The sequence below is a fragment of the Tachypleus tridentatus genome, chromosome 1 (assembly GCF_004210375.1).
Source record: "Tachypleus tridentatus isolate NWPU-2018 chromosome 1, ASM421037v1, whole genome shotgun sequence".
NCBI lineage: Eukaryota > Metazoa > Arthropoda > Merostomata > Xiphosura > Limulidae > Tachypleus > Tachypleus tridentatus.
In genome coordinates, this window is record NC_134825.1 from 60,490,381 (window position 1) to 60,562,469 (window position 72,089).

The 72,089-nt window shown below is 34.7% G+C and overlaps 1 long non-coding RNA gene across 2 annotated transcripts; it reads right to left on the minus strand.

The window, feature by feature from the left end:
- Positions 1–634: 634 nt before the first annotated feature.
- LOC143249849 (uncharacterized) lies at positions 635–27,645 on the minus strand. 2 transcript variants are annotated; one of them, XR_013028023.1, is made up of 4 exons: positions 27,445–27,645; positions 26,646–26,904; positions 3,315–3,531; positions 635–1,591 (listed from the first exon to the last, which is right to left on the minus strand). It is a non-coding gene; the product is annotated as an uncharacterized LOC143249849 (long non-coding RNA). The 2 variants fall into 2 exon arrangements; XR_013028015.1 differs by lacking the exon at positions 3,315–3,531 and having other exon boundaries at positions 640–1,591; positions 27,445–27,638.
- Positions 27,646–72,089: the final 44,444 nt, after the last annotated feature.

Below are 72,089 nucleotides of genomic sequence, written 5' to 3' on the forward strand. Positions count from 1 at the left end.
GAGAAAATGTTTTAAAAGAGAAGTGGTGAATTACTGGGGAATTCAAGTGTTGAGTACATAAACAGAAAAGTGAGATCTCATTTTGATGCATTCACACCTTTAGTGAGAATGTTGTGGAACGACTATGGCGGATGGTTCATGGACTAAATAGTCTGGACAAGGCTATGTAAGACCAGCTGGGCCAAATAGTAGCCACTACCTGCTCCTTATGAATTTTAGAACAGTAGCTTAAGTGGTTATTAAATTATAACACAGTCTTCATGAATTTGGCTTGAAACAGAGAAGACCTGTTCTTGTCCAAAGATTAGTCTAAATTTTCAGTAAACCTTGATCAGAACATTAGGTTTAACAGCAACGCACTGGATACTCACTCAGTTGAGCTTTGTTCCTACCAATGATTCACAATTTATGTCTAGGGGGTAAGAGACGGGAGATATACTTAATGTGACTGTTTTGGTAATAGTGAAGAGAAATTAATAAACAGGTACCATTATGAACTGTGTGACCTGTCGTGTGTGTACAACCTGAATATATCAGGTCATCTGATAAGTAATGTCGTTTGTAATGTTAAGATTTAAAAGGAGAACAAAGAACGCAAATATCAACTTTAATTAATTATGTATTTTCCATTACTTTCAGTAACAATTTTCAATACCATGCTTGTACAAATTAGGTGGTTTTGAGACGAAAAAAGTACAAAGGCTAATTTTTAACTCATCCATATAAGTAAACTGTTTTTCATTCAGATGATGTTGCAAGCTTCTGAAAAGATGGTAATCTAAAGGAGCAAGATCAGGAGAATAAGGGGGATTGGGAAGTTTCTCCTAGCCAAGCTCTTCAGTTTTTCTGGAAGTGATCCTAGCGGTATGAGGACGTGTATTGTTATGGTGGAAAACAACTCATTTCACAAAATCAGGTCCCCCATTTTAGTGCATTGCTCAGTCGATCCAGTTGCTGACAGTATCTCTCAGCAGTGATTGTCTGGTTTGGTTGTAACAACGCAAAGTGTATTACACCACCTTTATCCCACCAAACACTAAGCAAAACCTTTCTATGATACAGGTTCGCTTTTGGATGTGGTGTAACTGGTTCTCCTGCACTAACCCACTGTCGGGGGCGCTTACCATTTTAATAGAGTGCCTATTTCTCATCTCCAGTCACTAGGTAGTTCAAAAACGAAGCTTGAAGTTCACGAGAGTGAAGAAATATGCAGATTATCAGCTGACAACTTATGTTGTACCCATTTTTCCAATTTAAAACTCTACCAAGTTGTTGCAAATGTTGATGAACAGTGGAAGGAGATGAATTGTGTTTTGGGGCTAATTCTTCAACAGTTATACCACAATCCTTCTCAAGTGTTGCTAAAAGCAGGTCACTATCAAACTCAACAGGGCGCCAAGTGCGAGCTGCATCTGTCAAACTGTAGTTATCAGTTCTAAACTTCTTTGACACTTCCTTACATTCAGAATGTCATTTCCGTACACCTCTTGAATGCTTCGCGTGGTATCGATAGCACTTTTCCCTTTACTCAACTCGTAAAACATTATATGCCTTATGTACTCCTTTCACACCTCCATGATAATTGTGGCTTCTAAAATAAAGAAAACAAAAACTAGTAAAGAAACGAACTGGCTTACACTTAATGCTTCCCAGTCATCCCATATAACTTATATGACTTTGAGAATAACTTCATTTAGTCAAGAAATATGCATTTAAACTTATCCTATCCTAAAAAGATGACATTACTTATGGGATGGCCTGATACTTTATTCTGATGTAAAAGAATAATCAATGTCATACAGCCAGGCCCATTAAATATTAACACCAGAAATAGTTCATGGATTTGCTAAAAACAGATCATTGTTTAAATAATGGGATTTAGATGGAAATGAAAACATTTTATAAGAAATAGAATCATATATCTGTAACGACAATCAAGATCAATCTTTACTATGTTGATTTAAGCTATAAAATGTTACACAGCCTCAACCACCATGTGGAAAACGTTACATTCGACGAAAAATCGTTAGGTTGAGCACTTACTGTCAAACCTATTTACAGCACTCATCAGAGATGGTTATCTATTAGGATGTAAAGCAGCAGGGTACGATCCACTGACAAGACTATCTAATCGTTTATTGGTTAATAGCTGGTATTTAGAACACTCGGTAGCTGTCACCTCGCTATCACGTGATACGACGTTTCTCGGAGATACTTGATACCTTCTGCCTGTTGAATACTCTGGTAAATCGAAAATGTTTTGATATAGGATGTCAGAGTAATCGTTGGAGGCGGTAACTGTACACCCAGTGATTGTAACTCACAGTTTTCTTACCCAAAAGAGACTGTATCTGATTGGCTGATAAGTGAGGCAAGTCTGGTAAACATTTCATAAAAAAGTACGAAGAAGCTAGACAACACTAAAACATTAGCTCGGTTAAACAAAGATAATAAATTCCGAATAAGAACGAAAGATGGTTTAGGAGAATGAAATTAACGTTCATAAAATGATAAATAAAATTGTCACGTAGTTTTGAACTTACAGAAACAGAGAAACAAAGTGCGGTAAATTTTGTATAAAATTTAAGAAAAATATATATTTTAGTTTCCCACCTCAAAAACATTATTAATATATTAAAAGAAGCTTTAGAATAATTCTATATGATTACCTGACTGAGAATCTCTTTAATATTCAATGGTATCGTAAACGGTAAAAGTTTAACCATTAAGGACTCAAACGGTTCTATGGTATTCTTGAGGGCTTATGACGATAACTGTTGTAAACACATCGCAAATAGCCGATTGCTCAGCTTTGTGCATAACAGATAAACATTAAACTGTTGAATAAATAAAAGTAACTGATTTTAACTTAATCCAAATAACTATTAAAAATCATGAAATAAAAAGAGTGATAACTAAAAGTATAAGTTAAGTGTTGAAATTAAGAATAAAAATTGCACTATTTAAGAAATAAAAACTGTAAAATCTATTTTGTTTACATCCTATAACAGTGAATTTATATGATTCAACTCAATTAATTTGTTACACACATATTTACTTGACCTTTGCAACCGTGAGATATTTATTGTACGTGTGTTTTGTATAGGTAAATTGTGCACGGATTCTATGTAAACAGATCTTGTAAAACAGTTTAAATAAATAACAATACAACAAATGAAATATTTAACAGTACATAAAAATTTATATTGCACTGAAACTAAATTCCCAGGCCCGGCAGGGCCAGGTGGTTAAAACACTCGACTCGTAATCCGAGAGTCGCAGGTTCGAATCCCTGTCACACTAAACATGCTCACCTTTTTAGCCGTGGGAGCGTTATAATGTAACGGTTAATCCCGCTATACGTTGGTAAAAGAGTTAGTGGGTGGTGATGACTGGTTGCCTTCTGTCTAGTCTTACACTGCTAAATTAGTGACGGCTCGTGGTACAACAGAAAGTTTTGGATTTACAATATTAAAATCAGTGGTTCGATTCTCCTGATTGAACACAGCAGATAACCCCCAGGTGGCTCTGCTATAAAAAAAAAGATACGCTCGCTGAAACCAAATAAAACACAGTTTCAAAGATAAGCTCAATTTTTTATTTGTACAATGCATATCACGTACAATAGCATAATTAAAATCTAGCTATAAATTCATAAACTGATTTATTACACTTGAATAACAAAAGGTTATTCTACTTAAAAGTGTTAAAACAGCTACGAAAACCAATTACTATAGTAGCGTTCCGTACAAGTTGCTTATATCTATAAACAGGATGTAAACTTGGTTTATGTGATAATTATAATATAATTCATTGTAAAAGAGAGCAAAAATCAGAACTAATCCCAAAATAAAATTAATAAACAGTGGTAAAGTTCTTTCCATCAAACCGTCGGTCGTTTAGCAGTAGTAAATCTACGGCCAAAACTATAATCCATTGCTTAAAACCAAAGAAATAATTCATTACATCTGGTTAGTCTAAATCAGAAAGTTAAAAAAATTAGTTTACTTCACCATATTAAATAACTTTTCTTTCAACTTGAAAATTAGAAATGTGAAACACTCTGAGGTTCTGAGGAAAGGACGACTTTTGTATGTTTAGAACTTATTCCTAAATTTGTGTCAGTTGTGGATTGCTATATTTAGAAAGAAATAATAAAAAGCTTCTACTGTTTTAATAAAAAAAAAGAGCTACGAATTTCAACTCATACGTGATTTCATATTTATATTTTTATACCCTGGTAATTATAGGTACCACTTATGATCAAATATATATATTTTTAACGTGACAAAACATTTTAATTTGAGATTTGTTTCAGTACTTTTCCACTAAAATGTCGTCCCTTTAAAACGTCGTTTGCTGTAAAGTAAATAGTATTTTCTAAAATATGTTTAATATGAACAAGAAAAAGTTGACTTTCACTAACGTTTCCTGATGAATGTTTAGTTAGAAACGATGTGTTATTTTCCATGAAAATAGCGTTATTTTTAGGGCACCAAAGAATTGTTTGAAGCATTCTAACAAATATGTCTCGCCACTTGAAGGTATATAAACTAGTGTCCTAGGAACAAGTATGGCCTAGTAATTTGCATTCCAGGCTTGCTAATCACTAGGTTCAAAATTTGATCAGCCATATGACACTGAAAACGCTCCACACTTGGGTCTAACTGTGAAAATCAATTTGGATGCTTGGTAAAGAATAGCAACTTAGGCGGCAGGTGCTGAGAAGTGATTACCTTCCTTCTGATCAACAATTTAAAAGTAAGGATGACTATGCAAACCTCTAAATTTTCTGACTTTGCCCTTTAGCCCAAGTGTCAGATTAGGAGCTCTTCAGTTAAGAAGTACCATATTCCATATGACTAAAGCTGTATATATTTCTATGTTACTTTACTATTAATTATCACATTTGTCTCTTCCATTAAACTTTGCTCCCCACCAAAAAAAAATGTTATTTCATAATAGGTGTGTGTGTGAAATTTTCAGATGTACTGATAACCCTACATGTATATACATATATGTATAAATATAAGAATAGTAACAGCAAAAACTAGTGCAACAGAAAACGCAATGCAGTATTAAAACTAGGTGTCTGAGTTAAAACTAGGTATCTGACCTGTCTGAGTTGAAGAAAAGAGACTGGACACAATGTGTATAACGTGAAAATAAATACTTTATACAGTTACCAATTGAAACAAACTTTCGATTTTGTAGAAGACAAAGCACACGACAGCATCACTCTCTACAACTGAGAGCGCGGTATCAAAAATATGGTATAAACTGATATAATTAACCGCTTCACACTTCTTATAGAGTCCACTTGTCATCCACATCTCATTAATTAAAACAAGAAGGATCTGGCCTCCACATATCGATAAACCTCTGAACCTCTAAAAGCACGAGAGTAGAAGACTACGGGATTCTCCAGCGACATCTTCCTTGGAAAATTTCAGAAATACCAAATCTAAATTATTATGGGAATGTATGGATAATGTGAAAATAAAATAAAGACATACCACATTCTATTTATCACATACGGAACACAATATCTGAGCCTAACGCGAATACGCGCGCAAATGTTGAAAACGGTGGTCGGTTAGTTAACCTAGTTATCTTTCTGAGTTAAAAGAGAAAGAAAGCAGAGTATCTTCTTACATTTTAAAACCAATTTTTTATTTATTTTCAAGTCAATTAGACTTTCCTATTTTCTAAAGTTTAAAACCAATGCAAATAACAAGAATACAACAAAAAAACTGTTTTTTGTTTAATTTCGCACAGAGCTACACGAGAACTATTTATGCTAACCGTCCCTAATTTAGTGTAAGACTAGAGGGAAGGCAGCCAGTTATCACCACTTACCGCCAACTCTGAGGCTACTCTTTTACTAACGAATAATACGATTTACCGTCACATTATAACACCCCCACGGCTGAAAGTGCGAGCATGTTTGGGATGAAATGGATTCGAACGCCTTAACCCACCTCGTCACGCCGGGCCACGAAAAACTGTCGAGAATCTATTGTACAAACTATTTCATTTCATGCGATGTTTTATCCTGATATTGTACAAACTATTTCATTTCATGATCTATTGCACTTTTGCGATGTTTTATCCTGATATTGTACAAACTATTTCATTTCATGATCTATTGTACTTCTGCGATGTTTTATCCTGATATTGTACAAACTATTTCATTTCATGATAGGTTAACAAGACAACACTTGAAAAAGATAAGTTAATTATTACACTGATAATACTTCAAACAGAAAATGCAGTATCACAGTATCCTTTAACATTGATGGTCTTAATATTTAAAATATAAAATATAAGATAGTGCAATACCATAACCCTTCAACAAAAATGAAATTTATAGCAATTCAATAATAATTTATCTTTACAAAAATAAACCCTTTAGCATTTTAAATTTGTATAACAGAAAGTACACAACACAAAATGAGCAATAAAATAAGAGCCATCTGACAATGATTATTTTATTAATACTTAGCAATACAATATTGCAAAAGAGAGCTAAAATTTAGAAATGTTAGGCTCGGCATGGCCAAGCGTGTTAAGGCGTGTTAAACATGCTCGCCCTTTCAGCCGTGGGGGCGTTATAATGTGACGGTCAATCCCACTATTCGTTGGTAAAAGAGTAGCCCAAGAGTTGGCGGTGGGTGTTGATGACTAGCTGCCTTCCCTTTAGTCTTACACTACTAAGTTAGGGACGGCTAGCACAAATAGCCCTCGAGTAGCTTTGTGCGAAATTCAAAAAACAAACAAAAGAAACAATAGAAATGTTAAATCGTAAAGCATAATACGAAACAAAATGAAACATACTTTAATCATTTTGTACAGAAACAGACAGGAAAAATTGACTCTAGGACAAGAACAATGAAAAAGTAAAAAATCCATATCATAGACAATTTAATTTTATAAAATTAAACATAAGAGAAGAATAAACATAACGGTAAATAAATTATTTAGCATTAATTAAAACAAATCATTAATTAATGCAATAACAAAATGTTTAAAGTAAAGTAAATACTTAGCTTAAATTACTTCAACATTCCAATAAGTAACATAATTGAGAGTATTTTTTACCATAGTGAAGAAAAAAATATAATACAATAAAGTATTCTGACGTTTAAAACAGCGAACGTACGAAGCAAAAGACACCCATTAACAGTGGTGATACGGATTTCATTAAACGCAAAATTGGTAACCACATAATGATAAATCCCTCCACTGCAGATCAAATATTAAAATATAGAAAAAATTATTTCACCAGTAACAAGTCTGAAAACACAAAAACACTTCTTAACAATGAATTTTTAACAATGATAAATATCATACAAAAGTGGATCTTTAAGTATGAAATAATAATAAAATACTTGAATAACATTTAAATATAATTTGAATATAATGTTACATTTACGAATAAAGAAAATAATTTTACATATTTACATACACCCTACTTTAAAATTCTGGTTAGTCGGAACTATTTTATGAATGATCTCCTTTACCATTCCTAGTTTATTTAATCCCAACGAAGCTTCTTGATCACATTGGTTTAATTAGAGTTACCCTAATTTTTCCTTTGGTCTTCACTCTTCTGACACAAGTTTCAGGCTTTTGGGCACTTAGGTGCCCGAGCCTAGCAGTGCTTGTTCAATATGATGGTTTACTGAAGAGTGTAATGGTCTGAGACAGTTATTTATTGATACTATTGTAAGAAGCTCTTTAGTAACTCTTGGTGCTTTGTTGATGGTGTCGGCAAAGAGGAAATCGATATCACAGTATTGGTGTTTGAAGTGGTGGAAGACAATGAAAACCCTTCGCGATATTCCTTGGAGAATTCCAAGGTTTCAGTACCAGGAATATTTTCTTTTCGAATTGGAGACGTGCATGAACAAGATTCCAATGTTTCCTCATAGCTACAGTGGAGCACTTCACCAGAAAGAACACTCTACATCCAATCTTCTTCATTTTAATTAAGTGTCGCATCTTAGTTAGCAAAGTCAACTGTAAAAAATTGTTCAACTGGAAGACTGGGATCCAACTAAGTGGCAGGAACAGATGTTGCAGTCACTGGTGACTCTGGAATTAGGGATAATGCCGATAAAAGTGGTAGTATGGTGAGCTGATCTTGTCTCATGAGGACCTAATAATTCAAAACATCCTGACTATAGGCTCCTATTTCTCCATTGAAAAATCTAAGTTTTCATAGAGGTTCTGGGAAACACTGCCTGGTCCTTTAAGTTTCAAAGGTCATAGAAAGGTATTCTTCTTCCATAATGAGTCAAGTTGGGACAACTGTATGAGTTTTATTGTAACCCTAGTTAAATGCAGTAGAAAACACAATAAACAGAATGGTTAAGAATTTGATTTTATGTAGAAGATTTACGATTTAAAATGCTTACTAAACTTGATTTCTAATTGATCAAGTTCAGATAGAAATGTAGGCCAAAGTTGTAATGATCTTCTCCAAAAGTAATTTTAAACAGTTATTGTCAACACTATTTCCCTAGTCAAGTATCATTTCTACAGGTATATGTATACAAAATCATAATACATATTAGTACATTTTCTCAAGCGCCCATGATTGTCCCAATCCAGGAGGTTTTATATAAGACATACACTTGACGGGAATACAATCATGCTCCACTCTAAGTTGACGCTAGGCAATGTCTACCTGTAACCTGCATGTATTTCTTCATTGTCTAATTCTTATAAACACAAATTTACTTACCTCTAACTTCTGACTAGGATAAGCCATTAGCGCAAACATCATATATTTATATGACTTCTTTCATAAACAAAGATAGTACAACTTAAAAGCATCTGTTATGAAAAACTTCTGAGTAAGAGTAAATGTATCAACCACATTATACCTGTTATATCCAATGATGACAAGGTCTTTCAAGGACTATCCAAGCCGGGTGGGATACGACGGACATAATAGTGGTGACATGGATAATACTTGCTATCTCAGATTGTGCAATCACACTTCACATTAGCATCTTTTCTAACTGTAACTTGTACCCAAAAACACATTAAAAAGTATTGAGTAAAGTTGCATGCTCATAAAATATTACACTCTGTGTGAAGAAATGTGTTGTATTAAAATCAAATTCAATACTGTATACACCAATATTTTTAAAGTAAGTTGTTGTTACTTTACATAGTCAACTATAGTTTCTTTTAAATATTTTAAATATATGTTTCTATTTACTTATTTTCGAAAAAGGCTACATTGAGCTATCTACTTCGGGGATCCAGACTCCGAATTTTAGCGTTGTAACTTCATAAGTTTATCATTACCCCATCATATGACAATTAAATAGCTATCACATAAAGTAATGTACACTGTCTATCATAAAACATCATTGGATTTGCTCAAGAGTACGGTTTACAATGTATTTCCAGTTTATTGTCAGTTCCCCAACTCTTATTGACCTATCCAGCTGATGTTTTAGGTATTATGTCCATACTATTGTAGACACTATGCCACATTTGCTTTAGGAGATATATCCTACATCATAGTCATAAGGAGCTGTACTTACTGATCAAATAAGAACATGTTTGGCAAAAAAACACACACTATATTCTAACTGCGAAAGCTCTATAACTTTTTACGCAAGCATCCGTTTCTGAACATATCACGAAGTTTTATTGAGTTACATACAAAATTTAATTATAGTATTTTATAGAGTATACAAATAAACTTAGCACTAAAACGTAGATAATAATCCAAATATTAATATTATATAAGTATTAAGACAATATTTTAAAAATATTCAATTTAACGTAGTATGGGAATTGTGGCATTTGCTCTCTAGGCACACCCTCTTTTCTAACTTATTTACCATCCGTCCAAGAAGTAGGAACTTTAACATAAATTACTAAACATAACATTACGTATTACTCAAGCAAAGGATAATTTTACAGCCTTTAATCTTATTTGGTTACAGAGCCATAAAGCAGAAAATCAAAATCAAACCCCTCATGCCACATCCACGGGTCACACCTTCTCTTTCACGAACTGCCAATAGTTCTCTCTGACGTTTAATACTATATTATTTATAACCACAAGAAAGCCAAACTATTATTTTGTCGAATGGCGTATTATATTTTGCTGTTTGTTTTCTTTGTACAAAGAGTTTTCTATTTCACTTCAAGCACATACTTTATTCGCAAGGGAAACACATCGAAAACCTTAACTGAGTTTTGAATGGCTCTTGTAGCATATTTAAAAAGCCAGTAATGTTATAGTTATATGACACTGTTATAGTTTTGTAGTTATATGACATTGTCTTCTTTTTATATCTTTTTATTCTGTGTTTTATTTGATTAAATAAAAGTAATTTAGTGTAGCAGCACCATTAACATACAAGTAATGTCATCGCAAACCTGCCGCAAAAAAAACAACAGAAAAGTTTGTTTTGGAATTTCGCACAAAGCTACTCGAGGGCTATTTGTGCTAGCCGTCCCTAATTTAGCAGTGTAAGACTAGAGGGAATGCAGCTAGTCATCACCACCCACCGCCAACTCTTGGGCTACTCTTTTACCAACGAAAAGTGGGATTGATCGTCACATTATAACGCCTCCACAGCTGGGAGGGCGATCATGTTTGGCGCGACTCGGGCGCGAACCCGCGACCCTGAGATGACGAAGCACACGCCTTAACGCGCTAGGTCATGCCAGGCCCCAACAGAAAAGAAGACACAGATAAGTACTATATTTCTGGTTTCTGATAAGTATTCTTTATTTACTGTTATGAAAGTAACTAAAATGCAAAAATTAGAAACTTTTTACGTTAGATTAAATAAAATAAATAAAATAAAAATAAACCTTTTTCACGGGGTATCTCGCTAACAACTTTTGAGTAGCCAATGCTATGCCTAATTTGATTGGGTAACGTGAGCTACAAGTTTGCCAAGTGGCTAACACCTTTTGTGGCGCTGATATTATTTCGTTTGAAAGGTCAATAAAACAAGCCAGTTTAAGGTTAGGTTATGTATCACAGTTCGCTGACGATGTAGCAGTCTGGAAAAGTGCCCCCACTTCGTCAATAAGCAGCAACGAACCTACAACCAGTCCTAAATAACATCGAAGAATACTGCCAGAAATACAGAATCAAAATCAATATTCCAAAAACCCAAGTCATAGTATTCAGCAGACTGAATAAGCCAAAAAAAGATCCACCAAAACTCTATATGAATGGATCACTTTTACTGACTGCTACTTCTGCTAAATTTCTAGGTCTAACCTATGACTCAAAATTAACGTGGCTACCACATATTAAAAAATGTACTGATACGAATCTGGAAAAGAGCAAACTATGCAAGAAGTCTTTCAGGTAAAATCCAAGGAACATCACCAGACAGCATACTTAAAATCTACAAAACGTACATTAGACCAACAATAGAATATGCATCACCTGCCTGGATTAACATAGCACCCACACATGTACAGAAACTTCAACGTATACAAAATTCTGTACTAACTTCAGCATATAAAGTACCACGTAGCACCTCAACCACATTCATGCACAAGTATGCAAACATAGATACAATAGCTGAAAGACTCGTGCATAATTCTCTAAAATATTTCAATAAGAATTGGCATAAAAATGACTTAATGTGTGATCTCGACAGATATCACGTACATGATGTAAATGGTCCTAAATACCTCTCCCCTTTTAACATATATTTAAGAAATGTAACACAAGCTGGCCACTATGCACAAGACACTTAGTCCTTGTTTCTTTTTATTATAATAATTATTATTTTCTTTTTAATCATTATTATTTTTATTTTTTATTTTTTTTCTCTTTTTGAATTATTATTCAAGTATTGAATAATAATAATTATTATTACTTTATTTTTGTGTGTGTTGCTACAAGTAGTAGTAGCATTCTCTCAATCGAGAAAAAAGGAGAAAAATACAAAAAAAATATATATATATATTTGAAAGTACCAAAAAAAAAAAAAGAAATGAAGAAAAAAAACAAAAAACTTCTTGTTCGTCCATGCATGGACTGAGCCCTGAAATGGGCCTGAGTATGATGTCATTCGATTACTCTGGCCCAAAGCTTTAAAAAAATAATAATAAATAAATAAATAAAATTAAAAAAAAAACCCTAAAGACAGACATTATAATCGTCGGGAGGGGAGGAAGAGGTCAAATGTACCTGACCCTCCTGGGTATCTAACAACATCAATACCCAAATACCGACACAGTGAAACTTGGAACTTTAAGAAGAAAACGATGTATACTGTTACTAGTTTAAAGTTATTTGGTATAAACAGATGTAGTTTTATTATACAGTTGAAGATCATTCTAGAAATAAATAAAAAGGGTAACTTCGTTTTTCTTTATGATGATTAAAAGGTCGATTAAATTCAATAACCTCGTATAAAGTTATGTCAGAGAATTGCTTTGGTCTGTTTTGAATTTCGCGCACAGATACATGAGGGCTATCTGCGCTAGCCATCCCTAATTTAGCACTGTAAGACAAGAGGGAAAACAGGTAGTCATTACCACTCACCACCAACTCTTGGGCTACTCTTTTTCCAACGAATAATAGGATTGACTGTTACATTATAACGCCCCCATGGCTGAAAGGGCCAGCATGTTTAGTGCGACGGGGATTCGAACCCGCGATCCTCAGATTACGAGTCAAATACCTTAACCACCTGGCCATGCCGGCATCATAGGTCAGAAAAAACAACAGATAAAATACAACGTTCTGCCGTAGAAATATTTTTAAACTTACTTAAAAGGGTTAAAGATTATGCAAATAAAATTTTAGAATTTTCAGATGAATAAAAGTATTTCAGTCTCAACACGAAAATTACTTTGCACTCAGAGTAGTTAAATGTATGATTCCAATCCTTGTATAGTCGGATGATTAGGGCACTTGACTCATAATATGAGAGTTGCAGGCTCGAATTCCCTTCACACGAGACATGATCGCCCTTTCTGCTGTGGGAGAGTTAGAATTTAATGGTTAATCCCACTATACATTGGTAAAATAGTAGCCCAAGATTTAGCGGTAGATGGTGATGATTAGCTGCTTTCCCTCTAGTCTTACACTGCTAAATTAGGGATTACCAGCACAGATAGCCCTCGTGTAGCTTTGAGCAAAACTGAAAATCAAACAAACTATCATTCCATATATTTATGTAGGACTTTCTAAGGAAAATACGTCATTAAAAATTCTGATTTCTTTCAATAAAAAAACTCTTAATGCTTATTAAATGTTGTGAAACGTATAAATACAAACAAAGCATATTAAATGTTATGGTTAAGAACTCAGCCAAATCGACTGACCCTGTAGCGATAGTGATGACACAAGACCTGAGATGAGACTTCTAGAGCAAACCACTACACACTTCTCACAGTAGGGATTAATTTTCTCAGACAGCACTTGTTACCTACGTTACTTTGTGATCCTTTCAGTTAAAATAGGAAGGATACAGTATTTCACCAATAAGATAACACTATAATTCAAGACTAGCAACATCGTACATGGAAAATGTAGTGCAAACGGCGCAAAAATAAAGCTATATATATATATCGCAGTCTGTTTAATTGCACGTCCAATACAATACGTGCGCCAAACTTATTAAGTAATGGTGAACTAAAGTTATTCACCTTACTAAATATTCTTAATTTACTTATGGGAAAATTGTCTTTATCAGATTATAATTTTGTTTGTGAATTTATTTGTAGAAAAAAATAGGGTTGTTGATAAAGAAACCACATAACGACGCTCAATGGTTTTATCAAGCATTACTTTAATAATGTATTAAAACATTGACATATAAAACAATTCTTCAAAAAATTACTTTAAAATTAAATAATTCAGAATCATATATTAGCACAAGCAACGTTAAATGCACGCATGTGTTTCCAGTGCACGTAAAATGGTGTTTTGGACAGTATGAATTTTAAGGCTTCATTCATCTGAACAGAACTCTCTTTTCAAAAGAAGAAATGGCGAACGGTTCACAACCAGATAGCTTCCTGGTGTGAAAGCACAAAGTGGCATCCACCTGTGATAGTGAGTCTGTACTCAGACCTCATGCTGTTAGTATGCACCTGCTAATATTTACATTATTGCTATGCCACGAGAAATCACCCAGTCCAGGTGTTTAGTAGAAATGCAAATTCATGTATTTCTGATACAATATATTTTTCATGGTTTCTGTAGTACATGTGTTTTGCAGATGCAACAAGCTCCAGTTAGTTGTGTATTTTTATATATCTGTATGGAACATTTCCATACATTTCCAGTCAAAAGCTCTTAAAATATCATCTCAGTGTATTTCCATTATTTTATGATTTTTATTTATCAAATATTAGTTGAATAATGTTAATGAGCTCCAGTGACACAGCAGTTAGATTACAAACTCATAACGCGAGAAATTGGGTTTCGAAACCTGTGATGGACAGAACATTGTGTAGACTTATGGTTAATTACAAGCAAACAAGAATAAAGTCAAAGCAACGAGAATACATCTTAAATTGAGGAGTTACATCAATTACCACTGAGAAAAGTCGTGGTATAATAAATTCTAAACAGCAGTTGTTTTTTAAAGGCTCAGTTTGAGATACTGAGTGTGTAAAGTCCTTATTTATTCGGCCCTCACACATACAAACCTAAATAGCAGTTAACAACTACCATATATTATACTTACAATATTTCTTTAACATAGGGACGCTAAATTAACTGTGATTCAGTTCACCAACAAAACATACCACAAGCATCACTACAGCTCAACGCACACGCTGAGTTTGCATGACATATCTCGCATACAGACGAACTCAGGTGGAACTTATAATTTCTAAAAAAATACGAAAAAAGATCGCAATATGATCAAATTGTAAATAAAAAACTTATATAGATTTTTTGAATTGGAAAAAAATGTAAGATTTAAACATTAACATCAGAAAATTCAGATTGTCTGTACAACTAATAATCCTTTTAACTTCAAATTCGAACAAAATTTCTTCTTTGTTTAAATTATTTTATACAAAAATTATTATAACCAATCTTTTATTCATGTATAAAAAGTAAAAAGGATAAAAACCACTTGTTAATCAAAACTTCAAGTCATAATTCACTTGAATCTTTTTTACTACAATTGGTATTGCTTTGAAAGACTGTAATTTTTAAATAGCAATATTTAAAGAAAAAACTTTATTTATTTTTATGGCAAACTAGTTATCTTAAGCTGGACCTAAAAGAATATTATATAATATATTATTTTTAATTAGGGATAATGTTTCTTACAACTGTTTTTGTTTATTTTTGAATTTCGCACAAAGCTACTCAAGGGCTGTCTGCATTAGCCGTCCTTAATTTAGCAGTGTAAGACTATAGGAAAGGCAGCTGTTCATCACCCACCACCGCCAACTCTCGGGTTATTCTTTTACCAACTAATAACGCTCCCACGATTGAAAGGGCGATCATGTTTGGTGTGATGGGGATTCGAACCTGCGGTCCTCAGATTATGAGTTGAGCGCCTTAACCAGCTGGCCATGCCGGGCCGGTTTCCTGCAACTGATCATGAAAAAGAAGACAGTATGTTTTAAGAAATCATAGTTTAAAAATATTGTTTAAAAAGAACGATTATTGTATGGTAAGAGCATACTAATTGTTTGTTTGCTTTTGAACTTTTGCGCAAAGTTACACGAAGGCTATCTGCGCTAGCCGTCCCTAATTTTGCAGTGTAAGACGAGAGAAGGCAGCTAGACATCACCACCAACTCTTGGGCTACTCTTTTACCAACAAATAGTGAGATTGAGCGTAACATTATAACGCCTCCACGGCTGAAAGGGTGAACATGTTTGGTGTGACGGGAATTTGAACCCGCGATCCTCAGATTACGAGTCGAGTGCCTCAACCACATGGCCATACCGGGCCATTGAAGGTGGGAAAAAATCTTAAATATCAAAAGTTGAAGGTGAGAAGGACCTCGAATACTACCCCTAATACATAAATCGGATGGATTTCAACCCCTTCCTTCAAAACGTAAATGAGGACTCTTGACTTCTGCTGATGGCTACTAATAAAATTAATGCCTGGAACTCTTGATTGAGTAATCCGAACGCTCAGCTGATTTGTTAGAAAGGAATTATCGTTAAAGCAGAAACTTATTTCATCACCAAGTACGACTCTTCACTTCTGCTTAAAACATCGTTTAGCATTCAGCAAACTACATCTCTTAACCCTAAATGAATAGTGCAGTTTTTGTAGCCATTATAGTTAACGAAAGAAAAACTCTTTCGAAATGGGATTCCCACTTACCGGCACAATAGAAAAATAAAAAGTCGTTTGAAACTTACCTTCAAATCGTTGGATCTGAAGTTGAAATTTTATTTTTACTGAGTGATTTGATAAGTTAATGTTTCCTTCATAGTTATTGTGAAATGTGTGGTGTAATAAAGAAACAATTGCCATCGTATATGGTAAAAATTTCATGTATATGTTCATGAAATGTACACCTAATAATGGACACACATTTACCCCTACAGAATATTTTCATTCACATATCCACAATTATTTATCTTCTTCTGGCTGCATGCTGCAGAGGCTATGTCATGAATACCAAGAATAGTGACATTAATTTACCTGTAGTCGGTGTTTAACCTTGACCCCACAGAGAGCGCTGACATACAGGAAACTAACGTAGTATAATTGTCTCGTAATTGCTGGTGGCGGACGCCCGCAGTGGTACTTATTCCCTGGGACTTAAACAAAATACTCGTTATTATTTTCTAATTATTTCTGACGAACAAGTAAACGTTTTAAACCGTATATACTTAAATTTCTATATACAAACACACAGGAAGTGTCTTATTGTTTCTTGTTGGATACTTGTGGTTTGTTCAAGGACCATTATATGCGCCGTGTTATATCTCAAAAAGCGAACAGAAAAAATCTTTCCACGGTTACTTTCCATAATACGTGGCACTATTGTTTCCATGATATTGAAAATGAGTCTCTTTCTGCAAAGAACATTTATTTATGATTATTTATTATAAATCTCCAGTTAATGTTATTAAAAATTAAAATTATTTTACTTATTAATTGATTTAATACTATTCTAGGGTTGCTTATTATATGTTCACTTTCCTGAAATGATACAATTCAGAGACAAATGATGAATCGAATGATAGAACTGGTTTCATATTTGTTGTTGTTTCGCATCTTAAGTACCTTGAATACTTCAAAAACTAAATCGGTGGGCTGAATGAAATGATTTATTCAATATTAATAGGGGTTTATTGCGGTACCTAAACGACAGCTGAATTTGTTTGTTTGTTTGTTTTGGAATTTCGCACAAAGCTACTCGAGGGCTATCTTTGCTAGCCGTCCCTAATTTAGCAGTGTATGACTAGAGGGAAGGCAGTTAGTCATCACCACCCACCGCCAACTCTTGGGCTACTCTTTTACCAACGAATAGTGGGATTGACCGTCACATTATAACACCCCACGGCTGAGATGGCGAGTATGTTTGGCGCGACGAGAATGCGAACCCGCGACCCTTAGATTACGAGTCGCACGCCTTAAGACGCTTGGCCATACCGGGTCAACGACAGCTGAAAACACCTCACACGTAATTGTATAAGTTCTTTAACTCTTTCAGAAAATGACTACTCTTACAGCGGTTTGTCTGCGGAATTACAACGCTAGAAATAAGGTTTCGATACCCGTGGTGGGTAGAGCACAGATAGTCCACCGTGTAGCTCTGTGCTTAGCTACAAACAAACAAAGTCACCGAATAGTGAGATTTGACCCTCACTTGTTTAGCGCACCTACGGTCTCAAATTTCATAGCGTGTAACGAATCGCAAACCATGATGAATCCCGGGATTCATGATATAAGTACTCTAACAAATAGACCAATTCCGATACAAATGTGTGAGCAAAAGTCAACGGTTGTATCATTAATTCTCCACTTTCTTTTTAGACATTAATTATTATTACTGACACTATGTTTGATATTTTATTTATTTTTTTCCATTTCATTAACTTAATTACCTCCTGTTAATAATAACAATACCTTGACAGGCTTATAGATTTGAATAGTACTTTGGCGTTTCAATCTTGCTAAAGACGTAGGTCAATTAACTATATATATTCTATTCCCCCTCGTTAAAAAACAACAAAAACAAAGTCAATCCTTATTTGGTTTTTGGACACATGCAAACAAAATATTCACATAATGAACACATGTAAGCTACTTAAAGTTCATACTGGTACATTTTCTGATGTATCATATTATACGTGCTTGGTGTTCTCAGAACGAGGCTACAATATGAATGACAAGGATGTTGACGTTAATTTACCTAAAGACGGTGTTTATCCTTGACCCCAGGATGTGCGCTGAGTCTAATTATCCAATAATTGCCAGTAACGTACCTATACAGTCGGCCCTAAGTGGTTGACAGAAGTACAATGTTTATTAATTACGCTGCTCCACGAACGTCTTTCTTTTCTTTCGTGTTGTATCTTACCAGTTACGGCTTTAGACCCTGGAAGAAAATCCGTGTCTGGCTTATAACCTTAAATCCCCAAGCGCTGACTGTACATTTCTAATGTTTCTCAATCCGTCTTCAAACGTACCAGTTATGTTACAAAACGTTCTTGTTCTTCAATTTGAAATATAACATTTATTTACAAAACGTCTTTGTTCTCCACTTTCAAATATACCAGTTATGTTACAAAACGTTCTTGTTCTTCAACTTAAAATATACCATTTATTTTGCCGAACGTCTTTGTTCTCCACCTTCAAATGTACCAGTTATGTTACAAAACGTTCTTATTCTTCAACTTAAAATATACCATTTATTTACAAAACGTCTTTGTTCTCCACTTTCAAATGTACCAGTTATGTTACAAAACGTTCTTGTTCTTCAACTTAAAATATACCATTTATTTTGCCGAACGTCTTTGTTCTCCATCTTCAAATAAACCACCTATTGTACAACGCATTCTTGTTTTTCAATTTAAAATATACCATTTATTTTACACAACGTCTTCGTTCTCCATCTTCAAATAAATCACCTATTGTACAAAATGTATTCATGATAAATGTTATAAAAATAATAAAATGATCAAAACATCTGTTGACATTTTTTCTTCTTAAATAACGAGTGAGGGTGACATTTTGATAAATATTCTATTTATTAATATTGTAAATAATGCAGTAAACACTCCAATTTTGCATAAGAGTTTTTATTTATCGTAACACAACTTAAACAAACTTCCTAACAGAACGTTTCCCAAAGTGTGGAGCGCACCCCCAAAGGACGCATAAGTTTGTATGCAGTTTCACACAACGATGACTTTAATGACATATAGTATGCTCGTAGCTTTCAGTTTTACTAATACTAAAATCGGACTTTTAATTTCAACTGGGCAATATAATAAGTTTAGTATGACTAGTGCTGTCACACGCTAGGGCTGTGATAAGTCTACGGATTTACAACGCTAAAATCAGCAGCTTGATTCCCCTCGATGGACAGAGCAGAATGCCCGATGTGGCTTTGCTGTAATGAAACACAAACAAACACAATGACTATTGCTCCGTAATAATCAATAATGTTGCTGAAATCTGGTTCGATTGACTAGATGTAAGCTTGAAAATATAATATTTGAATTTTGATTTAATTTGTTTCTGTACTTTTTTGACGATCCCTATTCTCCCTTTTCAAATTAAAGAATACTTTTTAAGCTAAATAAGTACCTATGCATTCAGTTGAATGTTACATGTGTTTTCAATAATTTACTGCTGCATCCAACCGTTATTTACTGAGCCAAATGGTTTTATGCCTGAGGTTTCGTGTAAATACGCGTTTAACAAGAGTCGAGTATTAAGGAAGTCGCTTACAACAACATGCATATTTACGCATCTATAGTCACGTAGATCAAATTTTTATGAAAATAATGAAGTTTCAAACAGGTCTTGGGAACTTGCAGTGTTTCATATAGTACATGTGTCAATATTTTGGTGCAAAATATTTAGCCGATTTTGTAAAAGGCTTGTGAAACAAAAATATGAATAATAGTAAAATCATAATATTAAAATACGCATTCATAATTTCAGTGAAGTACGAAACACAACAGAATAAGGTACCACTCGAAAGAGAAGTCTACTATGGTTATCGTCTAATATTAGAAAGCTCATGAAATAGTCACATAAAACTACGTAGACACAAAGTACAATAACGAACTCGAAAAATGATGAATTCTTAAAATGACAATTTTCAATAAATGTGCTATAAGTTGTACAATTTATTTTACCCTTAATACACATTAGTAAAAGCAATTTTTTCTTGAATGGCGGAAATTGAAGGACTTGGAAACAATTCTTCAGGACGAAGAAATGAATATCGTTTTAATTAATTTTAAAACTACCCTACGACGTACTCAATATTACATTCATTTCTGTCGTCCAAGTTTCAATAAAGTATGGTAGCCATTTCTTTTTTGTACGTCGGCTTGTAAAACTATAATCAATATTAGTAAAGCTGAAGACACTATTATAAATGCACACATTGTTTACTTTAATAAAACAAAATGTTTCTGACTTGTATAACAGTGCTTAAATGACTTCTGCACTTCTGCGATGCTTTAAGAGCTTCTTATGTAGAAAGCAAAGAAGAACATAGGAAAATACAGAGGTTGGGAACCTCGGCTTTCAGTAACCAACGTAAAAACAGCCCTACAACCTTCGCAGGAATTTGTTTAGTAGCTGTGCAGAAATCTATGGTTTTTACTATAGATTTCGATGCTTGACAATAAAATATTTATTGTCGTTTTTCTGTAGGCTTGGAAAAGAGAAATAATATGAAAAATAAGTAAATTAATTTTGTATTTTGTTCAAGAGTCAGAATTATTAATATTTTAGTAGTTGTTGTTTTGAATTAAGCACAAAGCAACACATACCGTTGAGCCACTGGGGGGCCATATTTTAGTAGCCTCAGCCATTAAGATAGAATTACTTGAGTGTTGTTTCAATAACAAGTTTGCTTTTTAAGATGATTTTCGCCAGTATGTTCTTATTCGAAGTTTTATTAAAGTTTTGGGCGAACACTCTTATAAATCACAGTCGTGGTTTATGATAATACGTTTGCAATTGTCTCTTCAAATTTTTTCACGAAAGTTGCTTAATCAAACGCTACAAATCCCATATTGTTACAAAGGTCTTTGTCTTAGAAGTCCAAATTGTATATTGGCATTAACGTTTAGAATCGTTTTCGAGAAGACAGTGATAGGTTTACAGGCTTATAATGTTGAAATGTAGGATTAAACTCTCGGTGGTGGACACACCAGATGACCCAATGTGGCTTTGTTCAAAAAAGAACCAACCATCTATTCAGAAAGACCTGAGCTGTTCTAATCAAACGTCTTAATACAATGACTCTGCTATATAATAGCACAATCTTGTCATCGTGTGACGACTGACTTCGACTTCACCTTTCGTTTACTTATTTATGAAGTATTTCAAATAAACGATACCTAACTCACGTTTAACTACAATGGGCTTTATCAACTAATTTAGGCCCAAAATACGCATATACAGTTGATTCAAAACTATATGTTTATCGCTTTAAGAATACGCATTCAGGCGTTTTTGCACATTCAGCTAAGTTTGCTTTCATAACAGCTTTACATTTACTTTACTTTGCAATAATGTAGCTTCGGCTCGTTTCATAGAATGCTATAAATATTTTTCGGTACCTTTCTCTCAGTATGGGTTTCATTCTTCGATTTTGTGAGTTTCTTTGTTTGAGCTCGTAAAACGGTGTCACTCACTGAATGCCTATAGCTGTTTCATATTGTGTACACCAAGTTAATCCACATTATTTTCTTCAATGTCATAACATATAAGGAATATAACCGTCTTGAAAATTTTATATCCCACACTTAAACACATCTTTAAGATCTCAATGAAAGGACTATTACACACTCTTTTTTCTGACAACGATGAATTTTTAGTGTTATCACATTACCCGCACAAAATGTCAAAATGTAGTTCTGATACAATCCCGTCGCATACCAACTTTATATCGGCTGTATTTGTCACGTGATATATTACTTTGCATAGTTCAAGATGTTTTATTATAAAGTACTCAACTCTTTGTAGAATCTGAAACTATATCCATAAACGATTGAGAAATAACCGTTGGTGTGGAATTCTTTTTATATTCTGGCAAAGTGATGGTGTTTATCTTACAGGTAGCTCATTGTGTAGCTTTGTACTCTGCCCATCACGGGTATTGAAATTCGTTTTTGGGGTTGAATGTCTGCAGACATTCCACTGTGCCACTGGAAAGACTTGTTACTTATAGTTTACTAGATATTTCATGCTATCCTACTACAAAATCACTAAACGTTCACACAAGCACAATGTTCAAAGCAGACTAACAGTATGCTATGCAGTGTTCTAGGACTAAAAACATGCAAAATCTGCGTTGTTTTTTTCTCAATAGAAAGATCTATAACGGGCTATCTGCATTTTGTCCGCTTCGAAGAATGGAATCTGGGATTTTAGAGCTGTAAGTCGGTAAACTTACCATTGGCCCACCGATAGAAGAGACCCAGCATGGCCAGGTGGTTAAGACACTCGACTCGTAATCTGAGGGTCGCGGGATAGAATCTCCACCACAACAAACATGCTCGCCTTGTCATCCATGTGGGCGTTATAACGTGACGGTCAATCCCACTATTTGTTGGTAAAAGAGTAGCCTAAGAGTTGGCCGTGGGTGGTGATAACTAGCTGCTTTCCCTATAGTCTTACAATGTTAAATTAGGAATAGCTAGCGCAGATAGCTCTCGAGTAGCGTTGCGCGAAATTCAAAACAAACTAAACCAAAACAGAAAGACGAAAACCGAAAAGAATATTTCTTTTGTTTGTTTTATGAACTTGTTTTACTTTTCAAATTCAGAAATATGAGGCGAATATAATATATATATAAGTTTTGAACACATATATATAAGTTTTCCTTTATATTATGTTTGAAGAATTAATGAAAAATCTTTAAAAAAGGTGAAACTGTGGGAAACGAGGTACAGTTTAATTGGCACTTTCACATAGTCTTGGGACATTGCGCGCATCAGCAGTTCTTAAACTGTACAAGGAATGTACAAGCTTTTCCTAATTTCATTTTTGTTTGTTTTTGTTGTTTTTAATTAGGTTCCATTATCAAGCCATGCATGCCAAATGAACAAACAAATATATTCGTTCTCCACTGACCACCCCAACTGTTTTAAATTTAAACTTATTTTTTAAAGTTTCATTTACTTTCTCACGTTTCAATAATAAGTGGTTAATTGTCTAATTTTTTATATATTTTGAAATTCATCTGCGATAGATGTCACTAGTATGGAATCCGATTTTCATACTATAAAATTAAAAAATATATATTAATTTATTTTAAATCTCTATTATTAAACAAACGAAATTTTTGCAAAATTTTCAGATCATGTCAGTTTACGTGAAACAAAAAATGGTGGATATTTTTTCAATTTTTTTAGAATAGTCTGAATTTTCAGAAGAATACATCTTATCTTTACACAACGTTTGTTCGTTTGTTTTAGAATTTCGCACAAAGCAACTCGAGGGCTATCTGTGCTAGCCGTCCCTAATTTAGCAGTGTAATATTAGAGGGAAGGTAGCTAGTCATCACCACCCACCGCCAACTCTTGGGCTACTCTTTTAATAGTGGGATTGATCGTCACATTATAACGTCCCCACGGCTGAAAGGGCGAGCATGTTTGGCGCGACACGGATGCGAACCCGCGACCCCTTTACACAACAATAGTTTTTTTTTTTCAAGTAGAATGTTAATCGGTGTGATTATCATTAAATAAATCCAGCTGCTTCTATTTATACTATTGTTAAACAATTATATAATGTTGAAACAATAACTTGCTCAATTAATTTTTGATATGTAAATAATAACGTTTTGACATCGATTTTATTGTTTTCACATTAACTGGCCCAGCATGGCCAGAAGGTCAAGGCACTCGACTCGTAATTCGAGAGTCGCGGGTTCGATCACCGTCACACCAAACATGCTCTCCCTTTTAGCTGTAAGTACGTTATAAAGTGATGGTCAATCCAATTATTCGTTGGTAAAAGAGTAGCCCAAGAGTTGGCGGTGGATGGTGATGAGTAGCTGTCTTCACTCTAGTCTTACACTACTGAACTAGAGACGGCTAACGCAGACAGCTCTCGTGTAGTTTTACACTACTAAACTAGGGACGGCTAACGCAGATAGCTCTCGTGTAGTCTTACACTACTGAACTAGGGACGGCTAACGTGTAGCTTTGCGCGAAATTGAAAACAAACAAATACATTAAATTCTCGAGAACTAGGACTGTTCATTTCGTGGGGTCCTGCGGCACAGGAGTAATACTTCATTAGTCTTTTATCTCTACTAACTTTGAAGGTCAAAATCACTAAAAGATTTTGACATTTTGTTACGTTAAAATCTTGCGTCATGTGCACATAGTTGTTGCATTTGATGTATAAAAGTAATTTACATAAATTTGTGCGTGAAAGAATAGAGGTTCAACTCACTCTTTCGGTCGAGTGCAGCTCAGAATTGAGCACCCCAAACAACTGAGGCTCTATGACTCGCGCTTCATTACCGCCAAGAAATAAATCATGTGTGTGTGTGTGTGTGATGTTCATGTAGCAAAGCCACATTGGGCTATCTGCTGAGTCGACGGGAATCAAATCCCTGATTTTAGCGTTGTAAATTCGTAGACTTATCGCTGTACCTGCGGGAGACAATCGAGTTCGCGCTTTGAGACCGTGGGTGTGTAATAAGAGTTGTCGGTGGGTGCTTTTCTACTTCAATAGTGTGACTTGAACAATTATTTAATCAAATGATTCTAAAAAAGAAATTAAAAGCCGTCTTAATTTGATTTTTATTCGTTCTCCCTTATTCTTTAGACAGACAATCAAACAGATGACGCTTAGCACAGTAGCCGTGAATGGTTTGTTTTAAAACAATGTCCCATGGGGCTATTTGCTGTGTCCACCACATAGAATTCGAATCCCAGGTTTTAACGACGTAATTCCTTAATTTTACCGCTTTCTCTTCAAGGGGTACCGTGTACTATTGTACGCTTTCATCTATTTAACTTTTGATTGACCATGCTAGCTTTATAGTATTTGTATTTTAGAGTTAAGAACTGGGAAAAACTTGATCCACTTAATATGGACTAACACGTAGAAAAATACTTTGATGAACAGATGTATTCAACATTTAATAGAATTCAATATTTTTATTAAGAGATAAGAAGTTTGATCATACAACTTCTGTTCACCAATAATCAGTTTTATAATTAACGTATAAAGTCTCAATGGACAAGTGATTTCTAGTTTCTATATCATTTTTCTTTTAAAGCTTAACAGCGCGAAAACAATTGCAAATATAGGGTTAAGCTATCTTCATAATGAGCTGACTTGTAACTGTCAAAAAACAATTACTACATTAAAAGTAGAATAACGAAATTAATAGTAACGTTTATAAGTACAGCGAGATTGCAATAAAAACCTGAAATAAATTTATTTAAAATTCATTATAATTCTCATGGAATGAATGTAATAATATTAAAAAAAAAGCTACTTATGTTTTCAAAATAATATTTACTTTGGCTTTGTAATAGTAGAAAGATGTATGTATTTAAAGTTTCAAAATTTTGATTACGTTCTGTTGACTCTTGAAGCTTTAAGTGTCACCAAGATGCTGTTTCAAGATCGTAACTCGTACAAAAGAGGAATAGACCAGGAACGTTAATGTAGCATGTTTTGAATTTTGCGCAAAGCTAACACAGCAGTGCAAGACTAGAGGAAAGGTAACGGGTCATTACCGCCCACCGCCAACTCTGTGAAGTACTGTTTTACCAACGAATAGTGGGATTAAAGGTTACAAATAATGCCCCACCGGCTGAAAGGGCGAGCATGTTTGGTGTAATGGGGATTTGAACCCGCGACCCTCAGATTACGAGGGGAGTTCCTTAACCACCTGGTCATGCCTGGTCTATAACACGTTTTAATTTCATCGTTATATAAGAAAAAATAAATAAAATGATAAAGAAAAACCTGTTAAGTTGCTGATTATAAGGTTAAAGGGCACCTCCTAGTGAGTTCTTTATTTACTCAAGAATTAACGTGTGGTGACCTGGTTAGCTTTATGCTAATATAATTAATTAAAATAAATGACAAATCTGAGATCGTCTACTAACAAAGAATTTGTCACTTTAAATAAACTTTGGTGTGTGTGTGTGTTTTTTTTGTATTTATTTTCACAGTTCATCAAATGTAACAAGAGTAAAGCTTTTACTTCAGTCATTGAACAAAGCGCTTTTTGTCATTCATTTGTGATTCTCGTGATGGAAACAGAAAAATAAATTAAACGACGTTATATTCGATGTTTAAATTTAAATATAAATTTCCAACTTCTTTAATGAGAAACAAAATTAAGAATATTACTCATCAACTTATAAAAATACAAATATATGATATTTTAAACTCTACCGCATAGTAGCTAAATAATATCTCTAAATTTGGATCACAAGCTAGTAACAAGTAAAATTAGGTTTATTAGCACCTGACTTTTCGGTTGCAGCCTTCTTCAAGTCTTGGCCTGGAATGGTATGCTAAGGTTGGTGACGCGACTCGTATTTTGCAGGTCGCGGGTTCTAATCCTTTCATTGAATGTGGGAAGTGTTATAACGTGACGATCAATCCCACTATTCTGTTGGCTGTGTCTCGTGGACGATGTTGACTTGCTGCCTTCCCTCTAGGCTCTCACTTTTAAATCAGGGATGGCTGGTACAGATGGTCTTAAAGCAGCTTTGAGCGATATTCTACAAAGAAAACTCAAACGTCACATCTCTTTTTTTCAGTCCTACGGTGTATATTGCGAGGAGGTAAAGGTCTATAATGGACATGTAAAAACATAATAAATGGTAATTACTCTGTTCCAAGCAGGCAAAATTAAAGCAAGCAAGCAAACTACATCGCCAACATTCAACCTTCAACGACAAATGTCTTGCACAACCACCCCTGTTTATTGTTTTTTTCTCATAAACGAAAGGCTTATTATAACTTTCGGGAATTGTGCCCCTAGGGTGAAGGAAAATTTAGTTGTAGCCCCATAACGGCCTAAGTGAAAATGTAATTATTCGATATAATAGTTAAAATATTTAGTTCATAAATAAGGCATAAGTTGAACCACAATTGTCATTTTCTTCATTTCGTAGTCGTATTTATTCATACTTTTAACCCAATACACATATGTAACCATACAGATTTGAAGAAAAAATAATAATTAGATACATGGCTAGAGGGATTAGTGCTATAAATTTTATAAAAAAATAAATATATTTTAAAAATAGCCCAAATACCGGAAACTGTAAATCTGAACGGAAGTAGTTCTCGTCGCCCTCGCATTTATGAATGTGTACACGACCTTACCAGCCAGCCTATGAATGTGTACACGGCCTTACCAGCCAGCCCGTATCCTCTGCGGTTAAAGTGAACATGGAAGTTTTTTTAGATGACTATTAACGCAACTAAGAGGAAATCCGCTGTGTTTACTGAACCGAGAATTCAGCTACGCACCTGGTAAAAATGGTTTTCGTTCGTATGATTGTTATACATGTATCGAAAAACGAAGCCTGAACTAAACATTTATACCTGCAAAACACACCTGCTACTCACTCAGCTGTTCGTTACAGGTAGCAAACTGCATGTATTTCTAAAAAGAGTTCATGTCTAACTGGGATTTTTAATCCGTTGTTTAAAAATGCTTTATTACGAGCGCCTTCTTTATTCGCCAGGCATGGCCAGGTGATTAAGGCACTCCACTCGTAATCCGAGGAGAGTGGGTTCGAATCCCCGTCATACCAAACATGCTCGATCTTTCAGCCGTGGGGGGCATTATAATGTTACGGTCAATCCCACTATTCGTTGGTAAAAGAGTAGCCCAAGAGTTGGCGGTGGGTGGTGATGACTAGCTGTCTTCCCTCTAATTTTACAGTGCTAAATTATGGACAGCTAGCGCAGATAGCCCTCGAGTAGCTTTGCACGAAATTCAAAACAAATCAAACCTTCTTTGTTTTCCACCTTAGTTTAGTGTCTGTTTTGTATCTAAAACTTTCACCATAGACACTATGTAATATAATCAGTATTACATCACACAAAACGACAATACCCTCAAGAGTCGATATACTGATTAAATAAATCAGACGAAAGTTAAGAATATAGCCTTGTGTTAAACAATGGTAGTTGTGGTAAATAAACTTCAACTGAACAGACAAATTCAATGGTAATAAACGATAAACCTCAAAATTAAGAAATAAAAACTATATAATTTAATAATGCGGGCAAAATATTAAAAAAAAACTATTTAAACAACTAGTCAGATAGAGAAAATATTAATATTCGCTACATAGTTAATGTTAACATATAATCATGTTAATGCATCACTGTATTGTACCATAATTCTTCCACTATCATGCTCAACGTTCACTGTATTATTTAGTGTATAATAATGCTGATGTATTATGGTACTATACCATGGTTTCTCCTACGATCTGTTTGACATTCACTGTATTATACCATAGTTCTTTTTTTGGGCTCTTTAACATCCACTACGCATTTTAGTACTTAATGATGTTGATGTACTACTGTGTTGTATTATAGTTGTCCTCTGTCTTGTTTAGTACTCACTGTATAATTTAGTATACAACATGTTGATGTGCTATTATATTTTACCATAGTTTTTCCTGTGGCCTGTTTACAGTTCGCTATGCAATTACAGTATAATCATGTTGATATATTAATGTATTATATCACAGTTCTGTATAGTATCATTTGTAATTAGTATTCAACTGGTACTCGCCTTACTAAGTTTATATTATCTTGTTACGTTTACAATCGGGATAAAAATTTTGAGGCGTTACTCTCCGTTGCCAGGATTACACCGCTATTATAACTTTCGAGGAGTAATTGCATTAGATTTTTACATTGGTATTATAATTCTTGAGGGTTAGCTCAGTCTTACCAAAATATAACAGTCATTGGTATATATTATGCTTTTAATAGGAACAACAATAAAACAAATATGAATTGAAATAAGCTGCAATATATATATATACTGTTGTTTGATGATGAAAAAACTGTTAAGTGAATTTTTAAATAGGTATCACTTGCAGCTCTTCCAACCTTATACTTAAAAATTACTTTCTCGATGAAAATGAGGTTAAGCGTAGTAGCAGTACAAACTCTTGTTTTATTTTCAAACCAATAACTTAAACATTCATTATCCTTGAATAAATTAATAATTATAAGAAAACTATTAATTATACTTTGTGACTTTCAACGCCTTAACCCACCTGGCCATGCCGGGCCACATTTCAGCCGTGGAGGCGTTATAATGTGACGGTCAATCTCACTATTCGTTGGTAAACGAGTAGCCCAAGAGTTGACTGTGGGTGGTGATGATTAGCTGCCTTCCCTCTAGTCTTACTGTGCTAAATTAGGAGCGGCTAGCGCAGATAGTTCTTATGTAGCTTTGCATGAAATTCAAAACAAGCAAACAATTTCCTAGTGTATTCGCGGCTGCAGCTTTCTATAATTATCGCAAAAAATACATTTAAAAACCTCATTGAAGTTATCTTGATTACGCTATAGAAAGTAATAAAAATTTGTAATATTTACTAAGAAACACAACGTAAAATTTCAAGGTTCTTAGAACCTATACAGAACTTAATAATGATTGTGACATTATCATCCGTAAAAGGCTTACTCTAAATCTTACTAAATTCATGTATCTCAGGACAGCCGGTATTGTTAATCTGAAGATGATCTAAGAAGATCGAAACGTTGTTTTTTGCTTTATTTTGGTAAAAGTGTTAATACCCATAGCATCCGTCCTGAGATACACTTTTACTTCAAGTGGGTTTCTCGTCATCACGACATACTAAATTCAATTCACTGTTCATTGTAAACGTTTCTGTGTAAACATAAATATTAATAAAGAGGTCATAGTTTAATGTTTATGGGCGAATGCAATATGTCTCCGTCATGCCATTCTAACTTGGCTAATTTTACTACCAGAAAAATAAACAACTGTCTACATCACTAGTTAGGATCTGCAATAAGGTATATTTCTACCAGATATCATGCAGTCTGGTTGGCATACACCTGAATAGTTCACAAAAACCCCAAATTGTGCTTTCCTAGCTGAAAAATTGAGCAACAGACAAAAATTTCAAAATTGTCTATATATTATTTTTATACCTACAAAAAAGTATCTTCTTAAAAATATATATATTTTGCCGCAACATGACGGACTAACTGTAAAAAAACAAGAAACCACCTATAATTATGCTTTTCTGTGGCATATCGACCCACTATAATTACAAAAAACAGGAACGTCTAGTATTTTTGTTTATCAACGTGTGTTGTCTGTAGAAAGGTATCTTTGTACTAAATGATATGTAAAACAATCAAAACATGGCCGAGTAATTGATCAAAACCCCAAAATTATGCTTTTTATTTAGAGCTTTGCTCCTCTAAAAGAATCCAAAATACGCAAATCCAACAATTTTATAGGCCAGTGTGTGTGACGCATGAAGAATTATATTTGCCTCAGTTTTCATCTTGAGTGCTGTAAATATGACCGCACAGGAACCCAAAATGTACATTTTTGGATTGTTTGACCTTTGACCCCGTAAAACCCTTAAAAGTTTTAAACTAAAATAAAAAAATGAAAAAAGGTGTCTCGGCATTTTGAACCAATATATAACCTTGAATCAATATATAACCTTGCGAAGTTTCAAGTCAATCAGCCAAGAAATGAAGGAATGGCGATCGATTGAAAAGTGTTTGGAAAAAGAAGAAGGAACAATAGAAAAACATAAATATATAAAATAAGATTTCATTACGAAAACTGAAGTCTAAATCAATACACCATAAATTAGACAGAAAGGTGCAAAACTTAACAATTTTAACGTAGTTATTCTTATTTTTAACCCAAACCACTTTGGGCTATCTGCTATGAGTCAATCACGAGGAATTGAACTCGGGGTTTTCAGCATTGTAAGTTCTTAGACATAGCGCTGCCCCGCAAGAGGACAATTTAATTAAAATTTAAATATCGACACATGTCATAAAATGGCGACTCATTACTTTTACTCTTTAAAATCAGTTCGACATAATCTAAAGGTGGTGGACAATGTAACGTGAACACTGAAGCATCTGATATTCACATTAACTAGGATATAGTTCAGTGAAACACCCATTCGATTTCAGTTTTTATTTTACGGGAGTTTATTAGATAGAACGATACGCCAAATCCAGTGTTTATAATCCATTTCAAGACAACACAAATCTGGAAATGTAACACGAAATAATTGCGTAACTGTTAATCGAAACAAAGCTACTTCCGGTTATTGTTAAATGGGATTCTAGGTTTATAGCACTGGTGAGAACTAGTATTTTATGTGTTATTATTATAGGTCAAAATTTTCACGAGTTATAAAGCCCTTTATCTCTTCTAGTAGTCAAAACTGTAAAATACAAAATAGTGTCGGTTTCGTTAGTTTTCCGTCAGATGAAACAGTGCCACTTTTATTCCCCTCTTTCACCGGTTTATTTATTTTTTGATGAAATAATTTTAATTACTGCATATATTTATTCAAGAGGCATGATATTAAACATATATACTTCTATATAGTAATTACTACAAAACTTCGTTCACGTCTCCACGAAATATGTTATAAGAATTATAAAATAATGACGGTTGACGCTACGAGATTTCTTAGGTACGAGAGTGTAAACGGTTACGGGATTGTAGGGGGCGTTGCAGTTAGATGTTGGGTTATTAATTAGTATCGGTGCAAAGGTGTTTCTTTACCTTGATTCAATTTTCGTTTTAGTTGTTGTACAAGTAGAGCTTTTTTGATTTTGCGCTTGTTTATATTTGTTTCCAACTTAGTATTTGGGTGTTTTCTAAGGTTGTGTTGTGTTTATTTGATTTGCAATGTCAAAAACGTATGAGTTAATTGTGTGTGTATGTTATTTGAATCTGGTTTCCATTTTTCAGCTTGTTTCTCCAATATAGAAGTCGTGGCAGTTGTTGCATTGTATTTTATAACTTACGATGGTGTTGTGTTTGTCAGTGTAGTTTTTTACATAGTATAGACTTTAGTTTTCTACCTGGTTTTTTAATACGTTTAGTATTTATTGGAATGTTGTGTTTTGTTATAAGTTTTTTTTTTCCAAATGCTGGTTATTTTTTCGCTGACGTCGAGAACATATGGTTTGCAGCAGTGTAAGGTTTTGTAGTTTGTTGTGTCTTGGGATTTATTGTTGTTTGTTTGTTGTTGGTATAGATGTGTGCGTATAATTTTCTCTGGGGTTTTTTGAGGAAATTTGTTGATGTTGATGAAGAAGTGTTGTTTTATTTTGTTGATTTCATCGTTAATTTCATCAGGTGAACATAGTTTTGTGGCTGCATTTATTTGGTTTCTTAATATGCTGAGTTTTTGTTTTGTTTCATGTGCTGAGTCCCAAGTAATGTACAATACAGTATGGGTGATTTTTCTGTGGATTTCTGTTTTAAACTGTGTATCAGTTCTAGTGATCTTGAGGTTAAGAAATGCTATTTGGTAAGTTTTTCCTATCCACAGGTGAACATAATGTCGGGGTGTATGGTGTCAACATGGATGAAAAAACTTAGTAAGTGTTCTGTGGATGTGAATTCAGTAATTGTATCGTCAACACATCTCCACCGTGATAGTGGTGGGTGTAAAGCTGAATTAATCGCTTAACATTCAATCTGTGTCATGAAAATGCTGGCTAGAACTTAAGCCATACTTAAGCTATTTATTTGTAGGTGGTTTTGGTTATTGGACATAAAATTAGTTTTGGTGGTATTGAATTCTATAAGGGTGACTAATCGGTTAATTGGGTTGGGTAGGGGTCTTGGATATAAAGTTCTAAAGCTATCGTGCATGGTTCGGTAGTTGGGACTTCTGTGAAGAGGGAGATTACATCAAAACTGGTCATTAAAGCTTTATGATTTAGTCATAAAGTCTTTGAAAAAGAAGTCGGCTGATGTTAAATATTTAGAAAATGATAAACTACGTATTACCGAGGTTTTAATTGAATGATATATAGGTCGGCATTAAAGGTCTTAGTAGACAATCGGGTTTGTGAGGTTTGGGGGTGCCATGTAGTTGTGGTGTGCGTGAGTCGGTCTTGCATATGTAAGAATAAAGGTTTTCATATATTGTGTTGTTGTTGTTTTCTTCATTTGTAGTAGTGTTTTATTTAGTTGGTGTTCATGCGTTTTTATTTAATTTGTGTGTATTGGTGTAAATATATTTGTATCTGATAAAATGTTACTCATTTTTTAAATGTACTTATTTGTGTTTATTATAACAATAGCATTGCATTTATCTGTTTTTAGAATTTTGATGTTGTTGTCTTGTTTTAAGTTGTTTATAAAATTAATATCTTTCCGTGTGTGATTGTTTTTTAGTTTTCTTTTCTGTGACATTAGTTTGGGGGTTTTGCGTAAAAATTATTTGAAAAAGTTGTTTAAGATACTGTTTTGAGATGTTTTGGGAAAATAGATGTTTTCAGTTCTATCTGGAAAGATAGGTTGTTGGTTGTCGATGGAATTGTTGTAGAAGTTGTCTTCATTCTCTGTGGTTGTTTTCCGTTGTTTTATTGGTGTTTACGGCTTGTGTCTTCTAGCTAAGTCTTCCACACACACTTTCATTTAGATAGACGTAGTATCTCTTGGTACTGCAAAGTTAAGCCCTTTGTTGAGCAGGTATATCTCTTCATTGCTTAACTGTCGGTCCAATCGATCTGTTAATTATGAGGTTGGTTGATGGTTCGTCGTGTTGGCATCTTTTGTGTTGTTGACACCCCAGTTTATCTAGTTTCTTGTTGTGGCTGATCTTCTTTTCCTTGTCATTCTTAGTGTTGATTTGGTTTATGTTTCGTTGTATGAGTCCATAAATGTCTGGTTGAATGCAGCAGACCAGTTGATGGTCTAGATTCATTTTTTGATTCTGCAAGTCGACAAAAATTCCATCGACAACCAAGAGCTGATACACAATTCAAAACAGAAATACTGGATTGTACATTCCCTGGAACTCAGCACATGAAACAAAACAAAAATTCAACATATTAAGAAAACAAATAAACACAGCCATACAACTATGCTCACCTGATAAGATTAACGGTGAAGTCAACAAAATAAAACAATATTTCAACAACATCAACAAATTTCCTCAAGAAAACCGTTGAGAAAATTATACATTCTCACACCTACATCAACAACACAGTCAACAACAAACAAACAATAACAAATCCCAGGAAACACAAACTACAAAACTTTACACTGTTGCATACCATATTTTCCCAATATCAACGAAAAATAACCAATTCTTGGTTAAAACCTTATAACAGATCACAACGTTCCTGTAAACACCAAATTTATTGAAAACTAAAGTTCATACTATATAAAAACTACACTGACATACACAACACCAACATTATTTTTAAAATACAGTTCAACAATTGCCATGGCTTCTGCATTGCAGAAAGAAGCAGAAAAATGAAAATCAGATTCAAATAACAACAACAAAGAGAAACACCTTCACAAGTTTTTGACACTGCAAATCAAATAAACACAGCATAACCATAGAAAACACCCAGATACAAAGTAGGGAAACAAACATAAACAAACGCAAAATCAATGAAGCCCTACTTATACAACAACTAAAACCAAAATTGAACCAATATAAAGGAACACCTTTATACCTATACTAATTAATAATCTAACATCTAACTGCAAACCCCCCTATCATCCTGCACCCGTTTACACTCTCCTTCCTAAGACGTGCGCCCAGCAACGGTCAGTTGCAAACCCTCTTTGTTAATCTGAAGACGACCTAAAAACGTCGAAGTGTTGTTCTGTACTTTATTTTGATTAAAGTTTTAATACCCATACCAACCGTCTTGAAAATGCATTGTTACATCAAGTGAGTTTCTCGTCATCACGAATATTGTTTCAAAAAAAAAAAAGTAAATGAATAAATTGACAAACTACAGGGAAATAGGATATGTTTACTTGAACAAAAAATCCTAAAAGTCATAATGTGGTCACCAAGAACCCACGATCTAAACCCCATAAAACACTTCTGGAACCTCCTTGTACGTGGTGTAATCGCCACAACGTCATATGCGGACTAATCAGAACTGCATCTCTATGATCTCAAGAGTAATACGTATAACTAGAGAAAGTGATTCAGTACGATAGTCAATATAAATATGAGGGTACTTATGTTTCACTGGTTATCTATGAATAATAATATAACATGAATGCAACTGATTCACTAGCTGTGATCAGTTGATAAATGGAGTTCCAAAACATACAGAAGATTGAGTACTTTACATTAAGCCGAACTTGAATGGGCAAATCAGCAAGTTTCACAACTGATATAAAGGAGCAATGCATCGGCATGTATCAGAACTAAATTTTAACACTGTTTGGAATTGTTAAGGCAATGCATTGTTTTAGGGAAGGTTTCGTAAGAGTCCTATCCGACGCAAATTATTCATACACTGTTCAGATAGGAGATTTAGATTTCCAAAACAGAGATTTTCTTCGTATATAGTGACAATGGAATAGCAAAATTGTAGAACAATTTAAGGGACCATTACCATCCCATAGGAGACCTAAAGCAATCTGTATCTCAACTGTGGTAAACAAGGTGTGACGTCTTATAACAGGTGAGAATTCTTGAACACTAAAGTTAGTGGACAAGTTGTCCGTGCGCCCCAAGTAATAGTATACAATATAACCAAAAAGGATTTTAGTCTGAAAAACGCGATTCAAATCAGGTATGCTTATGTTATTTCCATTTCATATCATATATCAAACAGCTAGAAACGGATATTAATACTATTCCACAAAGGGTATTACCGCTCAAGTATCCAGACGTAGTGCATATGGATTTCTGTATGATTGAACGCCAGGAAACAGTCGTCCTCGTACACACTAGATGGATTATAGAAAACATGCAATAAACAGTTGCGTGCTTTCACCATGAAAGCCTTACGACGGAGCCTTTCCCAATACAAAGTTCGCTACAGGGCTATTTTCAAAATACACAGTCGTCAGATAGAATATGACCGGGCGTGGCGAAATGGACTGTAATGATGTGATAAGGTACTAAAATTGTTTTAATATAACGTAATCAACTTTTGTTTAAGTTGCACTGTTCATTTGGTTAAAATCATATATGATAATAAAATATTGTTTTTTAATGTCTTGAAATAGTTTACGTACTTGAGCTGATCTCGTTTATCAAGTTCTTGCACTCAAAATTAAACTAGTTTATTGTTTCGTAATAGAAGGGCCCGGCATGGCCAAGCGTGCTAAGGCGTTTGACTCGTAATCCGAAGGTCGCGAGTTCGATTCCCGGTCGCACCCAACATGCTCGCCCTCCCAACCGTGGGGGCGTTATAATGTGACGGTCAATCCCACTATTCGTTGGTAAATGAGTAGCCGAAGAGTTGGCGGTGGGTGATGATGACTAGCTTCCCTTCCTCTAATTCAAAAACCAAAAAAATCGTAATAGCTGTATTTGTGGAATTTGACTCGTAGTTTAGAAGGATACGAGGGCTGTTAAAAAATACGCGGACTGTTTGAATTGCGCGGCTCCAGTTGGTTCCAGGGGAATCCGCTTGGTGTCGCTAGGTTTGCACAGATCAGCTGATTACGACGCCATTTCCCGATTGCAGATATCTTCATTTGTGTATTAGCTACGCGGTTTTAAGTGAAGTGCGATTTTTTCGTTTGGCGGATTTCAGAATGAATGACCTGAAGGAGCAACGACTTGCTGTGAAATTTTATGTTTAACTTGGAAAATCTGCGACTGAAACTTTTGCTATGCTTAACACGTCTTACGGTGATGTTGCTATGAAGCGTACGGCATGTTTCAAGTGGCATGAACGTTTTAAGGATGGTCGACAGTCCATTGAAGATGATGAGCGTCCTGGACGTCCTTTCACGTCAACTGACGACCCACACGTCTACAAAATCAACACCCTCGTGCGGGCAAATCGACGTCTGACTGTCAGGGAGCTTGCTGAAGAGTGTGGGATATCAGTTGGATCTTGTTACGAGATTTTGACCGAAAAAATTGAAGATGCACCGCGTTGCTACGAAATTCAGCCCTCAGAACTCGTGAGTTTTTGGCCAAACACTCGATCACTGTTCTTCCTCACCCCCCAACTCACCTGACCTTACTCCTTGCGATTTTTTCTTGTTCCCCAAACTCAAAAAACCCTTGAAAGGAAGAAGATTTGAGACGATTCCCGAGATTAAGGCAAATGCGACGAAGGAGCTGGAGGACATTACAAAAGAAGCGCACCAGGACTGTTTCAACAAGTGGAAACACCATTGGGATAAGTGTGTGCATTGGGGAGGAGAGTACTTTGAAGGGGTCCCAGACCTGTAACTTCTAAATAAAGTACATTTTGTTTTATGACGTCAGTCCGCGTATTTTTTAAACAGACCTCGTATTATAATTGAACATATTTGAAGAATATATTATATATATATACCTGTTTCATGAAAGATGAAACAAGTACAATTACGCCATTTTCACTGTAATTTGAAAGACTGAAAAATCCAAACTTTACTTCGCGATGCCGTTGAATATGCTTCACGATTTCTGACGTGGATAAGTTACAGATACTGTTGGCTGGCTGCACTTCCTATCTCAGGTAGCTCAAAATCAATGTGCCTGGACTGTGAATCCAAGGATTCATGGTTTATGGCTCTTTCCCTTAAAAAACGTCCTTCACAGTTTGGAGCCGTTGATTTACTGTAAGAATAACAGTTAAACCTCATTCTTCTATCAAACAAAGCCAAAGAATTGACGCTAGGTACTGTTAATTAGCTGCCTTAAACGCAGGTGCCCTTGTGAGTCTTTCTTTAAGATTCTGAAACAAATAAACAAGCAATAAGTCCAAACTTAAGGATGGTTGTAACTGAGCCCTAGTGGCCTTTCACCTGTTTTTTTTAACCCATGTGCTACTCGAGGAGCCGCTAAAAATACCAAAACTATGTCACCGTAATTTGTGTTTACTGTCATGTGTGCCTAAATCCATATATTTCATCATTTACTGATCTTACTGAAGATACATACGTAGCGTCTTACTGTTTTTGGGAGTTAATATATTCGTTGTCAGATGTTAAATTTAGACTTTGTTCACACACTTCTCTGTTATTAAGAAGGCCTAAAAGGCCCATGCCGGTTTCGGCAGGACTTATCCAAATAACCATAAGACAAATACTACGTTATTTTTAGTGTTACAACATGTTTGATATTTTTTTTCCTTCATCAACTTATACTGTGTTTCTTTGGTTAGAACTGATTCGGTGCAGAATTGGGTGTCTTAGCTTAACATGATATATATATATATATATATATCTGCATATTAATGATGAAAGTCCACCTACAATGGGTGTAATCTGTTTTGTTGAGCAAAATAAACTCGTTCTTGTATCATCGCGTGGAAATACATTATCTTTGAAGGCTTCATAACTACTGGTTTCTAGGTTACCACAGAGGTCAGTTACCACTTATAAGCGTTTTATCCAGGCCAACACCTCATTGTAAAAGGGGCCGTTTCAATATTTAAAACATGAATTTTAGCAGTTTATTTTTATTTTTTTATCTTCGCCTTTGACGGTTAGTTCTTCATCAAGACACAAGCTAGTTGTGCTGCATATTCAATGTGTACTTAAAAACCGATGATGTTGAATTTTCTATTATTCTTAAGCTGACAACCGTGGATCATCGGGACATTACAACGTTTTAGTGTTACGTGCATGTATTGTTAAGTAACCACCTAAAGCCATACTTTCCGCAACGCTCTATTTCTGTAAGAAAAGAGGTTGTTGAAGTGTTTTAAAAACATTACATTTATGGTTCTCATAATTTACTTATTATCTAAAAATAAAATACATAAGGCAAGTCCATAACGTACGAAACCTAAAATGAAGAAACCTAAATATAACAAATTGTGACTGAGCATCTACTTCGTAATAACCCAGAAAAACTCGGATATCAAAAACTGTGACTTTATATCCACTTCATAACTTAGTCAAAACTTGTATGTCACAAACTGTGATTGAAACATCGACTGCGTATCACTGTAGGACGTTAAAGAATCAACTTTAGTTAGCAAATTAATTATGAAACCTTTTGATCTATTTATATATATACTTTACTACACATTTTCAGGTAAAGTTCACTGTAGCATCCTGAGTCTCTCTACTTCTTGTGGTTAGCTATTCTAAAGAAATCAAAGTCTGAAAGTAGTTTAATTTGAAAATTAGTTAAGCAAACTTTATAGTCACAGAAAGTTTATTGTTTAGTGGGGAATGCGCCTCTCATCATTTTACTATTATTTTTGTTAAGCTCCCTATACAAGTATAATATAAATTTAATTCTTGAGATTGCATTTACATTATTGTGAATTGTGTTAATCCTGACATTACGTACATATAATGAGTGACAGGTGAGAAAAGTAAGCTTACTCTATGAATGATGCGTCGTTATTCATGAAAATAGGTTTTAAATTGAAGGTGTCTACCATAGCTAATATGAGAGAAAACAATTTAAACTGGTTGAATCTAAATAAATAAGATATATGTATATCCACGTAATATAGAATGTTGGTTCAGGTGCATTATTTGTGTCTGACTGTTAGCTTTCTGCGTGTTAGGAATTAAACATAAAATATGTATGTGTGTGTAATAGTAGGCTTAGCAACGAATGCTTCGTCTAGCTTCTAATGTTTGGTAGCTGGACAAGCATGCCAGAAGTCGAATCATTAGAGAACAGACGACGGTCAGTGGTCTGTGCACGTGAGAGCTGCATCTGCAGTCTGTTAAAGAACGGGTTTTTTGGAGTAAATTACAGGTTGATATGAATGGGCTTAGAAAAGACATGTAAGGAGCAAAAAGAGATAAGAGTTCCTTTAAAAAGCACAAGTTGAACCTTGTAAAAACAATACATTTACGTTTTATTATCGCACAGTAAACTCTAAGGGCAACATATATATGAGACGAAAATACTGTAAACACAAATATGGCGTTCCGTCCCGTTTGGGGCTAAAGTGAAACAAAGTCCTTATCATGATGACAACATAAAATTTAGAACTGGCTTCCACGAGTAAATTAGAAGTTTACACGAGTTTAACAAACATACAACGTGTCGTTTTAACGGATCTGAGAAGAACAAAACCTTGTCAAAACGTTGTATATTTGTTATAATATTAAACCTTCCTCGTTACCTATTCAAGCTGTCTCTAAACTTCAGAAAAGAAAAAAAACTAGTGTGGACACACTGGTGATAAATTATTGAGATTTAAAGTACTCTTTTTTAGGAAGGCGTACTTTACTGTATTACTAACAATACTTTAAAAATAATGCTAGATATATACATATGAACAGATAATAAAATTTAAAACTTCAGCTGGTTTTGTCATTTGAATTTAAAAATTTCAGTTTTTTAATGTTATAGTCTCACATTCTTCTTGAATAAATATTTAACATTATATTTATATGTTTACATTACGAGAAGTTACTTTTAATATTATTTAACCGACAACATAATAATACTTCTAATTAGACAAACTTTAAACTAAACGTGTCTTGAAACACACGCTGCCTTAAGCTCATCGTTGTCTCGATCTTATCAGATTTCACACTTTCACTTCCTGATTGAGGACATGGTAGTTATGTGTTTTTAAACAATCAAACGAGGCCAACACACTCGCACAGAGAGAGATATCTCCTTAGTCCTAGGGCAACGTGTTAATAACAATAATAATGTGACAGCAGTATTGCTTCTCATATTATGAATTTATTTTGTACTTCAGCAGTCAATCCAACTCGTGCATGAGCAAAATACATTTCGTGATAACACTTTAATTATCTCAGAAAATTCATGCTTTTTAAGGATTAACATAATTACAAATATTTCATTTTATTTTTACGTTATTACAAAAACGGTTGTGTCATGAAGAAATGAAAAAAATAACCATTCACATGCAAAGTTAGCTTCGGTCAAAGTTTTTATTTTCATCTTAATTTTGCCTCCCAGTGGAACAGCGGCTTGTGCACGGACTTACAAGTCCGTGTTGGACAGAGCACAGATAGCCAGCCCATTGTGTAGCTTTGTGCTTAATTAATTACAAACAAAATGTTGGTTTTAGTAGTTAAAATTTGAAATTTTCCACCAGCACCATATCCTCACACCAGAAACGTAATTGTCTTCAGTTAATGAAAGAACACGTGTACTGAAACGTCAAAGAAAAACAAGCATATTCATGCAACTATTATAAAGCATTTAAAGTTGATACGTACCAGGGAATAGTTTGACGCTTAGACCGCTCAGTAAGTTCAAGTAATTTGTGTACTTTTTAAAGTTAAATTTATAAATTTTCAGTGAACAAAATTATTTACAACAATTAATATGCCTTGGCGGAAGGTTTCAAAGGCATAGTTAAGACAAATGTAAAGAAACTCTTATTTCAAATACTTTATTTTATATTAAGCCATACAAACGAGTAGAACAACTACTTTTGTCTCTTATTTCAACTATGATAAATAAACACGCTATCAGTTCCAAGCTTTTTAAGAATAGAATTGTTAATTATTTCGTTGATTAGCATTTTGAAACAATTCTTTAAATTTTAAGAAGTATGTCTCCCCTAAGTAACTCAACGGTAAGTCTGAAGGCTTATAATGCTAAATTCTGGGTTTCGATATCCGTAGTGGATGAATACATCGCAAATAACCCCTTTTGTATATTTGTGATCAATAACAAAACAAACAAATAAAAAAACAAGATAAGAATTTTAAATAAAATTCTGGTTTATGTAAGATCCAGTATCAAAATTACACCGACCCGAAATGTTACGAAATCTAACAATTTTCTTCGTAAGTTTGAATTGCTTTATAGGTGTGAGCATAAAACAGTTCAAATAATTAATTGTATTTGTTCGGTGGAATTTAAACACAAAACTACATGAGTTTTGTGTGCTCTGCTCACCACAGGTATCGAAACACGGTTTCTTGGGTTGTAATTCCGCGGACATACCACTGTAGGGCAATAATTCGTCTTTAGCTGTTATAACCTCAGCGTGGCTTAATGGTTGGCATGTGAGGTAGTGAATCGAAAGGCTCAAGGTTTGAGCCACTGAATACGCTCTGAACTTTTATTTGTGTGTGTGTGTTAAAAAATGACAGCCAATCCTGTTATCCAGTTTCAAGAGCCAGACGAAGATCTAGTGATGCTGAATGGGTGCTTTCCTCCTGGTTACTGGTTGGAGCTTACTGACGCAATACTTGAAACATAAGCTTTTCTGACCTTGCAGTTTAGCTCATGTTAAAAAAGGACGTCTGTTTAAACTGGACATGGGTCGGTAATCAGAAAAATATTTTTTTTTGCTAACGCGGAGGTCAGAGAGAACATCAAGATCGTTAAAAGAATTCTTTATGAGATAAACATTCAGATATTTGTTCAAACATCTGATTTTAGCACCAGAGGATGATCCTTCTGAAAAATTGATGAAGTTAAAATTGGTTGGTGACATTTGAATTTCAGTACTAGTAGAGTTATTAAATTAAGAAGGTAGTTGTGAGTTCTTATCTAATTGTTCGGGATATCAGGTGGGAAAGTAAGTAATGTAATTACGTATGAGACCTTTGGAAACAATGTTTTGGCTAATTTCAGCTACATGTGAGAAATAATTTGACTCATGGAAAATATCACAGTTACATAAAATTATAGAATACATAAAGGAGGTATTCGAGTGATCCCGTTTAAACCACAGAGGGACAATATGTGAACCAAAACTACTGAAAGCATTCGCATGTCAATGACATAAAATAATTCGTTGTACCAAAGTGAAAAACAGAAAAAGATATAAAAATATCGAATATTTCAAAAACAAACTATTTTGTAACAATAGCAGATTAACGTTGTTTCAAACCTGTAAGAAGAATGAAACAATAACAAAGAAAGTTCAACGTGGGATATCTCACAAACGGTACAATCAATATTTGCTATTTCTAGTAGTAGCTGCAAAAGTTGCTGTATAGGAAACGGTAACAAAAACAGAAAGCGTCTTATCATTTATATCAAAAGAGAAAATAAAAAGGTGCAGATTGTGGGCATGTGACGAGGTTATGCTGTGGCCTGAGGGTGGACAGAAAAAACGTGCCTTATGCTGTTCAAAGAATACAAGTTGCTTCAGGTGACGTGACTGTGTTTTAAACACTCTCGTGGGAAGAGCTGAGCTCTTGGTTCTTCTAGAAGAGGACATAACACCACCTGTTTTTCTCCATTATGCTCATTTTACAATTCATTCGACAAACAAGAACGTATCTAAGACAATAATTTAATAATTCATTGCAATCGTATCCCAACGTTCTGATATGATAATGATAAAAATGCCATCCGCTAGTACAGCGGTAAGTTTAGGGATTTACAACACTAAAATCAGGGGGTTCGATTCCCCTCGGTGGGCCCACTAATAATGGCTCGGCATGGCCAGGTGGGTTAAGGGATTCGACTCGTAATCCGAGGGTCGCGGGTTCGAATCCCAGTTGCACCAAACATGCTCGCCTTTTCACCGGTGGGAGTGTTATAATGTGAAGACTAATCCCACTATTCATTGAGAAAAGAGTAGCCCAAAGAGTTGACGGTGGGTGGTGATGACTAGCTGCCTTTCCTCTAGTCTTACACTGCGAAATTAGGGACGGCTAGCGCAAATAGTCCTTGAGTAGCAGATATGCCAACCATTACGATTTGAGCGTAATCATTACAATTTTGGTGTATACATTACGACTATACGCTCATACAGACAAATATTACAACTTGTTACAACTTCCAAATTATTATATATTATATAGACCTATACAATAAATAGATAAATTGTTTCCCCAGGGCTTAAAAGGAGTGAAAAGAAAATTTTTAGTGAGATACAAATAAATTTTGATAATAAATAAAAGACATAGTCCAAATGGCTATTTGCGATATTCATGTTTGTGCTTGAAATAATAAAAAAATATTTGTATCTCCGACGTCTACCAATAGTTTGAGTGCGGTGCTTCTCCAACTGGGTACGTGCGGGAATCCATAGTTACGTCATCAGTGCTTGTCAGCCAGTCAGCGCTCGCGTAGATGGATATTTCTCGTTTTCTAAGCGGCATGGAAACACCAATGCGATAGTTCACAAGATGGAAAAAAAAGAAACCCCGTTCACCAGATTGTCTTGTTTCTGACAAATTTAAAAGGACTAAAACTGTGAAAGGGCTCTGTCTACAATCATTACGCTCAGTCATTTGAAATAGTTGGCATCTCTGAAGTAGCTTTGCGCGAAATTCAAAATAACAAATAATGCATTTGTACTGTCCGAACTTAGTTCTCAAAGCATGACAAGTGACAATACTTTTAGTCATCTAGCACAACCTGGAGACATTGGAGTCACTTCTATAATCTTGTGTTTTCGTTTATGGAGCCATTACAGATTATAATGCAGACGCAAAAGAAAGCCAAATAATTCGTTGGTAATTATCATTACTAAATGATAATTTAGTCATCACATAAGTTTTAGTAAGGTTTTGTTGTGAAAAGTGAAATGCTGATTTATACATCTTTATACATATAAATAAGAACAACTGTTTTATTAAAAGATAGGTTTCTGAATATTATGGTTAAATTCTTGGCGATTTGCAATTCAGAAAGTTTTTATTTCGTCACCAAGTGTGTCTAATTAAAAATCTACGTTTGGTTTGGTTTGTTTTGAATTTCGCGCAAAGCTGCATGAGGGCTATCTGCGCTAGCCGTCCCTAATTTAGCAGTGTAAGAGTAGTCATCACCACCTACCGCCAACTTTTGGGCTACTCTTTTTACCAACGAATAGTGAGATTGACTGTCACATGGTGTGCCTATTGTACGGGATTATCTCGACATGAAGGACGTTACAAAATTGCCATGGCTATCAAAGTCTCCAGATTGTAATTACATTGAGAACTGTTGAAGATAATTGAGCTGTAAAACTGTTAAACACGACATCAATAACCTTATCGACAGCATATCATGCCGCCTTGCAAGAGTTATTAGAGTACGAGAAGGGACAACGAAGTACTGAATGTTTATTATAAATTGATAAAAAATTGCACACGCTATTTAAAGTAATTTGATGTTACATTTAGTCATTACATAAGTTTTAGTAAGGCTTTGTTGTGAAAAGTGAAATGCTGAATTATACATCTTTATACAAATGTTTGATAAAATTGTTTGTTGTCCGAATATAACGTTTATGTTGTTCATAAAACCTGTCTTATTATACACACTTTACAGATGTAGATATTTAACATATCATGCATCTCTCAGTTTTACAGCTTTTGTACTCCATCTTAATGATAATATTTGTTACAAAAGACGGAAACATTTTGCCAAGATTGTGATGCTTGCATGAAATACAAATGCTGTGGATGTAGTCATGATGGGATTCTTGTTAAAATTAAAGCTATCACAAAGAGAGGTCGTCCAAAAATGTTACAGTCTATTCAGAAGGAATATGATACATTGTTCTTCTTATTGCCTTAGATCGTTCAGTGACTAAGAGATATAGACATGATTGATTAAATCTAAGTCAATGAAATTCAAAAGAAATTACTGAAGCTATTCTTAGTATTGTTTCTATTGGATGTAATGAAACTGTTGAAAACTATATATAGTTTGTTTCTACTAGATGCCATGAACATGTTGAAAACTATTCTGTGTTCTTTTTACTGGATATAATGAACCTGTTGAAAGCTATTCTGTGTTCTTTTTACTGGATATAATGAACCTGTTGAAAACTATTCTTAGTGTTATTTCTACTAGATGCCATGAACATGTTGAAAACTATTCTTAGTGTTATTTCTACTAGATGCCATGAACATGTTGAAAACTATTCTGTGTTCTTTTTACTGGATATAATGAACCTGTTGAAAACTATTCTGTGTTCTTTTTACTGGATATAATGAACCTGTTGAAAACTATTCTGTGTTCTTTTTACTGGATATAATGAACCTGTTGAAAACTATTCTTAGTGTTATTTCTACTAGATGTCACGAACATGCTGAAAACTATTCTTAGTGTTCTTTCAACTAGATGTCATGAACATGCTGAAGACTATTCTTAGTGTTCGTTCTACTAAATGTAATGAACCTGTTGAAAAATATTCTTACTATTCTTTCTACTAGATGTCATGAACATACTGAAAACTATTCTTAGTGTTCTTTCTACTAGATGTCACGAACGTGTTGAAAACTATTCTTAGTGTTCTTTCTGCTGGATGTCATGAACGTGTTGAAAACTATTCTTAGTGTTCTTTCTGCTGGATGTATGTCATGAACGTGTTGAAAACTATTCTTAGTTTGTTTCTACAGGATGTCACGAACGTGTTGAAAACTATTGTTAGTGTTCTTTCTATTAGATGTCATGAACGTGTTGAAAACTATTCTTAGTTTGTTTCTACAGGATGTCACGAACGTGTTGAAAACTATTCTTAGTTTGTTTCTACAGGATGTCACGAACGTGTTGAAAACTATTGTTAGTGTTCTTTCTACTAGATGTCATGAACGTGTTGAAAACTATTCTTAGTGTTCTTTCTACTATTTTTGTATGCAAGTCAAGGTTAAAATAGAAAAGACATGAGCAAAAGCAGCTATGGTTTGGGAAAAGTTTTCATCATCACAAAAATAATATAGGAAGTTTCGTTGCATTTTCCGAAACAAGAAATTAAAACCTAAACGTATAGAAAGTATAAATGCCAATTCGGTTTAACGTATTTTTATCTTGTTTAGAACTGTCACAAAATCATGGTGATTTCATCTACTCACGATTTTAAAGATGAGCTACTGGCTACCCACTCGAAAGCACGTGTCTGCTCTATTTTGTATATTTGTTCGGGTATGCCATACATTGTATGGCCCACGTAATAAATTATTCAAGTGCATTATTTATGCCTATATTTCACACACTAGTGTACATATGTGGATATATTCACACAAGTATACGGAGAGAGAGAACAATATCAAACGTAACTGTTATCCGGTCTCAAAATAACAGGTTTGTGTGACTAATGTTGATATTTAATTTAATAATATTTAAAACGCACTTTTTTCTTTGCTCGGGGCTGATTCTAGTTCTCTTCTTGTTATAAAAACGTCACGACCTGACGGTGGGTATGTTAATGACAGGATCTTCTCTCGTGGGCTACATGCACGTTGTGCTTTAGCAGCATCAGAAATTTGACGGGGGTTGAATTTAGATCCATGCTGCTTCGTTCACACATACTCTGTGATTGCGAACCGCTAGAGAACCGTAAAAAAAAATCCAGGTAAATTACTGTTTAACACCTTAAGAAAATGGAAGGTTTTGTTTTTTGCTACGAAAGTGTAAGCTCGGTTTGCCAGTGTTATCTTGATCAGTGCTAGGTTGTCGTTATGATAATACGTGGGCGCAGACCGGCACCGTCAGCTCAGAGCTGACGTACACCATAATAAAGTCATGCGTACTGGGCACAAAATTATATTAAAACTATCAGTTCTGGAAAATCTCCCATCTCTGTCCTGTAAGCTAATTAAAGGGCTAGGTCAGCGACAAGAGCCTCAGCCCAGCTGCGTGAGTTTAGGGCGGCTAAGATTGGAATGAATGTTAATAAAATATACCTTAAACTCTGATAAGTGCACAAGCCTCACACCGCGTGCAAAGGGTATGGTTTAATATTCTTGTGAAATGGGGAATATCAGTATCCATTAAGTTTTTAATTAATTGTCTAACAAACTTTCATTTTTACACATTTATCATATATGAAACGAATATATATTAAATATGGTGTTTTCAAGTTAAAAAAGTGTTATTGGTGTTTTTTTTTCAAATTTGTTTTAGACTAAACATATTTTGTTTGTTTCTGAAATTCGCGCAAAGCTACACGAGGACTATCTGCGCTAACCGTCCCTAATTTGGCAGTGTAAGACTAGAAGGAAAGCAGCTAATCATCACCACCCACCGCCAACTCTTGGGATACTTTTTTTTTACCAGCGAATAGTAAAATTGACCGTTACATTATAACGCCCCCACAGTTGAAAGGGCGAGTATTTTTTGGGCGACGGGAATTCGAAACCGCAACCCTCAGTTTATGAGTGGAGCGCCTAAATCACCTGGCCATGCCGCGACGAATAAAACATGTCTAGTAAAACTTGGTAATTTGAAGTTAGGCTATAGCCAAAAACTATGCGAATGTAGATTTCATAAGCTACCTTGTCCTATCCTGCAAAATTTTCGAAACTGTTTTTTGTTTAGATAATTATCAGCAATCTCTATTCATATATTAATGTTTACTTAAATTTCAAACCATTTTAATATGAATTTATTTTAATCTTTGATATGAATTTAACAAGCACATAGTCATGAAGAGGTGTAAATTATTAGAACATTCATAGATCTAATTCTGGAGATATCTTCCAGAATAGTTTCATGTCATTATTCTAATTTTTAATCTCTTACAGCATGTAAAAATGTGTCGAAGCAACAAAACTATACAAATATTACTAACGTTATTTCTGCTTCAGTTTTTTTAAATTGAACTTTGCAATTTAATGTTACTGGTAAATCAGCAAGAACCCTCTAAAAATACGTGTAAAAGGAATGTAACATCATCAGATTTCACTGAATATTCTATCACATTCTATCTTAACTGTTGAATAATGATAGAACAAGTGAAGACTGAAGAATAAACATATTAGTGTTTAGTCCTTAATGCATATATTGGGCTAACACTAAAAAAATAAACCATCTTTATAGTAAAAGCATGATAGTCATAAATAAAGTTAAAATGTAATGACATCTAATATACTAAATAGCATGGCCAATAGTGTTAATAAAAATAACAACATAAATAATGCATACCTTACTTATGGAACACAGAAACATCAGCTGTTGGCTTAAATTACTGTTGTATATGTAACTGGCGTAGAGTGTGTGTTTTTTTTCTTATAGCAAAGCCACATCGGGCTATCTGCAGAGTGCAGCGAGAGGAATCGAACCCATTGTTTTATCGTTGTAACTTCGTAAACTTATCGCTGTACTAGCGGGGGGCATACATAGTACATCACATCTCCGTGTTTTTTGGGGTTTGTTTTCTCCACCTCTCCCACAAACATCTTAGGTGTGCAGTTGTATTCGAGTAAAGTAGTGGAAATAACATCAAACTTGTATTATATGAAGAAAATAAATCCCTATTTCTTCTTGTTGGTTTCATTATTGATTTATTACAATTTATCATGAAACTACCAAATACGTACGTATATTTACAAAACTTAGTAGGTTACTGTGACATCCCATTGTAAAATTTCGCTGACACAAGATAAAATGGTTGATAGTTTAACTAAGAAATTGCAAATATAAATTTTTCTTTGGAAAATACACGTAAATGTTTAACCCAGGTCTAGATCTATATCCTAACGAACATACTATAGAGATTCGCTTTTTAAAAATCTACTTGTTTATCTTGTTAAGTAAGTTTTTACATTTTTTCAAGTACAAAAGCTTTTAGCGATTACATTCAGAAAGATTGTTTGTGTGTTTGTTTTTTGAATTTCGCACAAAGCTACTCGAGGGCTATCTAGGCTAGTCGTCCCAAATTTAGCAGTGTAAGACTAGAGGGAAGGCAGCTAGTCATCACCACCCACCGCCAACTCTTGGGCTACTATTTTATCAACGTATAGTAGGATTGACCGCACATTATAACGCCCCTGCGGCTGAAAGGGGCGAGCATGTTTGGCGCAACGGGAATGAGAGCCCGCGACCCTCAGATTACGAGTCGCACGCCTTAACACGCTTGGCCATGTCGGGCCCGTTCAGAAAGAAAGACAAACACTTGATTCGGATTTATAGTTTTCAACATGCGGCTAGGCTATCTTTATGAACTATTCTTTTACTTTCTTATATAACAAGATTGTGTATTCAGTTGGGAGCGAGACAGTGCAATAAAATTAGTCTTAAGTTATGAGTTATTTTAGGCTAATATAAAACTGGGTTAGAATTGAATTTCAAATATATAATTTGTTAATGTCGCTTTTTGATCCAAACAACGTGTCAGCGTGAACTTTCTAAATGTAATTTCGTATTCGAAAATGAGCTCAAATTAAAATTCATTTCCCGCAGCAACACATTGTTAATTAGACACACGCCAGGTATCCGGTCTTACGCTTTAAAAAAAATACTGTATTCGTTGCCTTGCAACACAAAACCCCTTTGGATGATTTCCAGAAAACCTCTCCTTTTCTTCGTTTCTTATTGGTCGAATTTGAAATTAGAAACAACTGTGTGAACTCTTAACGTTTGAATTCCATCGCTGGCACTTCTTTGGTATGTTGAAATAAATAAATATATATATATATATCATTTTCTTCAAACCGAGAAAATTACTTCAATATTTGTGTATTATATATACGAACATCTTAAACAAATATGAATAAAAATGAACTTGAACAAATTAATAATTAAACATTATTATTATTTACATTGGAGTTTTTACATCGTATTTCGAGTACAGAGTGGTTTGGTTTTGAAATTCGTACAAAGCTACATGAAGGTTATCTGTACTAGTCATCCTAATTTAGCAGTGATAAACCAGACGAAAGTTATTTAGTCAAGACCACCCACTGCCACCTTTTGGGCTACTCTTTTACCTATGAATTATGGAATTGACCGTCACATTATAACACCCCCACGGTTTGAAAGGGGAACATGTTCGGTGACGGGGAGTACATAAGTAAAACAAACAACTCTTGTAAGCTTGATAAGCTACTGAAACGAAATCTTTGTTTTTGAGTTAGTTACAAAATTACAGTTGATGATCATACTGATAATTTGGCCGTTCGCAAACTTGTTCGCAAACTAGACTGATAGAAAGTTGTTAAAAGTTGCCCATACTTAAACACATATAAAAAAATACTTAGTAATAATGTTCATTTTTTTCTCTGTGTGATACTGAATATTATTTTGTCAAAAATCCATGCAATTTAACATAATCCAGAATGAAAACTTGTACTGGCTTTCAACAGTGAAAAAGTTTCAGAATTCTTGAAATGAGAAGATGTTGACCACATAAAGCAGTCTGTTCCGAAAGTAGCTTGCTCCTTTAGTGTGATTTAGCGGCGCTTTGAGAGCTCACAGTGTACACTGAATGACTGGAAAAATGGATAGCGTCTAACAGTTTGCATTTCACCCTCTTCCCACTGAGAGCTGAGAGAAAACGTGAAGAAAACCTATTGTAACTTTAAGACATTGCAAACTAGTATAAGTTGTGCAATGACGGATCAAACATTCTCTTAACATGTGTTCGGTACTTTGATTCTTTATAAGGAGGAAGAACATCAAAATTTATCTAAATATCAATGCTTGCCGTTCACACTACACAATACTATATTTTTTTCCCTAATGGACAAGGAAACTTGCAAGAAGGACAGGACATCGCCTACTAGTTAACATTCCGGGCTGCGAATAGAAGGTTCAAGTCAAGATTCAAGTCTTGGTATATCACTAAATATGTTTCTCTGTTTCAGTTATTGGGGCTGTATAACCGTGACAATCAGTGGTAGTTGCTGACTAATGGCTCTCCTCCTAGTCAATAATTCTAAATTGATTATATCTTTACTCTCAAGGTCTTTCACCCGGTTTTTAACTCGTGTATCACGCAAGATGCCATTCAGATTTAACACACCGATATTCTTCCAAGACAGTAACGATACAATCCATTGTACTTGTACTTTTGTAAATGCTTTCAAACAGCACGACAAAAACTGTATTTATTTCCCTAAACAATATCATTATCAGACATCAGTCCTCCTGAGCACCGTTGGGATGAACATAAACAATACATTTACCTCCATACATCATCCAATATTGGTGAATAAATTATACATCATAATCCTCGAGAAATGGACTATAATCCAACAAGATACATTCTTGTGAAGATTAAATCATTCGAGTTCAAGCTACTACCGCGGTAAAACATAATCCGATCCCAAACGAAACAAGAAAATTAGCCACTGATTTAATTTTCCAAATTATTATTAATCCTCTCAGATTTGTCTTAAGTAACTTCTAGAGCTAGCAAAAAAAAATAAAGTCCTACTTTCAGTTTAATGTCAGAAATATTCAATCAAATTAACAACCTATTGCTATGGGGAGTTTTATTACACTCACTTTGTCGAATGCATTCATCAGACGTCTAAGAAAAAGGTATTTTTAAATCGCTATCTTGACTATTCAATTATAATTTTCGAAATTTGTACTCACACTTATATAATATTTTATCTAAATTCAACACATTATCAAAAATATAATGGCCTATTTATGAAACTTTATAGAATGGACGGCAATTGTCTGTTGTGGAGACACAAGTGTAGAGGACGGCATTTCAAAACTCTTCCACCTTTCGTCGTCCTCTACACTTGTGTCTCCACAACAGGTAGTTGCCGTCCATTCTACAAAGTTTCATAATGAATATTCTTTCTAAACAATATATCAAAAACAGCTTATTTAGTTTATCGATTCAGTGGCCAAAAAAACCTAGTCAGAAGTTATAAAAGAAACATACAAGCTGTGTAATGAAAATATGTAGCCATTTCTTCGCCTGATATTTGGTGAGCTGTCAATTTAATTTCGCACATAACCGTAAAAAATATGATAGTTGGTTTTTGTTGCTTTTTCACAGTGACTTCAGATTAAAACTCTGTTTAGGGTTAAAGATAAAATCAACAAAATGCTGTGCTCATTTGTTGCGTATAGTTACAGGTTCCAAGCATGTTGTATTGATAGCACAAAATGCCAGTTACCAACACACTTCAACGAGCGTTGTCAAATCTCTATCTTCAATCAATCCAGCATATACATGTGCGCGTACGTTTTGCAAAAGCCGAATTTCGTCTAATGACATTCGAGTTATCTATGTAGTGAGTAGAAGTTAAAGGAAGGTATTCTAATCAAGGATCCAAATCCTGCTCTCAGTAAAATTAAAAACATAAATGAAGTTTTTCCAACTATATAGCATCACTCTAAAGGTTCTGGGGGCAAAAAAAAACTAACGAAAAGAATATTTTACTTTATCTGGCTCAGTAATATTTTGAGTAAAGGTTTTAATAAGGTTGCAAATTAGTGCATACTCGCGAGAACGTAATAATATACTTCAGATAAAAGTAGTAATGTTGATTTATGAAGTAAGAGTCGTCAAGATGGTTGTGTATCTTCTTTCTTACATAACAAAATATTTTTATGCTTACAGCAAACAATTGTTAGAACTGAAATAATATGTATGAAAACACAGTTACAAGTTCCATGACCATTGTTTTAAACACATAAATGGGGGTTAGATGATAAGATAAGAACACATTTATTGCTCACGTTTACAAGGCTGTAATAGGGCTCGACGTAGAGTGAAAAAGTAACATAGTAATTTTATGTTGTATATTACTAACCAAGGTCTAAAACGATTAGCAGTTTGTTGCAACAGCAGAGCAATGTATCCCAGTTAAAGTGTTGTGAAAACAAGTTAAAGAACAGTAACAAAACAAAACTAAGAATAAATATATATATTATATACAAATATACATTTAATGTAAACATTACTGAATATCAGTGTTTTATGTAAGGAATATAAAGTAAATTATTTTACAATATAACAATATCAGAAGATTTTGAATGATTTTTCAACAACAGGCAACGTTGGTGTCATATGATTGCGCATTAAGCCATTTTAATTGAAACCGTTTTTTAGCCATTTCAGATACAGGCAAATTTTCTACTGGCGAACAAAGTGCTCACAAACAGCTTGGTTCAAACATGACCTGTAGTTAGTTTTGATCCTGTCCATGCTTGAAATGCTCTTTCTAATGTGGCACTAAACATAGAGAAGACCAGTAGAATAGCTATGACATGACACCAGGTTGGAAAACCCTCACACTGACTTGTGTTTATTCAGATATTTCAAAGCATTAAACCAGTATACTTTAAACTCTGCAAACTGCAGTTTTAATACATCTCTATCTACATTGTTATTGTTCTGTAAGCTCAAAAAAATGCAGCATGAGGATGACCAGATCCCCATAACTAAAATACTCAAGTTCATGATGTGCTTTTGGCAAAACGTCATAATTTATTCATTTCAACGTTAAAATAAATGTCCATACGTTGATAAGCCCACACATTTGTACTTAATCCTACTACTTTCTTTGGTCTGTGTAAGCAATTTATTAACATCTGGGCCAAAAGCAAAGCTAATCAACCCCTGGATTGTATTGTAAAGCACTTCTAGTTGTGCCAAAGCATGTAGGAGGTCAATGTTATCTTGCTGCAAATTCAAGGATAGTCCTGCTAGAAATGTTAGAAGTTGATAAAACAAACGATTTAGCACAGACTTTCCTGGATTGGGTCTCTTGAAAGTTTTCTTTATCTTAAACCCTCATCATAATATATTGTTTAAATGAACCACAAATACTTTGTACGATTTTATCAACGTGTTACGTCATTTTACTTTATGCTTAACCCAGTGTGTACCTTTAACTTTTTATTAGCTTGTCATCTATCACACCCTCCGCCATGATGTTGACCAATTCCTTTAGATCTCGCAAACGTTTGGGGCTCCTATGATAAAGTGCACAAAAATATGACAATGCTTGTTTATTTGTTGCTATGCACAACGCTATACAAAGGGTTATCTGTTCTCTGCCTACCACAGGTATCAAAACCAATTTTCTAGCAGTATAAACCCGCAGATCTACCAGTGTGTCATTGGTAGGCGTTTAACAATGTGACAACAACATTTCCCTCAATAAATGTTCCTTTAAAATATGCACCATCAGCCATTATACCAACTAGTTTTTTTATATTTCTTGTACTTGTAAAGTATTAATACCAAATTAATAATTAAGAAAATGCTGTCACTAAAGTGTTTTTCAACCCTTGTGCATCAGTATATTTCACTGTCTTAAGCCAATAAAAAGCATTTTTTGCATATCCATCCTCTGACACATATCACAAACAAAAAACGGCTTCCTTCTCTGTCACATTGATTTTGTTTGTTTTGAATTTTGCGCAAAGCTACACAAGGGCTATCTGCGCTAGCCGTCCCTAATTTAGAAGTGTAAGACTAGAGAGAAGGCAACTGGTCATCACCACCCACCGCCAACTTTTGGGCTACTCTTTTATCAACAAATAGTGGAATTGATCATCACTTGGATAAAAAGGCTTGCACGTTTGATTGGCAGGCATTCGAACTCGCGTCCCTCGTATTGCGAGTCGATTGCCTTAACCACCTGGCCATGCCGGGCCGGTCACGTTGATGCCATTAGCTTCATAAATTAAGTGGCTCACCTAGGCGACCTTGCTAGATTCGGAGATCTGTATATTTGTGAACAACTGAATATCCAGGCCAAATCATCTAGGCCTGGTTGGTTACCTGATAATTAACTAGAACCTGATATATATATAAACATATCAATACCAATTAATAACAGTAGCCTAATTTGAACTAGTTTATTTTGCAGTTCTTCTCTAATAACTGTTGTGAATTCGGAACACTTTTAGCTGTGCAGTATGTCTCGTCTATTAGTGTCCCATGCTGTCTCTCAAGATCTACAATCGCTGCTAACTTTTTAAAATGAATTTCTTGAACAGCTAAGGTGTAGGCAGTCTCCATAAGCCTTTCTACCCGTCTTTTCTGCTGAACCGAAACAGAATGATTACCCTACGGCTGTCTGTGCATAAATTTGCCACTTTGTCGTCTTTGTTTTAAAAATATTGTTTGCTGCCCTAGAAAGCTGTTCTAAGTCTCGGTGATTTTCGCAGGTATCTATCTTCGTTTTCTTTGGACTGGTTATTCCCACAACACAGACATGCTTACTGATCCAAATTCTCCGTACACTATTGACAACTTATGCTGTCAACAATTTCCCGATTATCTGTATAATTCAGCTATTATTTTCTTTTGTTTTTACCCAAAATATTACACCAATTTTGAGCTGTATTCACTTTAGAGCCCCGTCTGTTTGAACACATGGTTATAATAAACCAAGCTTGGGCTAAATAATATAAGCCTATTAAGAGTGTTTATTGTAGGGGTTGCACATCTGTAATTGTCAGTGTTGTTCAAGCCCACTGTTTCTGCATGGTTACTGGCTCATAGACCTGTTAGTACGACTAATTGTGTGGTGTTTAGTTTTAAACAAATCGCGTGGCATGCCGAATTACCTCAATTATGTTTATCAAATATTACGCAGAACTACTTTTCTGAAACTGGTTCATCAGCACCTTGCACCAAGAAGTTGGTCCATATATCTATAGCAGAAATAAAAAATACAATTACCAAATGAATGCATGATGCTTAAAGTTATTTATGATTGTTGGTTTTTGTTATTAAGCACAAAGCTACACAAAGATCTAATTGTGCTTTACCCACCATGAGTATCAAAACTAGGTTTCTAGCAGTAAAAGTCCGTAGATATACCACTATACTACTAGGAGCATGTTTCATGTATTATTAGACATAACATCAGCATGTTCTAGGCATAATGAATGTCTAAATAAGATTGTTTTCTAGCATACTAATCAACACATTGTGTAAATATTAGTCATACATTAATATGCTAAAATATGCAGAAATGTAGACTAAGTAGCCTAAAAATTTACGTGGCACTGTCACTCTAGGTTTGGCACTTTGTATAGGCGGTTATGGGTTTTGGGGTTGCATTAGAACGCTAATATAGAACTTCCATTTTTCAGATACAGGTCTAGTCTAGTCTGTAAGTTTTCAATAGGTCTATATAATATTAATGAAATAATAATAAATTCATATAGACCAAGATCTTACTTCTTAGGTCTGTTACTTTATGGCCTTTGTTTATGTGCACCATTCACCAACCAAATTCCTCCGCTTGCATACGTTGTAGTTTAAAATGACATATCTAAAAGCTGAAGCTCTCTAGTGAGTACATCTGAACGGCAAGAATATTTACGCAATAAAAAATACAGTTTAAGTCCTACATAAAATAAAAGTGAGATTCATAAGCACGGCTATCATGATTATTTTATGTATAACAATATGTCAGCTGTGTATCGCAAATTGCGATGCGAACGTGGCCAAATGGAACCCTCGACTCTAAAGACTTCTTACATAAATATACAGAGGATTGCGTGCACTACATTAAAAGGACTTTGAATAAGCACACCAATAAGTCACGTAACATGTGATAAAAGCTTACATTGAACAGAATGTATCAGAACAACATGTTGATATTATTTTGCGTTGCGTAAGTAGCATAATGTCACTGGAAATGGATCGTTCAAAGATCTATTCAGGTCAGAAACTTAAAACTTTCCAGAAGATCATATCATGTGTTTTAATGGAATTAGAAAACAAAGCTATATGGACTAACTTTGAACTCTAGAAATATCCAGAAATATATCAGAAACGAGCTGTAGACCATTGATGGTGAGTAAAGTGTGACAGCTTGTAATAAGTTAGAATTCATTAACACATCAAAGGCAAAGGCCGTTTACATGTTTCAGGCAGCACTGTGCAAATAACCAAGAGGGAACTGCATCAATAGGGTGCGGTTTGAAATATATAAACAATAGTTACAATTAATACCTTCAATTCAACTGCTGGATGCCTCAAGCAGCAGGAGAATGAAAGACTGATGTTATTTATTATAAAGGTATGTTGGTCAAGTCACCGTAAGCAGCCACCGTAGACTTCCGAGCGATCGGACCATTGAAACAAATGCTGAAAAACCGCCATTCTTATTCATTAGGTGGCCTTTAAAATTCAAATAGAGAGAGCAGCTGTGCTTGGAATACGACAGCTTTACGACGAAAGCTTTTGCAATGGGAAACTACGCTGCAGGTCTGTTTACAACATGCACGGTCGTCAGATAGAACACGCCCTGGCGTGGCGACATGGCCTGGATGATAAATGACATTTTGATTTCCGTTTAGTGAAATGTATTTTTTTTAATTTAATTCGAACGTTTTATTGAGATTCAATTTGTTTTTCTCTAAAGGCAATCTTAGTAGAAACTTTTAAAAGATATTTAAAGCATTAAGTTTAATAAACCAAAACACTAATTTAAAACTGTAAAAACCCTTTAATGGTATTATGAGGATCAAAAATGAAACTATAGCTGTTCAGTAGTTCGTTCATTGATCTTTTTCAGTTTTTATTTGCATTAAATACAAATGTAATATTATCAATAGCACTCGGACTTAACTACTCTGAAACTTTGCTTTTAATGCCAGCTTTCACAAGGGTTAAAGTTCTCAAGTTTCAAGCAGATACACTCTGATTTTCAATTAATACAGTTATTGAGTCCACATGAATTAATGAGGCACCGCCTGATAGAAGTTCCAATTAGTTTAGTTCGCACAGTAAGAATAGTAATTATTATATAAATTAATTATATCAGAATCATAAAAAAACATGATTAATTTTCAGTGTCATCACACTACGTAAATAATACCAAAGATGTAAAAATGTTGTTCTGATACATTCCGTTCCACTGCTACTTTATATCGTCTATCACGTGGCTTGGCTGACTTTAACATTCACCATCGTTTTAATGTTACGTACTCGACCCTCTCTATTACTATATAATTAAATTTTAGTATTTCTGTGTTAATGTTCTTTTGCGAGGGAATTTCGTGGGTCTTAAATAATTAAAAGATTAAAGTAATAATTCGAAAGATATGGCTGAGCAAAGTCTAAAATGCATTAAATGGATGTCCCGCAACCACAGATTCCAAAAGGAACAACCCATGCAACGAAGTGACGGGAATCTTCATTATCTACTGAAGTGTCACCCTTCTCTCAGGTTATTTGTGCTGATTGGTCAGTTCAACTTTCTATCGCATACAAAATTTCTATCTTACATAATCTCTCAATCTGGACCGGCATAGCCACGTGGTCAAGGCACTTCACTAGTAATCTGAAGTCCACGGGTTCGAATCCACGTCACACTAAACATGCTCGCCTTTTCAGCCGTGGAGGCATTATAATGTGACGGTCAGTACCACTATTCATTGATAAAAGAGTAGCCCAAGAGTAGGCGGTGGGTGATGATGACTAGCTGTCTTCCCTCTAGTCTTACACAGCAAAATTAAAGACGGCTAGCACAGGTAACCCTTGTATAGCTTTGCGCGAAATTCAAACCAAATCAAACCTTTTAATCTCCGAGCGAGTATAAGTTCTATAAGTTCTACATTGTTTTAAGGATTTAATGTATGTTGTGATTTAATTGTTGTATGTTGTGATTGCTACAACTCATGTGGATATCAACATTTAATGCACATTGTACTGATACAATAAGTGGTGGTCATTTTGAATGTCACAGTATCTTACATGCACTTACTTTTCATGGTAATATCATTTTTGTTCTTGTCATGTATTTGGTGTACAGGTTTCCAGGCCTGCTTACATTTCGGGTGTTTCCTACAGGTTCCATGTAGTGAATGATAAATAAAATACTTCTTGTGGTGAATCATGCTGTCTAAAACGTCCTTGCTATCACCACCCTGCAAGAATGTTAACCCTATCTTGTTTAAGTATTCCAGAGTTTATGGATATTAGACAGTTCGAAACTGAGCACACGGGAGTGCCCGTTTCCTGCTCAATCTTTGACGGGCTGGTACTGAAGCACGTGAGCACGTGGGTTAATTACAAGGGCTGACGGGTGGAGTACTGTACGCTATTGCTTGGCTTGCATTTGACTATAGCGTAACACAATCCAAAACCCTTATCACATGGTCCCACCCTAGGTCAAAAATTTCTAACCTCTGTGCGTGTTGCAGACGAACAGAAAGAAATGTAAGCCGACAAATAAACTAGTAGACGAAAAGACAATAATATAGAAATAAATAGGTAATGCTAAAGGTCTAGTGAATTAAAGGAATGTTCATTCAGAAATCAAAATTACGGCAATTATTGAGTTTGATTGTTATTTGTTGTGTTACGGTATCCCAAACTTTCCCATAAACCTTATCACGTCAGTTAGTAAAAGGAATTTCTCATTTGTTTTTAATTATCTTATAGTAAGCTTGCTTTACGTTTTCTCACAAATATGTACTAAGTTTTAAAAACATGGTTTACCCGTTCCCAATAAATGAGACTTGTTTGGTTGTTTTACTGGTGCCATCTCACCCATACGTAGTGGTTGAGACTTGTTTAGATGTTTTATTGACGCCGTTTTACCCATTTGTACTGGTCAAGACTTGTTTATTTTTGTTTCACTAGTGTCATTAACCTATTCTTAGTAACTGAAACGTTTTGCAAGTTTTACTAGTTCTATCACACCCATTACTATTGATTGAAATTTATTTAGTTGTTCTAGTGATTGAGACTTGTTTAGTTATTTTACTATGTGTCTTGTCTTAAAAGTCTTACCAACTTTTATTGATTGAAACACATTTAGATCGTAATCCGAGAGTCAAGAGTTCGAATCCCAATCGCACCAAACGTGCTTGTCCTTTTATTTATTGGTAAAAGAGTAGCCCAAGATTTGGCGGTGGGTGGTGATGACTAGCTGCCTTCCCTCTAGTCTTACATTGCTAAATTAGGGACGGCTAGAGCAGATAGCCCTCGTGTAGCTTTGCGCGAAATTCCAAAAAACCAAACCATATTTAGATGTTTTGTTGACGTCGTTTCACTCATGTCAAATGATTGACACTTGTCAATTTGTTTTATTGATGCTGTTTCACCCATTCCAAGTGATTGAGACTTTTTGGTTGTTCTATTGATACAGTTTTATTTATTCCTTGTCATTAGGACTCGTTTGATTGTTTTATTGACAACTTCTAACACTTCCTATTGACTGAAAATTGTTAGTTGTTTAACTTCAAAGCACTGAAATAGGTGATGTGCGCTGAGTTTACCTTGGGGGATCTAATCTTGATATATAACGTTATAAACCTTCAATCTTCTCATTAAGCCACCCGGGAACTTAGTGAGTGTATAATAACAGTATAATTCAAAGAATAACACTAACTTATTGGAAGACATGAAAAGATTTCCATTTAACGACTCATTTATAAAAGCTCTGATTAATAACATGTTGAAAGTAACTAGCGCACATAAACTATTCCATAAATTGTTGTATGCACAAATCGAATGTGAAAATAATAGCATTTGACAAAAATCTAAAAGTTACTGATTAGTGTAACGTAAATTGTAACATAATTGTAATGGATTTGCTGTTATGTATTTATTTTAATATCAACGTTAGTTAAATATATATTTAAAAATGCAAGTAACTTATAGCGTAAAATATATGTTGCGAATTTCCCGCCTATTCTCTAAATTTGTAGAAGATTCCCGAGTTTGAGAATCGATAATGTACTATGTATGTAAGTAAAATACTGTTGCCAACTGAACTTTACAGAATCTCGCCTAACGTTTATAAATCGACGTGCTAAAAGACAGCTTTCATATTATTGTTGGTTTGCTACAGTTAGTATATCATAAACCTCAGAAGCTATAATTGTAATCAACGCTTATTAATCGGAAAAGTACAGATATTTGACAAGAAACGTTTATAGATTTCGAAAATTACAAACCTTTTAACTTCAGTGAATTAACTTTGGACGTTAGTATTTCTACCAGAACATTAAATATCTTCGTCGGAGAAAAGTCAGCTTGTAAACGGCGTGAAACTAGCCGTTAAACGAAGTATGACAATATCAACTCAGAATTAATTTGCTCCTCGTAAACCGTCATTAAAATATTCAGTTCCAGACCAGATAAAAGATTCAGTGTTGTTTGTAAGTTTGTAAAGCTTTTGTATAGAAAACATTATTCGTAATACTGTTACTATAAATTGTATTGCTGTTTACGTATTAAAATATATTTGTGTTAAGAAGAAACATTGTGTGTATCAATCATTGGCAAATATCGTAATTCGTAGCATAATAAATTAGAGAGTCGTTCGGGATAAATTATAAGCTGATGAAATAAACATGTACTCATATCTCAGATTTGGAAGAAAATAATAACATCATTTTATTTATTTATCAGCTAATTGTTTGTTTGTTTGTTTGAAGTTAAGCAGAAAGCTACAAAATAGACTTTTCTGTGCTCTACCCACCACGGGTATCAAAACCTGGTTTTTAGCATTTTATAAGTCCGTACACATACCCCTGCACCATTGGGATGTTTGTTCGTCATCTAATAACACTGCACAACAATTTTTTTCAAAAGTTTTGCTTCCTGAAAAGTTTTTGCTGATTGTAACAGGTACCTGGTGGGTATGTAAAAATATAGTTTTGGTTTTGCTTCTGCTTCATCACGTAGGAACTCTGAGAAATAGACAGTTAACTGTTCACCGGTCATAACGTATTTAATTGCGTTTATGTTTCCAATACGCTATTAAGTTCAACGTAATTAAAAGTGTTTTGCTCCTAATTTTCGTTTGTATTCAATGTCCGGTGCATCACGTTGCAGTGTCCAACAGTAGTCAGCAAGCATTGACGGATTCCAGTTGCCCTGATATTGTTTTCCCACTGTCCTTGTGAAACCTTTCACACTGTCCCTGACAGCACCGAGATTTGCAGGGAAGAAGTCCAAGTGTGAGTGGAGAAAATTAATCTTGAGTGTCATGTTGCACTTCATTGTTTTGTATGCTTTGAGAAGTTTGTCTACCAGCTGAATGTAATGTGGGGCTCTGTAATTGCCAAGAAAATTGTCAACAACGTCTTTGAAGGTTTTCCAGGCAATCTTTTTCGGCCCAACTAACAGACCTTCGAACCGTTTGTCATTCATAACATGTCTGATCTAAGGGCCAACAAAAATGCCCTCTTTGATATTGGCCTCAGTTATTCTTTGGAACATCTGTCTTAAATAATGAAAACCTTCGCCTTCTTTGTTCATTGCTTTCACGTAATTCTTCATAAACCCCAATTTTATATGAAGAGAAAACAAATAAATCTTTGCCAGGTCGACAAGCGGTTCATGCACCACATATTTTTGTCCTGGAACTAAAGTTTTACGGAGTGACCAGCTCTGTCTAGAATAATGTGACTCTTTGGCACGACTGTCTCATTCACAGATGAAACAACAGTACTTTGTATAGCCGAGCTGCAGTCCTAGTAACAAAGCAATGACTTTCAGATCTCCACAGATATTCCAGTTGTACTGTACTGGATGTGCTTCATCAACATTTCCATGTTCCCATAGGTTTCTTTCATGTGTGCTGTATAGCCAACAGGTATTGAAGGGTGAACATTGTCACTGTGTAACAGAACAGCTTTGAGACTTAACATTGATGAATCAATAAAGAGATGCCACTCTTGCGGGTCATGGTTACAATCCAAAGCAGAGAATAATCCTTCGATGTCAACACAGAAACAGACTGTCAACTTCTGCAAAGAATTTGGTTATATCATCTTGGCGGCTTCGAAAAACAGAAATTGTCGTACCCGGTGACAGCAAAACCATTCCTGCAGTCTCGAACCCAGCAATTCGACTTTTGCTTTTGACAGACCCAAATCTCTGACTTTTAATTATTTTAATTCTGACTGTGTTATGAGATGTGGATCGCCTGAGGAGCACGGCTCAAAATCCAGATCAATGTCACTGCCAGTTTCATGCATGGCAGTTTCTTCATCTGGTTCGTCTAAAGTCCATTCCTCTGGTGGTTTCGGAATTGGAAAACTGTCGTCATGTGGCACGGGTCTCATTGCTGAAGGCAGATTAGGGTATTCAATTGACTTCTTGTTTTTGGCAGAGAAACCAGACACATTAGTCAAACAGAAGTAACAGTCCGTCACATGATCTTTCTGTTCTCACCATATCATCGGGATAGCAAACGGCATTGTCTTTCGAGTGCTTCTGAGCCAAGCTCTCAGACAGACAGCACATGTTACACAACAAATGTGAGGTGCCCATTCCTGGTCTTGATCACCAATTTTACAGCCAAAGTACAGATGATATGCTTTCTTCACAAGAGCAGTCATTGAGCGTCTCTGATGAATAAGCGTATACTCGCCACAAATATAGCAGAATGTATCGCGGCTGTTACGACATTTACGAGACATATTGACCGACACCAGTCGTTCTATAAAACGTCTATGACATCTAACTTACTTGTTACAGTGCTACTGAGGCAATGCTTTATTCTTAAACAATACATACATACTATAAGGTCTATATTAATCCAATGAGCAGCATCTGTGTATGCAAGTCACTTTTATAGCCTGCTGAGACAGTGTCAAGCTGGCTCCGGCCTGCCCAGGCATGCCCGGGCTGCATACATCCGCACAACAGCTTCCAACCTGACCTGATTTCATGCCTGGACATGCCCAGACTGCACAAAACATTGTTCATTGGTCTCTTACAGAAACGAAAATTTTTTGACAAAAATATAAGAAAACATATGACAAAACTGAAGATTTCGATGAAACAGTACGTGATGGGCAAATTTGGATGTGATTTCAGCAGCCAAAAATCTATAAGGAACACCCAACAGTGTTCAAGAAGCAAAAACTTTGTTATGTAGTGTAATCACCCTTAACTTATAAAGAACTGTTTTTCTGGAAATTAAACTTCGAAATGAAAAAGTGTAATTTAAGAAAGCAAATTCATTTCCTTTCCCATTTCATATGTCACAGGTAGTCAAAGTCATATCAAAATAATTTGTTTGAAATATGTCCTGCACGTAATTAAACAAGAATTACCTACAACATACCAGGTATGATTGACATTAAAAAATGTGCTGTATGAACAATTGTATGACCTGTCTAGAAAGTATCACATGAAAATGTTTTTACTTCCGCTTCACACTTTTTGAGAAAACACAATTACATGAGAAAGCAACCTGTCGCGTGCATGTCTTGACCAACCTTGCGTGACACGAAAGTGACAAAAAAAAAAAAAAGAGACAGAGAGATGAACGGGTTATTTTAGTTTTACTTTAGACCACTAGGTGTTGCAAATGTAAAAAAAAAATTACCTTTGGAATCATGATAACTTCATTATTCACAACATTTAAAAAATAATGTATAGAATTTCTAGGCAAGAGTTTATGGTGACAAACATGTTGTCAAATGTACCAGTGTCTAACTGTGAACTTGATGTGAAATATCAGAAACATAAATCAAATCAAATATTGTTTTCTAAATGATAAGATAATTGTCATTCATTTTTATGTTTGTTGCTATTTTTGTAATCAATTATTTGCGTAGATTGTTGAATTTCACACTAAAAGTTAATAAACTTATTTTGTTTGTTTGAATTTTGTGCAGAATTCCACGAGAGCTATCTCCGCTAACCTTTCCTAATTTTGCAATGTAAGGCTAGAGGGAAGGCAGCTAGTCATCATCACCCACCGCCACCTCTTGGTCTACTCTTTTACCAATGAATAGTGGGTTTAACCGTTAGAATATAATGCCCCTACGGCTGAAAGATCGAGCACGTTTGGTGAGATGGGGATTCGACCCGCGACCCTCAAATTATGAGTCGCGTGCCTTAACCACCTGGCCACGCCAGGCCCCTTTTCTTCGTTGTTGTTTACCCAATAACATTTTCCGACAGTGGCTAAAAATAAAAAATATAAAAACCACACCAGCGATTGCCCCCCAGTGGCTCAACGGTATGTCTGTGGACTTACAACCCTCCAGACCGGCTTTCGATACCCGTGATGGGCAGCCCAGAGCTAGCCCATTGTGTAGCTTTGTATTTAATTCAAAACACCAACCAAAGATCATTACCCTTGTATTTATTTTAATACTTGTGTTGGTATTAACTTTTAAATTCGCATAAAAATTATCTTATGTACTCAATATTTTAGACAATAATCTCTATTAAATTAATATGTCTTATTTAAAGCAAGTTATCAGAAAAGTGATTCGTCCTGTTATTTGTTAAATATATAATACACTAAGATTATTTGGTCAAGCTTAAACAAATAATAAACTCTATACCAAAATAACGTCAAAGAAGAATATACAGAAGTTACAGAACCTTTCTGCAGTGCTTACTGTTCAGCTTATGATCTTTGAATAAAATATAAGGTTATGGTTTTTGACAGACACTCTGCAGGATATATAACCAGTGGTGACGACAAGGGGTCTTCCTTACCACTATTATTTCACTTTATCCAAACTGTTATTTTACATTCAGATCTCTAAAAACCGGAAAATTTGACAGACGTGGGCGAGGCGGTTCCTCAAGAAATTATACCTTTCCACGCGTCACATCACGTCAAATATATATAGTAATCCGCCACCCTCCCTCAAACACACACACCCGTTTGAAAAATCGCTTCACCAAGCAGAAAATTACTGGTCCTCTTTATAAGATTTCGTCGAAGTATTCGAAATCGGAGACTTTAGGGTTAACTAGATTTTGAATATTTATAGTTTTATGATGTTTTAACCTAACATGAACAGTGGTTTATCTGTTCTTAACGTTAAAAGCATCACATTTCGATATTTAACTTTATATAAATGACATAAATACACAACATTTGAATGACGAATTCAATAAAAATTTAAATGTCCACATCATATTACTTTTCTTCTATCTCATTCTTGTATCAACTTTTTATAAAGCGTGCCACGTGACTCTTTCATTTATTTTGTTAGCATCATGTATTTTTTAATTTTATATATTAAACATAAAACGTTTCCACCAAAAATAGCAGTTGTTACGTAAAAACATTGATCATACTGTTCAGTTAGTTGACATTTTTTTGGCTTCCACTAAGCAAAGCTCTAGTATTAAAAGTTCCTTTGAGTCAAGATGTTACGTCTCTGTTTAATTTCTTGATAATCAAGAACTTAAACATTATTGTTCATTCATTAATAGCTCATACTCTGTGGCCTTTATCTGTGGTAGGGCTAGTAATCTCTCCTCTCCAGTCTAGGCCCGGCATGGCCAAGCGTGTTAAGGCGTGCGACTCGTAATCTGTGGGTCGCGGGTTCGCATTCCCGTTGCGCCAAACATGCTCGCCCTTTCAACTGTGGGGGCGTTATAATGTGACGGTCAATCCCACTATTCGTTGGTAAAAAAGTAGCCCAAGAGTTGGCTGTGGGTGGTGATGACTAGCTGCCTTCCCTCTAGTCTTACACTGCTAAATTAGGGACGGCTAGCGCAGATAGCCCTCGAGTAGCTTTGTGCGAAATTAAAAACAAAACAAAACAAACAAACCAAAGTCTAATTTTTTATAGAAGTGGCAAGAACGCATTACAATGTTATTATGTAAGTAAAACTAAAAAGCATCTTCTTTTGTTACAGTATGTAAAATATTTGATAGTTATGGTTATGATATATTTTGTAAAAGATGATACAGAGTCTGGGTATGAGGTTTGTTATAAATAACATGAGATATTACGAACTTGATAATCGTAGAATGTTTAAGGAGATTGATACAACAAGAACTTGGCTAGTGTTTGGCATAAAATTGACATATTCAGATATACTATACAGATGGCCTATTATGTATATGTGTGCATCAGTGTTCATTACCCAAAGTTGGCTCACTCGATGACCATAAATGTCTGCGTGGTGACTGAAAAACTGTTCTGCGATGTACAAGAGCTATTTTGTTTTAGGATTTTCAGTTTTTTTAAATATATTTTTTGTTTTGAATTTAAAGACACAAGTACTTAATTAGTTCAATGAGTCAGTTATTACCTTCCACAAAGTAAAGTTGCAATTAGCATCTAATGATGTCACTATGGATTCAATGACAAAATAAAGAAAGGGAAATATTATCTGATGTTTTTATAATTAGTGTATCCTTATCGAGTATCCTCAGCTACTATGATATAATGATATAAAATAATAGATTCTACCTATAGTACAAAATACTAATGTATTTTCTAAAGAATACCGAGTAATTTAACTAATTAAATTGTATTTGGGATGACACATTATCTTACGCTTTTTTTTTTTTTTTGTTCGGGAAATGATATTTGAAACTAAAAAGACGTTGCAACGTTCTTCTTATTTAAATATCCTGATGGAACGGAAGTACGTTTATCTACTCACATGGCCAAAATCTTGGGTTCGATTAGCTGCAGTAGACATAGTAGATAGACAATATGACTATTTTTATAAAACAAACAAACTTGTAATTTACTCGTAACTAATTTTAAAATAACAATCAAAATAACAGTGAATTAATTTAAAGCTATGAACGTCATTTGACATATAAATGGAACTTCAGGTTACTGTAAAGATAAGAGATACGACAGAGCTTTATATATCTCGAACGTTGTTTCTACTCTCAAAAGAAGGCTTATATACGAAAGTATGTGGGTGTGTGTTTACTTATAGCAAAGCCACATCGGGCTATTAGCTGAGCCCACCGAGGGGAATCGAACCTCTGATTTCAGCGTTATAAATCTGTAGATTTTTCGCTGTACTAGCGGAGGGCATATACGAAAAAAGCAACTAACATTTAGAGATAATGTGGTGACAAAAGAAACACCAACAAAATTCATGTTTATTATTCTGGTAGATTAGCAAAGTGACAATTCACGTGAGCCAGTCTTCATATTGTAACAACTGTGTAGTCATTGTTTAAAAGAGACGTGGATTCGAAACACGCTGTATGTCACATTCTAGTTTCATCAAGCGACGATATAAGTACATATAATGTTAGAGGGTGGATACTAATGCAGAGATGCCAATCATTACGATCTGAGCATAATCATTACGATTTTGGTGTATACATTACGAATGTATACATACAGAGAAATATTACGACTTGTTGCAACTCCCAAATTATTATATATTATATAGGCCCATACAATAAAGTGATGAATTGTTTCCCCAGGACTTGAAAGGTGTGAAAAGAAAATTTTTTAGTGAGATACAAATAAATTTTGATAATAAATAAAAGACATAGTCCAAATGGCTACTTGCGATAATCATGTTTGTGCTTGAAATAATAAAAAATATTTGTATCTCCGAAGTCTACCAATAGTTTGAGTGCGGTGCTTCTCCATACTGGGTACGTAGAGGAATCCATAGTTATGTCATCAATGCTTGTCAGCCAATAAGCGCTCGCGTAGACGGGTATTTCTCGTTTTCTAAGCGGCATAGAAACACCAATGCGATCATTCACAAGATGGAAAAAAAGAGGCCTCGTTCACCAGATTGTTTTCTTTCTGTCAAATCTAAAAGAATTAAAACTGTGAATCAAAAATTTAGGAAAGAGTATAGTGTAAAATATCTGGTCATTGCATTAAAAGTCAGTAACAGTCATGCGTTTTGTACAGTTTGTCACATCGATTTTTCTGTGGCGCATGGCGGGATAAACGATTATTCCAGATATACAAAATCGGCATCTCACCAACAAAAGGCTGAGGCGAAGACAAAAACGATGCAGATAACGACATTTATGAGTAAGAATTCAGAATATGAAACCACAAATGTAGAAGTGATGTTCACGCAATTCGTCATTGCTCATAATTTACCCCTAGCTGTAGTCGATCATGCAGGAAATCTATTCAGGAAAATGTTCCCAGACTCTGATATAGCGAAAAAATATGGCTGTGCTAGAACCACAACTACAGTCATTGTACAAATGTTGGGTTGTGAAGATAACAAAACGATTTCAAGCATACTAACTAACAGTGTTTACAGTTTAGCCACATATGGATCCACAGATATGGATGACTCAAAACTGTATCCAGTGATTGTACGATATCTATACGGGCTCTGTCTACAATCATTACGCTCAATCATTTGAAATAGTTAGCATCTCTGCTAATGATTAGTCATGACTCTTACACAGTAACTGCTAACAAGAAAACCACTGTTTTAAGTGATTTATCAATAATGTTTTATATAAGTATTCAAAATGTTTAAAGCTTAAGAACAAAATTACTTTCATAATCTAATGAGCCAAGTGTTGTAACTTGCAACATTTAAAAGAAACACAATTCCAACTAATATCATAAACCTGGATTTTAATGCAATTATACTCAATTCACATGTACCTGAGTCTGTAAAAAATTATTCTTGTTTTGATCATAACACTTTTAACTGATTTTTTAAAACTTATGTAGTTATTTGTTTAGATTATTAAAACAGTACAAGTAACATTCAACAGTTGGGGTAATACAAAATACTAATGATGTACATTTGTTTTGTTGAATTACGCGAAAAGCTAATCGAGGGCGAAATGCGTTAACCACCTCTAATTTAGGAGTTATAGGCTAAAGGGAAGGCAGCTAACCAACACCAATCACCGCCAACTTTTGGCTAATTTTACCAACGAAAAGTGGGACTGCCTGTCACTTAAAACGCCTCACGGCTAAAAGGTGAACATGCTCGGTGACGGGTTTTGAACCTGCGACCCGCAGATTATGAATCGAGTGCTTTAACAACACGACAATGTCAGGCCCTACAAAAATGGATCAACACACATTGGCTGGGTATTATAATACTTTAAATAATTATTTTCCGGTTTGTTTGTTTTTGAATTTCGCGCAAAACTACACGAGGGCTATCTGCGCTAGTCGTCCCTAATTCAGCAGTGTAAGACTAGAGGTAAAGCAGCTAGTCATTACCACCCACCGCCAACTCTTGGGCTACTCTTTTATCAACGAATAGTGGGATTGATCGTCACTTTATAACGCCCTCACGGCTGAAAGGGCGAACATGTTTGGTGTGACGGGGAAATTATTATTACTTACAGATATTTTAATTTTTCACCCATAAAAAAATGTTACCGTACATGTTTTGTATTTTAGGACCTAATATTAGTCTCATACGATTATCAAACACTCTTTACAGTGAAGTATTTTCATCGAAGATTTTTGAGCGTACATAAATAATAAGCATATACCATATCATATTCTAAGACTGGAGTATAGTTGTATGTTTATACGTTTTAGCAAGACTTGAAAAAGTTTTGAAATCTTCACGAAAACTTCGCATATAAACTTCCGTTATTTGATATTTCTAGGTGGTTAAAGTGCTTGACTTCCAATCTGACAGTCACGAGTTCGATTTTTTGTGTTTTGTTATGCACAAAATCAAAGCTACACAAAGGACTATCTGTGTTTTGCCCACCACGGATATTTAAACCCGGTTTATAGCAGTATTAGTCCACAGACATACCACTGTGATACTGGGGGATCGCAGTTTCGAATCCACATCTAACCAAACTACTCGCCTTTCCAGCTGTGGGCAGAGTTATAAAGTGTCGATCAATCCCATTATTCGTTAGCAAAAGAGTAGCTCAAGAGACTCATAATCTTAACCAAATAGCAGAATTGACTTTTATAATCCACCTAGTGCTGAAAGTGCAAAGTTCATTTTTGTAACACCATTCCGCAAACCAGAGAAACTCGAATCCACAGCCCAATACTTTAGACCACGTTCGAACTATAGCTAAAAACTTCTGTTGAATGTATTAGTACGTCACTATTTCTCCTGATGATGTTGGAGTAATTTATTTAAACATTGTAATTGTTTTCATTAATGCAAAATTTTAGTCTTATCTTTCGTTCTACGTCATCTAATTTCGATTTAGAAAAATAAGTGTATAAAAACAACTTGATACCAATTTACAGAAAGTTCTAGAAAACGTTTATTAAAGTAAATGATAACTGTTTCCTAGAAAAAAAAAAGATGCCTGTCAAAGTTTATTTCTTTTCGGTTATCAATATTTCTCTTTGTTACAAAGTATTTAGGATTTCTTAAAGTATACTGGATATTTTGTTATTCCTCCAGATTGGCCTCTGTATTTCCCAAGTATATTCAGTGTAGGTTAGTTACTACCTGGCAAAAACATTCATCACATTTGATGCTCTACAGACGATGAAATTAAATATTAATGGTACTGTACCTTAAATTTTCCATGTTTTTTGAAAAA